This window comes from Salvelinus namaycush, chromosome 36 (genome assembly GCF_016432855.1).
Source record: "Salvelinus namaycush isolate Seneca chromosome 36, SaNama_1.0, whole genome shotgun sequence".
In the NCBI taxonomy this organism is placed as follows: domain Eukaryota; kingdom Metazoa; phylum Chordata; class Actinopteri; order Salmoniformes; family Salmonidae; genus Salvelinus; species Salvelinus namaycush.
This window is the reverse complement of record NC_052342.1, coordinates 22400089-22472177: the sequence shown is the minus strand read 5'-3', so window position 1 is coordinate 22472177 and position 72089 is coordinate 22400089. Positions and strand designations below refer to the sequence as shown.

Here is a 72089-nt window from a genome sequence, read left to right as displayed (position 1 = left end):
AGTTTGAGAAGGTTAGTGAAAAAATTAATATCTTTTGCTGGTTTATTCGTTATCGCTATTGTTGGCTTGAATCAATGCTGTTGTGTGGTTGGCTATTGTAGTAAGCTAATATAATGCTATATTGTGTTTTCGCTGTAAAACACTTAAAAAATCTGAAATATTGGCTGGATTCACAAGATCTTTGTCTTTCATTTGCTGTACGCTGTGTATTTGTCATAAATGTTTTATGAGGAGAATTTAGGTAATTCACGTTGGTCTCTGTAGTTATTCTAGTTGCTTTGGTGAGAGTTGTGATGGTGGCTGCAATGTAAAACTATGATTTATACCTGAAATATGCACATTTTTCTAACAAAACATATGCTATACAATAAATATGTTATCAGACTGTCATCTGATGAAGTTGTTTCTTGGTTAGTGACTATTTATATCTTTATTTGGTCGAAATTGTGATAGCTACCTATGCAGGAAAAAAATGGTGGGGAAAAAAAGTTGTGTCTTTTGCTATCATGGTTAGCTAATAGAAATACATATTGTGTCTTCCCTGTAAAACATTTTAAAAATCAGAAATGATGGCTGGATTCACAAGATGTGTATCTTTCATCTGGTGTCTTGGACTTGTGATTTAATGATATTTAGATGCTAGTATTTACTTGTGACGCTATGCTAGGCTATGCTAGTCAGCTTTTTTACTGATGGGGTGCTCCCGGATCCGGGATTGTGCTGAAGTAGTAGTTAACACCTGCCACATCACACACTGTGGTAGCATTGCCACTGGATCTAATGTTCAAGAGAACATAATCAATGAAATAAACATATTTTATTAAAACAATATATCCATTAAGAGATTCTAAAGTACGGTTTACAAAAATATGTCAGAAGAGCTTGAAAATCAAGTAAAAACTACTATCAAACTTCTCCAATAACAGTTCAAGTAATGTAATTTAACCCACATGTTTATAATATTTGAGAGAAAATATTAAGGGAGATCAAAAATGTTCTCTAAAACAGTATTGACAACACTGTTGATATGCAGTGTATAAGGTGCCCACTGGGAACACACTGGTTAAATCAACATTGTTTCATAGTACCCGCAAAACACCAGTCTCAACGTCAACAATGAAGATGAAACTCCGGGATGCTGGCCTTCTAGGCAGTTGCAAAGACAAAGCCATATCTCAGACTGGCCAATAACATGCAAAGATTAAGATGAGCAAAAGAACACAGACACTGGACAGAGATACTCTGCCTAGATGGCCAGCATCCCGGAGGTGCCTCTTCACTGTTGATGTTGAGACTGGTGGTTTGCAGGTACTATTTAATGAAGTTGCCAGTTGAGGACTTGTGAGGCGTCTATTTCTCAAACTAGACACTCTAATGTACTTGTCCTCTTGCTCAGTTGTGCACCGGGGCCTCCCACTCTTTCTATTCTGGTTAGAGCCAATTTGCTCTGTTCTGTGAAGGGAGTAGTACATAGCGTTGTACGAGATCTTCAGTTTCTTGGCAATTCTTCACCTGGAATAGAATAGACTGACGATTGTCAGAAGAAATGTCTTTGTTTCTGGCCATTTTGAACCTGTAATCGAACCCACAAATGCTGATGCTCCAGATACTCAACTAGTCTAAAGAAGGACAGTTTTATTGCTTCTTTAGTCAGAACAGTTTAGCCCAGTTGAGAAGGATTACGCAAATGGAAAAACGCTGACCTCCTGTGAACCTAACATTACACCAGATCTTTACCATCATTATCTCTATATCATCTTTTTCACGCATCTCCACAATATGCCAGTTACTGCTGGCATATTTTCATTTTTAACTTAATTACTGACTAAAACAGTAAGAGACTTAGTTCCTTCCAGCACTAAATGAAAAGCTCCAAATAAACCAATTTTCACCAAGACCTATTTTGTTTGTGTCAAATATTAACCTTATCATTATGTATTTGGGAATGCTGTATTCACTTCCAAATCATACACTAAACATAGTTTACAAATAGTCTTGCAAAATGTGTGAACTTGTCATTTAAGGTTAACATCCAACAATTTTTTAAACAAATGCATGTAGAATATTTTTGCCAACAAAATAACCAAGGCTCATTAAGAAAAGGTTTAAGGATTTGGTCATGACTTCTGTCATTTCAAGTTTAACAATTCTAAGTGCAACAATTAAACACATTTTATAAAATTGCAATAAAATAGACATTGGAACCTACAAAATATTCGTGGCCCGTAATAACTGCAACAAAATGCATTTTAACATTGAATTATTACATTCTACATATGCGCATTGCAAATAATGTACAAATAAATCAGAAGTAGTGAAAAATTACTGCAATGTTGCTTGCACAATCTTTTTGCCATGTTGATAAAATGTTTTTTAAAAATTGTAAAAACAAGTGCTACATTTTAAGGAGGCTATAACCATTAATTATGTATTTATTCTATTTAATTAACATGTGTTCAACTACACTGCTCTGTGTCTGCTCCACCCACACACAAACGTAGGAGACTTTCAACCTATGAGACAACAATCTTAGTCTCAGTCCATTGAGGAAACTAAATGACAAAGTATGGCAAGAGACTGGAGGCAAGACAAAGTTAAATATGCTGATTGCTGATCATGAAATTGTCAATTGTAAAACAAACATTTACAATTTTATGAAAAAATGTACAAATTAAGTCAAACAGTTGGAGATGTACAGAAATACAGATGCATACATTACCAAAAATAGTACAAATTGAAATCTAAGGTTGGACATCCCAGTGAGCACTGAAAGCATTCATTGGAAGACTAGGGGAGGAAGTAACATCTAGTGTATGTAACTCACCATATATTCCTTCACAAGTTTATCATGGTCTTCGTTCAGGTAGGTGCACAAGGACGCATGTATGTATTGTGTCATCCTGAGGAAAAAAGGGAACCCATTCTGATAATATTCAGCATTTTAGGCAGCATTTTGAAAAAAGAACTCAGCAGTCTTGATAACAAACTGCAAGTTTTGCAAAAGTTTGAGCATTGTTATTGTGTGGTAGACAATACTTAGGTCTCAGGAGCCCAAAAGGCAAGTACTCAACATCTATATATGATCTCAACCAAATCAGACATGAAATGAAGCAACCACACACACTCACCATGTGATTTGACCAATTACTTCCTCATCTCTGGCTGAAGCTGATGTAAATCAGTATAATCAGGATTAAGTGTTTTGATTAAGTGAAAACCTACATATTCTTGGCACTTTTGCCTACCATATATATAGAGAATTATGCTCATGCAATTGTCATGACCGGGGCATAACAAATATTTTATAAGCATAGGTCTACCCATTTTAATACAAACCTTGGAGATGGCCACCATGAGATGTCTCATTTTTATTCCAGCCGCCCCACCTTTGCGTCGAAAGATCTCCATCATGCTTGGAGAGTACCGGTTGAGCTGAGGCAAAGAATGTAGATAGCAGAGGTGCAGTTGACATGCGCATGAACTCCTTATCCATCTGAAAACATAAAAAATGCACTTGTCACTCACCCTATCAGAACATCACAACAGTATACAACACAGGAAGGATGAACAATGAATTACTAGCTGTTTGATCACTATATTATATCAACATCAGTGAGGGGAGAAACAACTGGTCAACACTTTGATTTGTCATTATCTTCCTGTTCTTGTGTGTGTGCACACTGGTGACATACATAAAACCTGAACACATATAGGACACACACTTCTTTCTCAGTGAACAGAGCTGGCCATTTGGTTTTGAAGTCTGCAACCAAGGGCTGTCCTTGAAGAACTTCTTGCCTTCTGTCACTATACGGTCATTGTTTATCTTCTTAATCTCTGAAAGCAGTGCAATTATCTCATTTTCCAGACTCTGTGGTTTCTCCTTTTGGATGCTGCAGACAGTAATTGACTTCTGCCCCTCTGGGCTTTTTCAAATTCAACACGGGCAGATATTTGTCTTGGGCCTTGTTCTTTAGTGAATTTATCGTCACCTCAGCACATCCCAGGCCTCTTAGGGTGAGGGGTCCTCTCAGGATCCCTCACCCTTTGTTCACCATCCTGCTTTCGCATATGACACTTTCTGCACTTTGTGTTACTCGCAAAGAACATTTTGATCTCCAGCAACATGGTCACCCCCACAATCAAAAGAGTCCACTTTTTACACTGAAATTACACACTTTTCCCAGTCTCTCTTTTTCTCGTCCTCCTGGTTTTGACCCTTGCCTGTCCTGACTCTGAGCCCGCCTGCCTGACCACTCTGCCTGAGCCAGCCTGCCTGACCGCTCTGCCTGACCCTGAGCCTGCCTGCCGACCTGTACCGTTGCCCCACCTCTGATTTACTGACCCCTGCCTGCCTTGACCTGTCTATTGCCTGCCCCTGTTGGATGATTAAACTATTGTTAATTCGACATTGTCTGCATCTGGGTCTTACCTTCATACCTGACACTGTTTTGTCCCATGCCCTCCTGCACACTTCTCACACCTTGGAATCTCCCTCCTGCATACTGCTGCAACATGACCAGAAACTTGGCACCTGAAACACTGTAGTGGGTTTGAAACAAAAACTCACGGGATAACAAATAGCCGAGCATGACTTTATCTGGCAACCTCAGAAGAACAGACAGGGTCAGTGAAACCATGTGCTTTTGGAACACTTCACATGTGATGATATTTCACATGAAGTTTCACATGGGGATTTTCACGTGATGGCATTACCTTTCACATGTGGATTCAAATTAGTCAGAATAACTGATAACTAAAATAGCAGTGCTAAGTGCAACATAATGGCACCAGAGGGGATGGCCACCGTTTTACGGGCTCCATTTTGTGTGTTTTTTTATGTACTGTTTTTAACTTGTTTTGTACATAATGTTTCCGCCATTGTTTCTAGTGACCGAAAAGTGCTTCTGGACATAAGAACAGCAATTACTCACCTCAAACTGGATAAAGATTTTTTCTTTAATGAGTCGGACTTGAAGAGCAACGCGGGTAAACAAGGACATACGACAATCAATGCTGAAGCACGGAACAGAGCGGGGAACCAGACATGTATAGGGAAGGTAATGACAGAGGTGATAGAGTCCAGGTGAGTCCAATAATCACTGATGCGCGTGACGGGGGAAGGCAGGTGTGCGTAATGATGGTGGCAGGAGTGCGCAATGCTAGGGAGCCTGGCGCCCTCGAGCGCCAGGGGGGAAGAGCGGGAGCAGGCGTGACAATACGAGTACCTATTTCTTTGTTAACTGCTCAACACAGAATAGCCGCATGTGCACACTGCCTCAAATCTTTTGGAGAAAATAATTATATTTTATTCATCTTTGTTCAATTGTATACTTGATACTATAAAATAATATAAAATAATGCCACAGAATGATGAGCAAATTTTGTCTGCTAAATTAACTAGTGTATCCCACAGCCATTTGGCGTAGCCACATCAGGACCTAACATAAAGACAACTCATAGTATGCTATTCTTTTCTTCTGAAATTGACTACATTTCTGCATATCATGCTTCTTTAGACCTGTCTAAAATATATCATGGATTATTGTGAAGGTGTAGGCTATATTACATGGCTTTATTAGACTTTTTAAAATGTCTTGTAGACTATGTGTAAGCCAGGAGATGCAAAATGTGTTTATGTTAATTAACGGTCAATTACCGTGAGACCAACAGTAATTTTTTTTAACAATCACCGGCTGACAAAATGTTGTGACCGCCACAGCCCTAGTTATTACTGACTAAAGGTGTCTGACATTAAAGTAAGCGATGTAGAGTCTTTATGGATGTGTTTTGAATGACCAAAGGGGTCTCACTTCAGACAAAGTATTACAGGACACAAAGTGTCAATAAATAGCTTAGAACCTTCTGCCGATTTCTGAAGGTTATCATGATTCACAGGTTACTGTAGGGTGTGAGAGGTATTTAGATGGGTAGTTGGATCTGCAAAGCTTGTGTGTGTGTCAGAGCCAAGATGGTTTGGAGTAGTCCAACCTGAGACTACCTAGCCACCAGGTATTCCTCTTCTGTCCCCATGCTGGAGACCAGGGCTTGATTACAAACTACTACGATGGCGGCAACATGTTTTGGCTGATCTTTCAGCGGGAAGAGGGTGAATGTGTCAAAGACCTTACAGGGTCCAGCACCACACGGTATGGCTCGTTATATTGTTGTGTGCATGTTTGTGTACTGAGGAACATGTAACTTGGTTCCAGAAGAAAGCCACTTTCAATGTCTTTATGTTGGGGGCTTTATGTTGCCTGGTGTAATGTGACTAACATGACTTCTCTTTAGAGTGTGTGTCATCCTACAGCACAACATGTCACCCTTTACAAAGCTCATGTTTATGTCATATTCGACATAGTGGGTTATGACACATTTGACATTGGTGATTATGTCACACAGTTCTGCCACAATTTTGAACCCTTTATAAAGTATGGCATTCGGTTATAGATGATTTGTGACACATTTATGTAGTGCTTATGAAGGCTTTATTGAGTCTTTATAAGCTGCACCTTCATTTAAAGTGGGTCCCAGACGGTCCACAGTCAGTGAATGGTTTATAGGGTGTACACTGTTACATTCCATTCCCTGGAGGCCCAGAGACCCCATATGGAATTGAAATGACCTCGGTGTAAGTAACTGATTTCTCTAGGTGTTTCACTGTTTCACTTCTGTGTTTCTGAGTAACGTATGTGACCTTTTTACAGAATATGTGTGTGTGTGTGTGTGTGTGTGTGTGTGTGTGTGTGTGTGTGTGTGTGTGTGTGTGTGTGTGTGTGTGTGTGTGTGTGTGTCAGGTTGACCTGTATTGTCCTGGAAGTAGAATTGAGCGATTGCCACTGGATGGGCCAGCTGCAAAGTCAGAAATGGCTTTATTGTAAAAGTATCCTGAAAATGTGCTTTTTGGTCTTAATCCCGGACCCAGACTAACATTAGTCCTAGATTTTAAAATATATATTTTCTCAATGGAGAATCTTCATTGAAAGTGCACTTTATTCCAGAACTTGGTTTAATCTGGGGTGGGGAAACTGGCTCCACAGTATATATTATAATTCAGAAATGTTCACAAGTTGTTCACTGTTTTGACAAGAGACAGACTGACACACATTTTCTGTTTTGACTGAGTTTTTGAAAATGTGCTTTTTGGTCTTAATCTAAGGTTAAGGTTAGGTTTAAAAACATATTTTATGACTTTGTGGCTGTGCCATTTAGTGACCACTCTGAAGAGCTGCCTCAAGTACATAAGTCATCCCCATAAATGCCAACCTACGTGTGTGTGTGCGTGCGTGTGTGTTTGCGCTCTCTGTGTGTATACGTGTGTTGTGTGTGTGTTGTGTATGTGTTTGCGCTCTATGCTGTGTTTGTGTGTGTATGTGTTTGCGCTCTAAGCTGTGTGTGTGTGATCCTTCTGACTCGTAAAGAATGTGTTGTGCCTTTCTCTTGCTCCAGAATGCATAATGGAGGAGAGGTGCCAAGGCTTTGGGATGTCTTGACATGAGAGAGGCCTTGGATTGAAGCAGCTCAAACAGGCTCCAAGTCAGGCACCAAGATGCCCAGAACAGTTCCCTTTTACAGTTCATTAAGGACGCAACACTTTATTACATACAGTACCTAAAACATGCAAGGAGACATGCATGGAGACTGTCTTTGCAACATGTGTGCTGTTATCTCTGAGACAGACATAGTCTCATCTAGGGTGCAACGTATAAGCACTTAGTATTAGCCATATGCAGAATCCCACAGTTTGACCAACTTTGGACAAACAATATTCCATTGATTTAGGACATTAATTAAATAAGTATGGTATGTCAAAATAGAGATGGGTCATTAATGTAATCCAAGATCAAGATAACATTATGGAAATGCTATCCCCAGAACCACAGCAAGAGCCATCATCAGACCAAAGCAATATGAACCACATTGATAGTGGTAATGCAATAATAATAATATATATAGTAGTATTGTAATAATATATAGTGGTATTGTAATAATATATAGTGGTATTGTAATAATACATAGTGGTATTGTACTAACATATAGTGGTATTGTAATAACATATAGTGGTAATGTTATAATATATAGTGGCAATGTTATAATATATAGTGGTATTGTAATAATATATAGTGGTAATGTTATAATATATAGTGGTATTGTAATAATATATAGTGGTAATGTCATAATATATAGTGTGTATTGTAATAATATATAGTGGTAATGTCATAATATATAGTGGTAATGTCACAATATAGTGGCGTTGCCATTCTGCCCTTGAGCAGTTAACCCCCCAACAAAAAACCTGCTCCTCTGGAACCGAAGACGTGGATGTTGATTAAGGTAGCCCCCTGCACCTCTCTGATTCAGAGGGGTTGGGATAAATGTGGAAAACACATTTCAGTTGAATGCATTCAGTTGTACAGCTGACTAGGTATCCCCTTTCCTTTCCCAGATTCCCCAGTGTTTGGCTGTGGAGGAGCAACACAATCCCTCTGACCCTCTAAGCATGCCATAACCCAACTGATCCCCTAGTCACATGCACTGGGAGGTGGCATCCAAGGTCTGGGAGAAAGAAGCCTTGGGATTCAAGGAGCTCGAACAGGCTCCAAGCTTAGAACATTCCCCTTTTTACGGTTCCAGGTTCTTGACCTTCTCTGCTTCAAGTGTATTACACAGTACAAACTACAGAGAAATGAATACAAACATAGAGCAATTATTTGAGAAAACAAGTCAGGAAATAATGAATGATGAGAAAATGTTATGGGCATACAATAAATGGAGTCAGTGTAGGTTATTGTAAGACACATCTCCATCACTAACATAAACATAAAGGTATTGCATGGTAAAATTGGGGACATACTGTTGCAACTCTGAATCCAAAAATGAAATGAAAATTGTTATTATTAGTCCCTACTGTGGGAAAACGTTGAGGGATGAGAACATGGACCAGAAACAGAGACAATTATTTATTGTTTACTTTGAGGTCTGATCTGTATGACTTCAGGGGTTTATATATAGCAGCTTGTCTGGTTGAGTGGGGATTTATAAATGGTTCTGTCAAACAGGAGTTAGAACACACAAGAAGAGGGAAGGGAAGGAGGAGACAACGTAGATACCTGACCCTGTAGAGAGTGGGGAAGAGAAAACTGCACTAAGATCACACACAGTCAGTCAGATAGCTATAGCTGAGAGCTTTTTTAGTGTGGCAACAGATTTGTGTAGTGTTTTTTATAAAATAAAATCAAATTGATATAATAGTAAGCTGTATGTGTAGGTAGGCAGTGTTGGACATTTGATGAGATAAAGACTGTTGCTGTTGGAAGCGATGGCTTTATCTGGACCATGTTTCCAGAGGGGTTTGGAGGCTCTATGGAGGCAAGATGAAGAATTTAGGGGGGATAAGCACAATATAGATCGAGATGGAGAAGAGTGTGCAGGAGAAGTGAAAGAAAAGGGTTGTGGGGATCAGGTGAACACAGAAGAAGAAGATAAAGATGATGAAACATTTAGAAGGGAGGAAAACAGTCAAATACATCTAAAGAGAGAGACAACTGAAGAAGAGGAGGATGAGCTTCAAGAAGTGAAAGAAGAGTGGACAGTGTTGGAGGGCAGAAAGGTGGAATAGAGGATGTGGATTCAATAAGGGTATACGGCAAAGACTCCTATACAAGAGAAATGTTCCAAACCCTGCAGCAGCTCAGGGACTCCTCTCTCCTCACTGACCTGACTCTGAGCACTGAGGATGGGCAGCGTCTCCACGCGCACTCCCCCGTCATGGCTGCTGTGAGCACCCTCGTACACCAGAGACTGCAAGAGAGGGATGAGGAGAACGAGAGGAGAGATGTTGACATGTATATACAGACAGAGATATCCATCAGTCTGGGTCCTGAGGTGGGGTGTGTGGGGCTGGCAGGGGTGCTGGAGTTTGCCTACACTGGAGCCTTAGCAGCTCTGAACAGACACACACTGGCCCAGATACAGACTGCAGCTACAACACTAGGGGTCCCCAGAGTTCTAGAACTCTGCAGTGAAGAGGAGGAGAAGATGAAGAAGGGAGTAGAGAAGAGGGCAGGAGAGAAGAAGATCTCTGCTGAAGAACAGATGAAGGTCAGTCTTCAGTCCATCAGAGAGCTGTGGGCAGAGAGAGTGGGCTGTGATGTGGAGCTGGAGGTTGGAGGAACGTCATTCCATGGTGAGTAGACTGAAGTCAAAATACATCACGACTATGTACTGTAGAATGATAGAGGAGACTATTTATTTATGGGGGCTCGTCCTGGATCAAGCTAAATAACCCATGCATGCTTATGATGGTAATAATGTTGTTTTTGATCAAATGTTTATTAAAAAAAATGATTTAACCTTTATTTAACCAGGTAGGTCAGTTGAGAACAAGTTCTCATTTACAACTGCGACTTGGCTAAGATAAAGCAAAGCGACACAAATAACAAACAGAGTTACACATGGAATAAACAAACGTACAGTCAATAACACAATAGAAAAAGTTTATATGCAGTGTGTGCAAATGGCGTGAGGAGGTAAGGCAATAGATAGGCCATAATAGCGAAGTAGTTACAATTTAGCAAATTAACACTGGAGTGATAGATGTGCAGATGATGAGGTGAAAGTAGAAATACTGGTGTGCAAAAGAGCAAAAATGTTAATAAAAACAATGTGGGGATGAGGTAGGTAGTTGGATGGGCTATTTACAGATGGGTTGTGTACAGCTGCAGCGATCGGTAAGCTGCTCAGATAGCTGATGCCTAAAGTTAGTGAGGGAGATATAGTCTCCAACTTCAGCAATTTTTGCAATTCGTTCCAGTCATTTGCAGCAGAGAAGTGGAAGGAACGGCGGCCAAAAGAGGTGTTGGCTTTGGGGATGACCACTGAGATATACCTGCTGGAGTGTGTGCTACGGGTGGGTGTTGTTATGGTGACCAGTGAGCTGAGATAAGGTGGAGCTTTACCTAACGAAGACTTAAAGATGACCTGGAGCCAGTGGGTCTGGCGAAGAATATGTAGCGAGGGCCAGCTGACGAGAGCACACAGGTCACAGGGGTGGGTGGTATATGGGGCTTCAGTGACAAAAAGGATGGCACTGTGATAGACTGCATCCAGTTTGCTGAGTAGAGTGTTGGAGGCTGTTTTGTAAATGACATCGCCGAAGTCGAGGATTGGTAGGATAGTCAGTTTTATGAGGGTATGTTTGGCAGCGTGAGTGAAAGAGGCTTTGTTGCGAAATAGGAAGCCGATTCTAGACTTAATTTTGTATTGGAGATGTTTAATATGAGTCTGTAAGGAGAGTTTACAGTCTAGCCAGATACCTAGGTATTTGTAGTTGTCCACATATTCTAAGTCAGAACCTTCCTGTAACGACCTCCGCCGAAGTTGGCTCACCTGCCTGTTCGGGCGGGGCTCGGCGGTCGTCGTCACCGTCCTACTAGCCGCCACCGATCCCTTTTTCGTTTGTCTGTTTGTTACGTGTGTGCATTGTAGGCTGAGGTGGATTTTCTTTTCTTACACTTGACACCCTGTGGTTTTTGGGTTGTCACGTTGTATGTCCGTGCCCTGTATTGTTGGGCTTATATTTTGTGTGTGCCTTAGTAAAGAGCACAATACCCCAGTGGAACTCTCTCTGCGTCTGATTCCTGCACCCACCTAGTCCCGCGTGACACCTCCAGAGTAGTGATGCTCGTCGGGCGGGTCCGGGCAGTGATCGGTTGAAGAGCATGCATTTAGTTTTACTAGCGTTTAAGAGCAGTTGGAGGCCAGGGAAGGAGTGTTGTAAGGCATTGAAGCTCGTTTGGAGGATTGTTAACACATTGTCCAACGAAGGGGGGGAAGTATAAAGAATGGTTCCATCTGCGTAGAGGTGGATCAAGGAATCACCCGCAGCAAGAGCGACATCGTTGAGATATACAGAGAAAAGAGTCAGGCCGATAATTAAACTCTGTGGCACCCCCATAGAGACTGCCAGAGGTCCGGACAACAGGCCCTCCGATTTGACACACTGAACTCTATCTGAGAAGTAGTTGGTGAACCAGGCGAGGCAGTCATTTGAGAAACCAAGGCTGTTGAGTCTGCCAATAAGAATATGGTGATTGACAGAGTCGAAAGCCTTGGCCAGGTCGATGAAGACGGCTGCACAGTACTGTCTTTTATCGATGGCGGTTATGATATTGTTTAGTACCTTGAAAGTGGCTGAGGTGCACCCGTGACCAACTCGGACAAAACGAAAGAGAGGTTGAACAGACTGGTAATAGGGATTGCAACAATGGCGGCGGATAATTTTAGAAAGAGAGGGTCCAGATTGTCTAGCCCAGCTCATTTGTATGTGTACAGGTTTTGCAGCTCTTTAAGAACATCTGCTATCTGGATTTGGGTGAAGGAGAAGCTGGGGAGGCTTGGGCAAGTAGCTTCTGTGCAAGTTGCTGCAGGGAGTGCGGAGCTGTTGGCCGGGGTTGGTGTAGCCAGGAGGAAAGCATGGCCAGCAATAGAGAAATGCTTCTTGAAATGCTCGATTATCGTGGATTTATCGGTTGTGACAGTGTTTACTAGCCTCAGTGGAGTGGGCAGCTGGGAGGAGGTGCTCTTATTCTCCATGGACTTTACTGTCTCCCAAAACTTTTTGGAGTTAGGCTAGCATAGCCTAGCGGGACAGGGATTTCATATAATATAATTTTCATGAAATCACAAGTCCAATACAGCAAATGAAAGATAAACATCTTGTGAATCCAGCCATCATTTCCGATTTTTAAAATGTTTTACAGCGAAAACACAATATGTATTTCTATTAGCTAACCACAATAGCCAAACACACAACCACATATTTTCACCATGTTTCCACCGCATAGGTAGCTTTCACAAAACCGACAAAATAGAGATAAAATTAGTCACTAACCAAGAAACAACTTCATCAGATGACAGTCTTATAACATGTTATACAATACATTTATGTTTTGTTCGAAAATGTGCATATTTGAGGTGTAAATCATAGTTTTACATTGCAGCCACAATCACAAATAGCACCAAAGCAGCTAGAATAATTACAGAGAGCAACGTGAAATAAAAAATACTCATCATAAAACATTTATGAAAAATACATGGTGTACAGCAAATGAAAGATAAACATCTTGTGATTCCAGCCAATATTTCCGATTTTTTAAGTGTTTTACAGCGAAAACACAATATATATTTCTATTAGCTCACTACAGTAGCCAAACACACAACGCAATTTACTCCCGGCAAAAATAGCACAAAACCGACAAAATAGAGATAAAATGAATCACTAACCTTGAACAAATCCATCAGATGACAGTCTTATAACATCATGTTATACAATACAATTATGTTTTGTTCAAAAATGTGCATATTTAGAGCTACAAATCCTGATTATACATTGTGAATACGTAGCATCGATTCACCAGAATCTCCGGAGAAATTTTGGACACTCACCTAATCTGACCAAAGAACTCATCATAAACTTTACATAAAAATACTTGTTGTATGGCAAATGAAAGATACACTGGTTCTTAATGCAACCGCTGTGTTAGATTTTTAAAAATAACTTTACCATAACATACAGCTTGCGTTATTGTGAGACAGCGCTCACCAAAACGGCGGAGAATAGGAGTCAACATTTTACACAGAAATACGAAATAACATCATAAATGTTTGCTTACTTTTGCTGAGCTTCCATCAGAATGTTGTACAGGAGTCCTTGGTCCAGAATAAATCGTTGTTTGGTTTTAGAATGTCCATTTCTTCTGTCGAATTCGCGCCACAATGCTAGCCAAGGTTGCTAACATTCCCATCCTCTCTTGACGCAAAGAACGGAAAACTCCAAAAGTCCCAATAAACGTTGAATAAACTGATATAACTCGGTTGAAAAAAACTACTTTATGATGTTATTATCATATGTATCAACTAAAATCAGAGCCGGAGATATTCGGCGTGTAAACCGAACGCTTTTCAGTAGACAGTGTCGAGCTCCGCCGCGCGCCTTCGAAGACAAAGAAAATTCCGGACCTGTCACTCCAAAGGCTCTTGTTCGGCCTCAGATCAAGCTAGACACCCCATTCCACCTTCCACTGCCTGTTGACATCTAGTGGAAGGCGTATGAAGTGCATGCATATCGATAAATAAAAGCCAGTTGAATAGGCAGGCCCTGAAACAGAGCCTCGTTTTCAGATTTTTCACTTCCTGTATGGAAGTTTGCTGCAAAATGAGTTCTGTTTTACTCACAGATATAATTCAAACAGTTTTAGAAACTTGAGTGTTTTCTATCCAATAGTAATAATAATATGCATATTGTATGATCTAGAAAAGAGTACGAGGCCGTTTAATTTGGGCACGATTTTTTCCAAAGTGAAAACAACGCCCCCCTATTGACAAGAAGTTTTAAAGAACGACAAGGCATCCTCTACTGACGGGATAAGGTCAATATCCTTCCAGGATACGCGGGCCAGGTCGATTAGAAAGGCCTGCTCGCAAGAAGTGTTTTAGGGAGCGTTTGACAGTGATGAGGTGTGGTCGTTTGACCGCGGACCCATAGCGGATGCAGTTAATGAGGCATTGATCGGTGAGATCCTGATTGAAAACAGCAGAGGTGTATTTGGAGGGCAAGTTGGTCAGGATAATATCTATGAGGGTGCCCATGTTTGCGGATTTAGGGTTGTACCTGGTGGGTTCCTTGATCATTTGTGTGAGATTGAGGGCATCTTGCTTAGATTGTAGGATGACCAGGGTGATAAGCATATCCCAGTTTAGGTCACCTAACAGAACAAACTCTGAAGATAGATGGGGGGCAGTCAATTCACATATGGTGTCCAGGGCACAGTTGAGAGCTGAGGGGGGTCTGTAACAGGCGGAAACAGTGAGAGACTTATTTCTGGAGAGATTCATTTTTCAAATTTGAAGCTCGAACTGTTTGGGCAAGACCTGGAAAGCATGACAGAACTTTGCAGGCTATCTCTGCAGTAGATTGCATCTCCTCCCCCTTTGGCAGTTCTATCTTGACGGATATTTTTGGTGGCCTTCCTAAGCCAGGATTCAGACACAGCAAGGACATCAGGGTTGGCGGATTGTGCTAAAGCAGTGAGTAAAACAAACTTAGGGAGGAGGCTGTTAACATGCATGAAACCAAGGCTTTTACGGTTACAGAAGTCAACAAATGAGAGCGCCTGGGGACACACAGGGCCTGGGTTAACCTCTACATCACCTGAGGAACAGAGGAGGAGTAGAATGAGGGTACGGCTAAAGGCTATCAAAACTGGTCGTCTACTGCGTTGGGGACAGAGAATAAAAGGAGCAGATTTCTGGAAGTGATAGGATAGATTCAGGGCATAATGTACAGACAGGGGTATGGTAGGGTGCGGGTACAGTGGAGGTAAACCTAGACATTGAGTGATGATAAGAGAGGTTGCATCTCTGGACGCACTAGTTATGCTGGGTGAGGTCACCGCATGTGTGGGGGGTGGGACAAAAGAGGTATCTGAGGCATGTTGACTGGGACTAGGGGCTCTACAGTAAACTAAAACAATGATAACTATCCTAAACAACAGTATACAAGGCATATTGACATTAGAGAGAGACATAAACCGAGGCATAAAGCAATCACAGGTGTTGATTGTGAGAGCTAGGTAAGACAACAACAGCTAATCAGCTAAGTCAACAACAGGTAAAATAGCGATGAATGGGCAGAGAGGGTCAGTTAACTACACACAGGGCCTGAGTTCGAGGCTGCGGCTGACAGATGCGGCTGACAGAACAAAATGGAGTACCGTGATTAATGAACAGTCCAGCATCCATCAGCTATGTAGCCAAGTGATCATAGGGTCCAGTGAATGGCAATAGATGAAACAGGGAAGCCGCTAGGTAGTCGTTATTACGCTAGCAAGCGGGAGACATGGAGTTCAAAACAGTTAGCAGGCCGAGGCTTGTAGAAGCTTCTTCACCGACGTCCGGCAAAGGCCGGTTGAGGGCACAACGGACGGAATTATGTCGGCAGAGCAGTCGTGGATGAACTATCTAATGTTAGCTAAATGTAGCTAAATGTAGTAATTAATACATTGACAACATTTCAATTCTGTGAATTGTCTTGTGCCAGTTTGAAATTGACACAATACCTTTAAGCAAATGTGTCAGCTAGAGATTACATGCAGGAGCTTGCAGGGATTTGTAGTCTTGCATGATGTCTACTTTTATGCTAATTATAATTTTTGAATCTGAGAGTAAATAGAGCTGAATATACTGATAAAAGTCAACTTGTATGACAGAGATTTACATGGTTATAAAAATGTCAAGCCAGGGTAAGCCTACAGTTGTGGCCAAAAGTTTTGAGAATGACACAAATATTAATTTTCACAAAGTCTGCTGCATCCGTTTGTATGATGGCAATTTGCATATACTCCAGAATGTTATGAAGAGTGATCAGATGAATTTCAATTAATTGCAAGTCCCTCTTTGCCATGCAAATGAACTGAATTCCCCCCAAAACATTTCCACTGCATTTCATCCCTGCCACAAAAGGACCAGCTGACATCATGTCAGTGATTCTCTCGTTAACACAGGTGTGAGTGTTGATGAGGACAAGGCTGGAGATCACTCTGTCATGCTGATTGAGTTTGAATAACAGACTGGAAGCTTCAAAAGGAGGGTGGTGCTTGGAATCATTGTTCTTCCTCTGTCATCCATGGTTACCTGCAAGGAAACACGTGCCGTCATCATTGCTTTGCACAAAAAGGTTTTCACAGGCAAGGATATTGCTGCCAGTAAGATTGCACCTAAATCAACCATTTATCGCATCATCAAGAACTTCAAGGAGAGCGGTTCAATTGTTGGGAAGAAGGCTTCAGGGCGCCCAATAAAGTCCAGCAAGTGCCAGGACCGTCTCCTGAAGTTGATTCAGCTGCTGGATCGGGGCACCACCAGTACAGAGCTTGCTCAGGAATGGCAGCAGGCAGGTGTGAGTGCATCTGTAAGCACAGTGAGGCGAAGACTTTTGGAGAATGGCCTGGTGTCAAGATGGGCTGCAAAGAAGCCACTTCTCTCCAGGAAAAACATCAGGGACAGACTGATATTCTGCAAAAAGGTACAGGGAATGGACTGCTGAGGACTGGGGTAAAGTCATTTTCTCTGATGAATCCCTTTTCCGATTGTTTCGGGCATCCGGAAAAAAGCTTGTCCGTAGAAGACAAGGTGAGCGCTACCATCAGTCCTGTGTCATGCCAACAGTAAAGCATCCTGAGACCATTAATGCGTGGGGTTGCTTCTCAGCCAAGGGAGTGGGCTCACTCACAATTTTGCCTAAGAACACAGCCATGAATAAAGAATGGTACCAACACATCCTCCGAGAGCAACTTCTCCCAACCATACAGGAACAGTTTGATGACGAACAATGACTTTTCCAGTATGATGGCGCAACTTGTCATAAGGCAAAAGTGGTAACTAAGTGGCTCGGGGAACAAAACATCGATATTTTGAGTCCATGGCCAGGAAACTCCCCAGACCTTAATCCCATTGAGAACTTGTGGTCAATCCTCAAGAGGTGGATGGACAAACAAAAACACACAAATTCTGACTAACTCCAAGCATTGATTATGCAAAAATGGGCTGCCATCAGTCAGGATGTGGCCCAGAAGTTAATTGACATGCCAAGGCGGATTGCAGAAGGTCTTGAAAATGAAGGGTCAACACTACAAATATTGACTCTTTGCATCAACTTCATGTAATTGTCAATAAATGCTTTTGACACTTATGAAATGCTTGTAATTGTACTTCAGTATTCCATAGTAACATCTGACAAAAATATCTAAAGACACTGAAGCAGCGAACTTTGTGGAAATTAATATTTGTGTCATTCTCAAAACTTTCGACCACGATTGTACACGAAACACAGCCCTTATTTTTAAGTGTTTCTAAAATCCCCTATGAGAAAAGTGAACAGTGGAAAAACGATTGGAAACATTTCCCTGTTTGACCGCTAGGTTTTATTGGTATTATGATACCTCCACTGTGGGGCTCTATTCTCCCGCTAGAATGAAAGATAGGTTATGCATCTTGTAGTGATCTATTCAGGGCCACAACTTTCACTGGAGACTGTGGGAAATGTCCCCCCCACATTCTGAAATTGCATTTTTATCATTGGAATGTGATACAAAACGAGGCAACGGTGTGCTTTAGGACCATGCGGACACATCCAAGCGGTCGTGTAGGCTGTTTACAGTGTTTATCCAACTGGATTTAAAAAAAATAATCATGTCCCCCCACTTCTAATTCCAATGTTGCGCCCCTGGATTTATCTAAGTGAGCGACAGGGAAACCCTGCTGGTTTGTCAGTCTGCTGTCTGTCCTGCCTCTCAGTACCTGTATTATTTTTGTGCTCTGTGGTTGGCTGTGCGTTGTGGTTGGCTGCTGTCAAATTTCTTTTCACGGAGGAGTGAATTTACACGTCTGTTGTAATGTAAGTGGTGACGATGAGTTGAAATCTACTCATGTGTTGTTTTGTGGAACATTCATTTATTTGATTTAGCGTGTTTCATAGGCCTATATAGCCAGCCACAAAGTCGGCCGCATAGGTAATTTACTGTACTTCGATTGACGACCGAACAGCTTGTGTTGATTAGTTTATAAAAGGTGTCGAACTGACTGAATAAATTGTATTGCATTGGGACAAGTAAACAAAATATCTTGTTTGTGTTTTCCTTAGATTCTAAGCCCATGTCGAGACTTTGCACTGACCGCTAAAGTGACTTGTCAGTGTAGCCTAGTGATGGGTAGGGTTGTTTGTGAATTAAGGACTCTGTATGACCAAATCTTTTAGGTGACTGGAACCGATCACATTGGTGACTTTCATTTGGCTGCCTAATTTGCATACTGGTAGGCTGCTACTGCTTTTTGGCAATTATCTGCAGATAACACAGCTAGCAATGAGGAAGCGGCCCAGAAGCGGCCCTCTGGGCCATCAGGGACCGGAATTGATTGAACCGGCACGGAATTGGGTGTCGGACTCGGCCCGGAATCAAAATTAATGACTACCCAGAATCGGCCCAAGTACATCGGGCCATTTCCGTCTACCAGAATTGATTCGAATTTGCCTGCATCTTACCAGAATCCCCCCCAGAAGCAGCCCGATGCAAATTTAAATAAAGGTATACAAAATTACCCGATATAGTCTTTTTAAACATGACTATTTTAACATTTTATACATACAAATTATACCCATCTATAAAAAAGCTATTTGTGACGGAGAAAACACCATACACCGGGTGACCGTGTCAGCGTGCATGTGCCTAGCCCGCCACAGGAGTCGCTACAGCGCAATGGGACAAGGACTTCCCTAACCCGTACGATGCTGGGACAATTGTGCATCGCCTCATGGGTCTCCCGGTCGCGGCCGGCACGGGTCTCAAACCTGAATCTGTAGAAACGTACTGCGATGCAGTGTCTTAAACCACACTTGGAAGGTTCCATCCACTAAGTTTTTAATGTTTATCAATTGCATTGCACAAAGTATCAAAAAACTAAAATACTACACAGGACTCTTAAAGAATTTCATTTAAATGTTAATTGTATTTTTTCGATCACATAAACAATGAGGAAAATATGGAAAAAATAAAGACATAATGAAATGTTAATTATATAAAGCAGCTCATGTAATCACCTGCCAGAGAGTAGCCCCAATCGGCCCGAGCCCAAAGTAATGCATTTGGGCTAGAAAGCTCCCACCGGATTCGGCCCGAGCCCCAAGTGATACATTTGGGCCAGATAACGCACACCGGAATCGGCCCGAACTCAATCCCCGCATCCTAGCCATAAGTAATACTGCCGAAGGCGGCCCAGACTCGGGCCACATGACGTCGGCAGAGTCTGACTCTCAGCCGAGTGCCCCGACTCTCAGTCGGAATCGGCCCAGATCCACTGTGCTAGCTGGGAAATGATGATAAAACATTCGCAGAAGATGTCAAATCATCACTACAGAAACAATAAGTAGTAGAGAGAGAGCCTCGTTCTGTTCCAAAATAGGATAAAAGAAAACAGATTGAATGTTATAAAAGCTAATGTCATGATACTTACATGGTATTATTAAAGGTATTGATAGAGGCCTACTGATTTGATTAAAGTGTCGACAATGGAGTGAGTAGTCAACTGCTGCTTTCTGTGTAGCAAAGTCCATACTTAACACCTGCTTCATTATTCAATCACACCTGTAGGTCTAGTCATGTTCACCTAACTTTGTATAAAGGTGTGGGTGCACAATCTGCCAGGGTGTTTCTCAACAGGGAATCCTGTCGTGGCATTTTCCTGTATTACCAAATGAGGAGAGTTACCAACCACACACCAGTCAGAGTTATACTTAAATTGCATCTTTAATTATATGAGCTTCACCATAGCCCTGTGACTCTCAGATCAATTCAGTGTCTATAATGAATTCTGAGAGTCCCTACAGTAGAATACAAAGATCTTTTATAGCCAAGATACACCCCTCTCAATTTACATGGCGAACCACAGATCTCAGGAACTCTTCACAAAGGGCCTTTTACTTGAGAAAGGAGTATCCCATAGTCAGATAGCATTAGCTATAAATTATCGTTCAGTTTGGTCTCTAAGACGAGGTTCTAATCTCGTTCCTGGTACTTCATAGTACGAAAACATTACCTCACTATCTGGAATGCTCTTTAGGCTTTATTGGCCAAAGACATCGTAAATCTTCTCTGTCAGTGCTATCTCATAGAGGCCCATCCTCAGTGGAACACTGAACACACAATAGTCGACAGATTGTATTCTGTCGAATAAAACAACCATTCTAATGCAATACAAAGATTATAATATAATCTTACAAACACTATAACATAATCTCGCAATTTTCCACGACAATCCATTTTTAACCTTTTTTCTTAATTTTTTTGCCAAAATAAACTACATTGAAATAGTCGACTAGATTTAGTTTACGCCACAGTAAATGTAATTCAAAATACTGACTAGACTTTTTTTCTGACTAGATTGCTAATCTACAGCTTTACCTCAAACTCCCCCCCACAGTGACTGATTGACAGATCTGAAACCCTACCAACTCTGTGAGTCAAAGTCATCCTGCCCCCTCGCCTGACAATCCCACCGACAGTGATTGATTGACAGGCCAAACTATTAATTAAAAATAAATGTGGTAATTTATATCTTGCAGTAAATATGACTTACATTCCAAGAGAAGAAAGGTTTCATGTAAAAAAATAAAAAAAAATTGTATCTTACTTAGAAAGTATTCCTGTCACGTTCGTCGTCTGTAGAAAGAGAGGAGGACTTTACTTTTAATAACGAAGAACACTGAATAAACTTACAAAAACAATAAAACGAACGTGAAGCTATATATAATAAGTGCAGACACAAGCAACTAATACATAGACAATCACCCACGAAATACTCAAGGAATATGGCTGCCTAAATATGGTTCCCAATCAGAGACAACGATAAACAGCTGCCTCTAATTGAGAACCAATCTAGGCAACCATAGACATATAACTACCTAGACAAGTCAAAAACCCATAGACATACAAAAACCCCTAGACATGTCAAAAACTAAACAAACCACCCCTTGTCACACCCTGACCTAACCAAAATAATAAAGAAAACAAAGAATACTAAGGTCAGGGTGTGACAATTCCTGATCATATAGGCTTCGACATTATCCAAAACAATTAACAACCCACTGAATTCATACATTTTCAGGATTTTTTTTTGCTAAGTCATTTTATTGCAGTCATTAAAGTATTCAAAATGTAGCTGTGTATTTTGGATGGAATCAAGGTATTAGAATGTACCAGAGGCCACCAAAATAGAGCTCGTGCTGCAAAAAAATTGGGGGCTATCACCGGTACTTTTCTATTTGGCTGGCTACTCCATATACTTTCGAAAAACACTGTATATAAGAATAATAGGTTGATATATAAATATTATTAGTATATTAATATATCATAACACAATAATAATCCGATTTTATAATGAGAAAGATTTAAATGAAATGTTAATTGTATATTTTTTTGTTTATTGTTGAGCACTCGTCTGTGATCAAAACAAATTGTAAGATTATGCCTTTTGTCTTACATCTGAATTCATAAGAGTCATGATAAACCCGATGTGGAAGTAGTCTACATGAGCTACCTGATGATAAGAGCAATATTCAATTTCCTCTTCTCTCTCCTGACTCAAGTCCACAGAGTGCTCCTGTCTGCCAGTAGTGACTACTTCCGGGGAATGTTCACCAGCGGGATGAAGGAATCCAAGCAGGCCTGTGTGGCCCTTCCCTTCCTGCAAGCCTCAGACCTGGAGGCCCTGATTGGCTACTCCTACAGCGGGTACCTCCCCCTCAGCTGGGGACGTGTCTTTGAGATCACCTGCATTGCCTTCCAGCTCCAGTTCCAGCCCGCCCTCTTGCTGTGCCTCGACTTCCTGAAACAAGAAATGGACGCCCACTCCTGCCTGGACGTGGCGTCCTTCGCAGAGGCTTATGGCGTAACGGAACTCCTTGAAGTGGCCAACGACTTTATTCTGAGACACTTCGAAAATGTGGCAGCCACCCCTAAATTCCAAGACCTGCCAGTCAAGAAGCTTAGAAAATACCTGAAAAGCAACTCCCTCTTTGTGCCCTCTGAGCTTGTGGTCTTCAAGGCAGTGGTGGTCTGGATCGAGGCCTGTCCCAGCGAAAGGATTAAACTCACCAAAGAGCTGATGAAGAACGTCCACTTTCCTCTCATGACATTCAAGGAGTTCAGTGAAGTTAAAACTGCAAAACTGTGGACTGAATGCAACATAAAACGTCTCTACCAGACTATGCTGGAGGACTTTCGCTCTTATCACGTTGCATCTGAGACCCCGTGCAGGGTCTACCTGCCAAAGGACAGCCTAGTCTTGGTGGGTGGAGACCAGATCTCTGCCGACTTTATCCGGCGAACCCCCAGTCGAGAACTGTGGTTTGGGAACTCTCTGAGGAACTACACAGGCGTTGTGAAGACAGTTGAGTGGAGGTTGCTGGGAGAGATGCCAAAGCCACCAAGGTTAAGTCACGAATTGGCTGTAGTCGCAGGGAAGTTGTACGTGCTCGGGGGACAGAATTATAAAGGCATGCTTGGTGTTCTAAACTCGGTCTACAGGTGAGATAAGAACTTTTGGGTTTGTATCTACTAACCAATGAGTCCATTAGGTATTCATATTTTTACATATTTATGTTTTTACATTATATTCTTCCTTCATCTCTCATTCTTTGTGTTCTTTCAGATATGATCTGCTTCAGAACCGCTGGGAGAGATTGGCCAACTTGCAGGAGAAAAGGTGTAATTTTTCTGTGGTTGTTCTGGACGAGATGATATATGCCATTGGAGGGTACATTGATCCAGAAACTAACCTGGGTAGTGTGGAGCGCTACTGTCCAAATACAGATTCCTGGAGGTAAGGTTTTTCTTTGGTAGGAATGGTAACACAGAATCACTTGCGGTAGTTAATGGTTCCATTGGAAATGGTATGTAACTTAAGCAAAACTTTGTTTCTTTGTTGCTATCTTTACCAAATGTGGCCTTCCCTGTTAGCTTTGCCCAACCCTTGGATATGACCTTGAGTTGCCATGCTGCCACATTGTTGGATGGAAAGGTCTTCATCTCAGGAGGGTTCGACTGCAGGTACCAGTGTCTGGTGTCCATGTTCCTGTACCATCCTGAGAGAGGAACAACCTACCTGGCAGAGATGAGCCAACCTCGAGCCTATCACTGCATGGAGACTTTAAACAACCATCTTTATGTGGCCGGAGGAGTCACTGTTGATGAAAACATGACGTCTATTGACCAGCTGGCCTGTGAGGTCTACGACCCTGTTAGTGACTCCTGGAGTACCCTCATGCCCCTGGCCGTCTCCCATGTTGGAGCAGCCTCTGTGGTTCTGGAGGGGAAGATCTATGTGCTGGGAGGATACTGCCAAGAGAGATACAGGGAGACCAGACTGGTGCATCGCTATGATCCCACCATCCAACGATGGGAGAATATCGGCGAGATACCCGGACCTAACACTGACATAAGAGCCTGTTTGCTCCACCTGCCCAAACACTTGAGACAATGAAACATCACTATACATCCTATAACACCACACTAAATATTATTCCATTACATGACCCACACCTCACTCCACCAGTATTCTTATACGTTAAGAATACTGAGTATACCATCCATCTAGCTAACACCAAGCTATATTTCTGTTAATATTTAGCTTCAGATCATTAATAAAATTACATATAAATGTTCTCTACTGTCTCACAGCTAACTGAACCAGCTGGCGAATTGCTAATTTTCTATAGGTAAATTCAATGTAGATGTAGAAGTTGATGGTGAAAATCAAGCTATTTAGCTAGACAGCTTTTTTGGCATCTGCTTTAGTGTCACATTCTAGGCCTTGGGTAATAAATTAACTATCATTAGCTAGTTCCAAAATTATAACCAATTGCCATAGCCAACTTATGTAATGTAACATTGATCTTACAAGCATGTATTTCAATGGATGAAGGATGTTAATATTGTTTTAACACTTTACGTAGCATGTGCCATTCTTTAATCACTATATTCACAAGGACACCAATTAAGCAACTTAAACATGTTTATTTCTCTCCATGTGCAGGCTATACGTGAATTACTATAACAAAACAGGAAGGGTATTACGATTTCAGGGTAGCTTCATGTCCTCGTGAGAAATGAGAAACTGGGAAGTGGGAAGTCATACCTCTGACATGAATGTGTTCACTTGCCTTTGAAGTGGGATAAATTATTCAACCAATAAGATTTTAGCTAGCTTGATAAACTAGCTAACATTGCTAATAATAAAGTTAGCTAGCTTGCTTAACGTTGACATATGTTACATTTGTCTACATTTGTCCAAAATCGTGTGACATAAAACATTACTTTTCTGTTCTTGCATTTATGGCAGTGTAAGTTGTTATTATATCATATATTAAGCATTAATCAGTTAAATTAGGCATTTAACTTGAACCCTGTAAGAATACTAGATCTAGCTGTCAGACAGTTTTTGTGTAAAGATATCAGAAATGCAGGGTAACTACGTAACATTTCGTGTCTCCATATGTTACAGGGTGGAAACAGTTTTCATGGGCACACAAATCCAAAATGATGTATGCGATTGCAAAACTGAATTCTTCTAACAAAAGAGTCACCTTAACTTGATACTTAAAACCTAAATCGATACTGTCATTAACATGGTTCTTCAGTAATTAAGCATTGTACTTGTTGGATGCTCATTTGGTGTCCAGCTGATTAGTTACGTTTAATCATCATCTGATCCAGGAAGGAATTATCCAAATGACAGTCAAGTGACGAACAGCTGTTGCGATAGTGCATGTGATAGAACAACTGCTGGAAGAAAGGTGTTTGCGAGAAAAGTATTTTGGTGTCTCATTCGTTATGCAGGTGAAAACATTTGTGCCTGGATCCACAGTGAATCTAATATCTCTAGCGAATTGATGTTGATCATCTGTTGTTGTCTGATTGATCTACAGCATGGTCTCATTCGATTTAACAAACAAACCATCAAGGTAATGAATTCATGTTTTCACGTTTTTGTGCCTTAGATTGGAAACCTAGTGTGCGCAATTGTATAGGATATACTATTGCTCAACACCCAACGCTCTTCCTAATAAAGGCTGCAATATGTAACTGTATGGGCAACCCGATGAAATTCACATAGAAATGGGTCATTCTCATTGAAAACAAGTCCAAGAAAAAAGTACAAAAAAATGTATGAAGTCACTAGTGTAAGTTGCTCTGGATAAGAGCTTCTGCTAAATGACTAACATGTAAATGTAAATGCAAGAAGCGGTAGATCTGTTGTATGTGTTTTATTTGGATTTAGCCTATTTTACGTTCCGTATTGTACACCAGCTTCAAACAGCTGAACCCCCATGTATCTGAGAACCCCCATACAATTTTCATACACCACCGCACAACAGGTTAAGAGGGGTTTCTTTGCCAACAATGGGTTCCCAGATACAAACGAGGCAATGATAGGTTATGTGATGCGCAAAATATGCTGCTGACTGTGGTGGCAAGGTAGCCAGGTGGAATGCACAACTCGTTCATTCTGCAGAACAGCATTGTTAGCCTATACATTAGCCTATACGCCTACAGGAGTGAGCTGTTGAGGATGGATGGCTTATTGGTGAGTGTTGCCTACTCATTTGAAGTATATTTGCCATTGCTAAAGCAACTTGAATTGTCTTTTTGGTCCTCTCTATGTCCCTATGTTTTAATTTTTTCTGGTCAAACCACAACTGAGCGAGCCAAATAAATGCTGTACTCAATCTCCGACACTATTACCTCTGTCTCTTTTTTTGTTGCGCCATTGTATTTCATGGTAGTGCGTTGTATATTCCCATGGGCTTTAGCGGGATGATTTTGATCATACATGGTTAATTAAAGGCGTTTCGAAATGCAAATAGCCAAAGTTGTGCAGAAGCACTGAGGCTAAAAACAATTGGAATTGATCAATGGTTATCTCTTACAGGTGTGAGTATGATGCTTGTAGGATTGTTTGATAAATAACACTTTTTTATGCATACAAACATTCTAAATTCAGTTTGTAAGTAGTATTTCAGAATAGTTGCTATGCAATATTGATAAATGAGGCCCCTGGTGTGGTTATCTGAAGTACCCATGAAGGCCACTAAATGTTATACAATCAGATAGGAATACAAATACTAGATAGTACTATACATATAGATGTATTTCTAATAGAACAAAAACCATGTCAAAAAGGGAAAAACAATCGAAAAAAGAAGTGTTAGTAAAAGGAACCCACACTCTAAAAGAGAGCATTACAGCTGAGAAGCGGGAAAGAAAGAAAACACACATAGAACACTATAAACATACAGAACCAGGAGACGTCTAGAAAACAACTAGATAAAGGTTAAAGGGGAACTGCAACAGCTGATTTGGCCTTGTTTTTTGGCTTGCACCTCAAGAAATGCTGGCGGCCATGACAGGTGCCAAACGTGAGTTGGCTTGGGGGTCAGTAGCCTACAGAGTAATATGAGCAGAATGCAATTGCTGAATTTATGTAGATTTTCTAAACAAATTGTTTTAATGGCTTTCAGATGTAGTGGCAGGTCAATTTGGAATAAACAACCCTTTACATAATACCATAGAAGAAGTGTTCTGCTAATATAACTGTTTGGTGTCATGTATACAACAGGAGTTCCCTGATCCTGGTGCAGGACACAGGGTTTTTCCCTCCCCATAATGATGGATACCATTCAATTCAATAACAGAAAAAGACAATACAAGTAAAAGTTGTCTAGTAAAAGGTTTATGTTGAGTGCCAGGTCTCTCTCCGTTCAGAAACGTCAGTGTCAAGCCTGTCTGTCAGTCAGGACTCCATCACATCATCATGCAAGTCTCCAAGTGCTGGCTTCGTAGATGCATCTGTGCACACATACACAGTCACTGTTCTATGACCAATGGCAGTTAGAATAGGTGATATCTGACAAACAAACATATACTATATTGAAGTTTGAACAGGTCAGACTAAACCTACCTAATTCTGGTTTCCCCATCAACGACCATTGGTGAACAAACGAGGTGAGGCTGGAGGCAAGGTCTTTGCCGGCGCCCCATTGATGGGCATGGCAACGTATATCATCAAAGATACTGGTCGGTCACACACAAACAATGCACTAATTGCATTATTAATGGTGGTGATGATTAGCTTGGTGGAACCAACCTGATTGCTGCATTCGCCTTTCTATTTCACTTCAGATATCGTTATATGTGAAATAAAATGCTAAAAGCAGTAATCAGGCTGGTTCCACCAAGCTGGGCAATGAAGGTGAATTGGGACAAAACCCTAAACTGTTTTGACCTTTGACCAGGTAAAACGTGACCAACCTGATTCAAGTGTCCTCCCTGTTCCATTCGTAGGAATGCTCACAGCGAGGGCATGTCTGCGTAATGGTTCAGCCACACATGTCCCATGTGGCTCAGTTGGTAGAGCATGGGGCTAGCAACGCCAGGGTTGTGGGCTTGATTCCCACGGGGGACCAGTATGAACATGTATGCGCTCACTCGTGTAAGTCGCTCTGGATAAGCGCGTCTGCTAAATGACATAAATTTAAAATGTACATTTGATGTTCCCTTTGCTGGTATTCTCTATGTTGCATGTTTGGCTGCAAACTGGAAATCTCTCAAACAACTGCAGCAGGCAATCCTCATAAACAATGTACTTCCTCATCTTATGAGGTGGTGTTGAATGGGAGGGTCTGTGAAAGGCTGATCCAATAGACAGTCAAGTGCTGAATTGCATTTTGTTATAAAAAAAGAACAATGATTTTTGATATAACACTTCACAACCAAAATGACTTGACTACTTGTATCTGCTTGGCTGGGAAATTAACCTACTAGTTTATCCCCATATGGAAAATGATCATAATCAAATAAGAATCTTGTATGGCAGAAGAAGATTATTTGTACAAAAATCAAATAAGAATGTGGTAAGATGTTGCATGTTTTGCCTTACTGTACTGTATGTTAGTGGTGTATTGGCGTACTGTATGTGTTAACGTATATGGCTTATGTGGAAAATACAACTGAATACATGATTGTGGTGATTGTCTTACATAGATATGGTATGACATATGTGAGACAAAATATATTAATTATATAGTCCTCTATGAATATTATAAGTAAAGCATATGTTCTGATAATGTCAACTCTACAACATGTTGTCCTAATAGGTTTCATATGGTTTTTATAAATCAACATACACTGAGTGTATAAAACATTAAGAACACCTTATTAATGCTGAGTTGCACCCCAGTTTTGAGTTTTATGTATCATTTGTATATAAATGATATACAAAATTATATTCAGATTTGTATATAATGTGTATGTACATTTTCATTTTCAGGTATGAATTTCCATGGTTAGAAAACACATGCGTTTTATAATAAGTTTTCAATAGTTTGTATTCGTTCCTATATAAATGCTGCATGTTACAATGTAAGAATCAAAAAAACCTTAACCGGTCCATTATAAGGGAAATAATGAGGAACATTCAGGCAAACTGTTAAGTGTAACATATTTATTAACAAATGAAGAGGTCCTGATGATGATGCCGAACAGTCACTTATACAGTGCTGGAAATGTTTTATCTCAAAAAACAAATCTGTACCAAACAAGGATGATAGCCCTTAGTAAATATTTCCCTGAAATATTTCCACAAGTGTAGTATAGTGCATTAAAAAATACATCTAGATTGTGAAATAGGTCTACTGAATGGATTCCAAGTTTAAACTAACTGTCCAGTGTTTCCAGATTTATATGAAATATGATCTATAATTAATTACAATATGAGTTAAATCGTTTTAGTTCCAAAAATGTATTAAGTACAGTAAAAAGCAGCTTTTCTGTGTTGGAATGATTGCAGTTTACCCCAACAACGATGGTGAGGGTGTATAGCGGTCATAAAAAATATTAATGTAAGTAAACCACTGATTGGCCAGCTCATCCTCTTTGAAGAAATAGCAAGCATTTTTTTGTATCTGTTTAAAATACAAGTTTGAGGTGGCTTTAAAAAGACAATTCTCCAATTTACAGTATGTGACACCACACTTTCTGCACTGTTGTTAAAATCATTTGTTTTATTTAGTATAGTATACATTTCTGTGTTAAGCATCCTAAATAATGCCATAGATTCAGTTTTTGAAAAATAGTAAACAAAAAAGGCAAACATGATGTAGGCTACTGAAGCCAATGACTTACCGCTCCACCAGTTTTGCTGAAAATAGTGGAGGAAAAATAAAAAAATTCTGCACAATTTGGTGAAAGCCCTGAAACCTTGAGAAAGCCTCATTTTTACCATCACTAGTATTGTGTTAAATAATTACATTTTAATGATAAGATATTCCCTTATGATCTCACTTAGTGAAGAAACTGGATGAATCGACTCGCCTGTGGACTGAAACTGGATGAATGGAACAACAATGTCCCTGTCACTAACAAATACAGTCACAGTCATTCACTCAAAAGGCAAGGCACACTGAGAAATATGCAAATAAGTCTTTACACTAAGCAGTGTGTTAATTTAACACTGAAAAGTGTGAACTCATATAGACACTGGAATCTGAGGTGCAGTTAACTTTAACTCTAATGAACTTATCCTTTGCAGCAGTGGTAACTCTGGGTCTTCCTTTCCTGTGGCGGTCCTCATGAGAGCCAGTTTCATCATAGCGCTTGATGGTTTTTGTGACTGCACTTGAAGAAACTTTCAAACTTCTTGAAATTTTCCGCATTGACTGACCTTCATGTCTTAAAGTAATGATGGACTGTCATTTCTCTTTGCTTATTTGAGCTGTTCTTGCCATAATATGGACTTGGTCTTTTACCAAATAGGTCTATCTTCTGTATACCACCCCTACCTTGTTACAACACAACTGATTGGCTCAAACACATTAAGAAGGAAAGAAATTCCACAATTAACGTTTAACAAGGCACACCTGTTAATTGAAATGCATTTCATGTGACTACCTCATGAAGCTGGTTAAGAGAATGCCAAGAGTGTGTAAAGCTGTCATCAAGGCAAAGGGTGGCTACTTTGAAGAATCTCAAATATAAGATTTGTTTAACACTTTTTTGGGGTTACTGCATGATTCTATATGTGTTATTTCATAGTTTTGATGTCTTCACTATTATTCTTAAACGTAGAAAATAGCAAAAATAAAGAAAAACCCTTGAATAAGTAGGTGTGTCCAAACTTTTGTAGGTGTGTGTAACGAACGTCGTCGGGAGAAGGAGAAGAGGAACAAGGTGCAGCGTGGTAAGTGTTCATATTACTTTTAATAAATACGAAACACTTGAACAAAACGACAAACGAACAGTTCTGCAAGATGCAATACACAAAACAGAAAACAACTACCCACCAACACAGGTGGGAACAGGGTACCTAAGTATGGTTCTCAATCAGAAACAATGATAGACAGCTGCCTCTGATTGGGAACCACACCAGGCCAAACACATAGAAATACAAAACAAGGACAACATAGAACACCAGACATAGAATGCCCACCCAAACTCACGCCCTGACCAACCAAAATAGAGACATAAAAAAAATCTCCAAGGTCAGGGCGTGACAGTGTGTCCAATCATTTCATGAAACAAATAACACTCTTTGTATGGAGGTCATAAGTTATGTAATACTATCAACACACATGCATCCATTTTTCTTTTGTTTTCTACAAACAATACAAAATATATATATTCACAGCACCCGACAAACAACACTTCGCAAAACAAAATGCCCACTACACAACACATCCCCAAAGTGATCAACATATGGTTACCAAATTTCGTCAAACACTTCCATTTTTTTATTTCATTTTATAATATATAAAATCTTAAGGTACAGTATGCAGCTAGATAGTTCAGTCCTCCAGTTTGCTATTAATGGTGAATATGAGGCTTTTCAATTGATGGCTATACAGACCTTGACAACATAGCTTTCTCTGAGATGAATCACAAATATTTACATATCCCAACAGACAGACCCGTGGAGATGGAGGGATATACATTCCCAGTGACAAGGAAATAGGACATACAGTACATGACCCCAAAATGGTGTCAGTTTATCACAGGACCACAGCATATGTAATAGTATTCCTTTGTGCATCTCCAACAGAGATGTGACATTTCTGGGTGCATTATACTGTATGTGTTATGGCAGGAGTGTAAAAAAGTCCTATGAATGATCTTAAATTGCAGTCATTTATGTCTTAGGTTGTAAGAGCAGGTATGAACATTTTTACATCTCTGTGACCAATGGTTCTCCTCAATTTCTTCCTTTAGATCTGCTTCCCCTTTGTTTCCTTATAGGTTCTGATCCATCAGTTAAGAGTTTCAATCAACCCTTGATATAACTTGGCAATCAATTTATTTGGCCTAGCAGCTTCTTTCAGTATTTCTTCTACGCTAGATGCCTTAGGTGTCACGTTCTGACCATAGTTCTTGTGTGTTTTGCTTGTTTTAGTGTTGGTCAGGACGTGAGCTGGGTGGGCATTCTATGTTGTGTGTCTAGTTTGTCTGTTTCTATGTTTGGCCTAATATGGTTCCCAATCAGAGGCAGGTGTTTTGTGTTGTCTCTGATTGGGAATCATATTTAGGTGGCTTGTTTTGTGTTGGGGATTGTGGGTGGTTGTTTCCTGTCTCTGTGTTTTCTCTGCACCAGCTAGGACTGTATCGGTTTGCCACATTTTGTTATTTTGTAAGTGTTCACAGTTTCGTATTAAACATGTTGAGCACTGGCTACGCTGCGTGTTGGTCCGATCCTTGCTACACCTTCTCTTCTCGTGAAGAGGAGGAAGGCTGCCGTTACATGAGGTTCATCCAGATTCTGTTGAAGTGATTAAATAAGATTTCGGAGTTGTAGGAACTTAAAGAAATCGGCCTGGATTAATCCAAATATTTATTGTAATTGACTGTGTGACAGTAGATATCCATCATAGTATGTTAAAAATTCATGATGCCACTTTGGAATCAGGACTTTAAGGTGCTGTCATTAAACACCTGAGGTAAATTGGGATTATTCCAAATACGAATGGAATTGGCTGTTTTTCAATCAAAACAATATATCAATGACATAAAGAATTAGGCTATGATTTCTGGCATACAATATGTTTTTTCGCACCTGTAGATTCACAAATGCCAGCATAGCTCTTTCTCTGTGTTTTACAGTCTTATTTATTTTATTTTATATATGGCAACCCCAGCCCTCTTTCTCGCCATGTGACCCTCCCTCTCTCATTGTTTTATTGTCTCAAGTGGGCAAGCAGGTGGAGCATTAAAATAGTCCTGCCTCTTTAAGTGTTTTTCAGTTCATAAAACAACTTCAATGTAATGTGGAACTTCATCACTCTCGAAAGTTCCCTCTCTCATTGTCTCAAGTGGGCGGGTAGGCGGAGCAAACAGGCTCTTATGTCAGTGTTAGGTCCGGGCATCTTGCCCATATTCTCCCAACGTTGGGTAATGGGTTCATACCGGTGAACCAGTCTGGTCTCCCTGTAGTCCTCTTGACAGTATCCTCCCAGCACATAGAGCTTCCCCTCCAGAACCACAGAGGCTGCTCCAACATGGGGGATGGCCAGGGGCGTGAGGGCACTCCAGGAGTCACTAACGGTGTCGTAGACCTCACAGGCCAGCTGGTCGGTGTAGAACGTACGTAGGTTACACACCCCTCCAACCACACAGAGACCACCACCACCATGATGCAGGACCTCCATACAGTGCTGGGCCCGATCCTGGCTCATCTCTGCCCGGTAGGTAGTTCCTCTCTCAGGATGGTACAGGAACATGGACGTCAGACACTGGTACCTGCAGTCAAACCCCCCTGAGATGAAGATCTCTCCATCCAACAATGTGGCAGCATGGCCACTCAGGGCCTGGTCCAGAGGCTTGGCATAGCTGGAGATTGGCAATGGTTGGTAAGAGGTTGGCAATGGTACTGATTCAGAACAATCACGAATGGTTCAAATTGAGAGCGCTATTGTTGAATTGAGTCAAAATTATATGCTGCTCTTACATTCTTCTGCATGTGTCCCAAAAACGTTTTATTTTAAAAGTCTGTTTAATATACTTTCCTGTTTAATAGAACCTCATGGAAGAAAGAGTATTATCTTACCTCCAGGTGTCAGATACGGGGCTGTAGTCCTCCACACTGTCCAGGTTGGTATTCATGTCCATGTCTCCTCCGATGGCGTAGAGACGATCACCCCGCACCACCACCGAAAAGTTACTTCTGTACTCCTGCATGTCAGCCAACCTCTGCCAGCTGTCCTGCATTGGGTCATACCTGTGTGTGTGTGTGTGTGTGTGTGAGATAAAGATAAAGAGATAACATTTTCAGAAAATCCCTAAGCTCAGCCTCCTCAATGATAAGAAACATACATTTTCTACATCAAAAAAAGCAACATGTATTGTTAAAACAACTGGTCTTAGACCTCTTCATACCTGTATACCGATTTCAGCGTATCAGTCTTTGTGTAGAACTCACACCCTCCGATCACATAAAGCCGCCCCTCCATCACCCCCACCCCGTGTCTAAACCTGGGCTTCTCTGGTATCTCTCCCAGAATCCTCCAGTCCATGGCCTTCACCAGGCCTGTTCCGGTGCGGAGGGAGTTAGCGAACCACAGCTGCCTGCTGGGAAGCCGTTTCCCCAAGTCAGGATCCAGCTGGTCGCCTCCGACCAGAACCAGGGCGTCTTTGGGCCGTCGGACCCGGCACTGGTCCTGGGTCTCGGGAAGACTGAAGCCAAACTCTTTGAGGGCTGAGCCGTACAGATCCACCTGTAGTAATAATAAAAATAATACATTTATTTATAATGAGCTTTTTAAAAAAACAAATTGCTGTATGTGTGATGTGTATTATACACTATCTGTTATATGTCTTAATATACAGCAGAATTCCTCAAGACTATTTCCCTATACAATCAAAGTTTATCGTGTTATATTGTATTGAGATACAGTTGTATCATAACGTATTGTATCTTACCTCTGTGTCGCTGCTGCACTCCATGCGCAGGTTGATTGCCCTGACCTCTCTGAACTCCTTAAAGGTCATGAGCGGGAAGCGGACTCCTGTCATCAGCTCCTGGGCCTGGGCTAGCCTCTCCGCTGGGTCGGCCTCTACCCAGACCACCACGGCCCTGAACACGGCTAGCTCTGAGGGCGCGCAGAGGCCGTCAGAGTGGAGAAAATCCAGCAGTTTATCAGCCGGAAGGTCCAGGAATTTCAGGCTGGTAGACACTTCTTGGAAGTTCCTCAGAACAAAGTCCTCGGCCGCCTCGAGGAGTTCCAGCATCCCATACGCCAGGGCGAAGGAGGCCACGTCCAGACATGAGTGGGCATCCATTTCCTGTTCCAGGAAATCGAGGCACAGCGAGAGGGTGGGCTGGAACTGGAGCTGCAGGGCTGTGCAGGTGATCTCAAAGACACACCCCCAGCTGAGGGAGAGGGACCCGCTGTAGGAACAGCCAATCAGGGCCTCAAGCTCAGAGGCCTCCAGGAAGGGAAGGGCCACACAAGGCTGCTGTGATTCCCTCATCCCGCTGGTAAACATTCCCCGGAAGTAGTCACTACTGGCAGCCAGGAGCACTCTGTGGACTTGAGTCAGGAGAGGGAGGAATGTTCATCATCTGATTTCAGCATCAGCAGTATCATCAAAACCTCTTTAGAATCATTATTATTACCATCATCATCATCATCATCATCACCATTGTTATCATCAAGTTACTCCTAAACAGAATACTGGGACTACTCCAGCTTGATCCACGGCAAACCCCCATAAAACCACAAACATTGAATCCTCTATCATTCTACAGTACATAGTCGTGATGTATTTTGACTTCAGTCTACTCACCATGGAATGACGTTCCTCCAACCTCCAGCTCCACATCACAGCCCACTCTCTCTGCCCACAGCTCTCTGATGGACTGAAGACTGACCTTCATCTGTTCTTCAGCAGAGATCTTCTTCTCTTTTGCCCTCTTCTCTACTCCCTTCTTCATCTTCTCCTCCTCTTCACTGCAGAGTTCTAGAACTCTGGGGACCCCTAGTGTTGTAGCTGCAGTCTGTATCTGGGCCAGTGTGTGTCTGTTCAGAGCTGCTAAGGCCCCAGTGTAGGCAAACTCCAGCACCCCTGCCAGCCCCACAAGCCCCACCTCATGACCCAGACTGATGAATATCTCTGTCTTTATGTCCATGTCAACATCTCTCCTCACCTTCCTCTTCTCCATCTCTTCATCCCTCTCTTGCAGTCTCTGGTGGACAAGGGTGCTCACAGCAGCCAGGACAGGGGAGTGTGCATAAAGACGCTGCCCATCCTCAGTGCTCAGAGTCAGGTCAGTGAGGAGAGAGGAGTCCCTGAGCTGCTCCAGACCCTGGAAGACCTCTTTAGGATAGGTATGTCTGTAGAATGTACGAACATTCTCTTCATCTCCCAGTCCTTCCCTCCTCTCCTCTGACACTTCCTCTTCTTCTTCTTCCTCTTCTCCCTGGCTTGCCGTACTGTTGTTCCTCTTCTTGACCCTTGCTCCCTCTTTTTCCTTTCTCCTCGTCACGCCCATCCGGTTGTTGTTGTAGGCCACAATCCACCTCAGCTTTCGATCGTCTGCTTCTACCTCTTCTCCTCCTTCCTCAATCACCCTTCTCCTCCTTTCCTTCTCTTTCCTCCACCGTTCCTCCCATTCCATGGGCAGGTAACGTCTGGTAAACTCCATGGCTGTTTATGGCTCGAACTTTAGGACTCAGTTAGAGATCGATTCAACTGCTCTTTAGACAACCTCTCTCTCACAGATTATGTAGGCTATGTATATGTTATGCTAACTATCTACTGCTATACACATAGCCCAGATCTAACCTTTCTCCCCTTCTCTCTCAACCACACTCTCTCTTTCTTTCTCCACTCAGATACTTTATGTGCGTCTCTCTCTCTTTTTCTCTCTCTCTGTCTCTTTCTCTTTGTATCTCTTTCTCTCTCACCTTTTCTGTCTCTCTTTCTCTCTCTCTCGTTCTCTCTCACTGTCTCTGTCTCTCTATTTTTCTCTCTCGCTCGCTCTCTCTCTCTCTCCTCTCTCACTCTGTCTTTCACTCTCTCTTTCTCTCACTAACTCTCTCACTCTCACTCTCTCTCTCTCTCTCTCTCTCTGTCTCTTTTTCTCTCTGTCTATTTCTCTCTCTGTCTCAGACTCCTACACTCTTTCTGATTTTGATCTCACACACGTTCACAGGCTAGGCTTCAGACGTAAACAAGAATTCTATTCATAGCTACTAGGTCAAGGGGATTATGTTTTAATAAACTCTGGGTCTGCTTACAGGATCATATGAAGTGTAGTCAGGCTGTTGGAAAGTATAGTGGGTCAAGAGAAAGTCACCAAAAGAGACAAGAAAGTGACCAAACTGTGTGTTAGGTCACGTAAAAGTGTAGTGGATCACATGAAAGTTGGTCACAAAAGGTGTAGAAGGCCTAAGTGACATGAAAGTGTTGTTGGTCACATTATATTTTTGTAAGGCCTTAGCTGGGTTACAATGAGAATGCATCCCAGATTTATCAGGCCTGGTCAATGGCTCCTACCTGTAAATGTAGTATAACATATACTATCAATGAAGCACTTGGAGGTTAATGCCCTGGCCAAGGAGGTACTGTGTAGATATGACTTATTTTTCTGTAGAACTTCCTTAAACAACCAGTACTTCATGGGACATACGGTTCATTGTTAATCATTGTTAGTGCCATATGCAAACAAAATATTGGTGAGTGTTGTATATATTGTCAGTAAATGCAAGTCAAATTCTCTAAATATGTAAGACATTTGAGATGTCACTGAAATGCAGCCTGTTACAATACACACAGGTGAGGTATTCAGACTTCCATTCAGTTCACAGATTATACAGATAAAATCACAAACACACATCCCTCTCTTTAAGTGATTCAGACTCTGAACACTCTGTCTATTTGACTTTGGGCACACACATTTACAGGCTAGGGTTCAGACGTAAACAACAATCTATTCATAGCTACTAGGTCAAGGGGATTCTGTTTGGAGAGACTCGTGGTCTGGACCAGCATACAGTATCATTACAATCTAAGACTAGAGACAAAAACATTAGGACTTATGAAGTGTAGTCAGCCAGTGGGCCAGGAGAAATGAATGTAGGTCACAAGGACATTCAGTAACAGAAATGTGTCATAGGTCGCAAGAAAATGTAGTGGGTCAAAACAAAGGGTGCTGTATGCCTGGTCACCATTGTCTCATGTCAGAGCATCGGCCGTCTGCACTGTTCTGTCTGATAACTCGTGAACGCCCTTGGGATAGCTGGAAGTTCAGCTGCAATATGCTGTCCTAACTTTCGAAAATGTTACCAAGGTGACATCGTCCACTGAACCCCCTTTCATCCTCAAAAGAGTCAGAGTTAATCTGGCCAAAAACAATAAACCTGTAGCTAATATTGATGTTTTTTATCCAGTTCTACATCTTGCTAAGGTGTTTTGTGGTTCTAGAATAAGTATTTATGAAATTGAAAATGTGCATGAATTATGAAACATTTTTAGGGGTCTGAAATGTGCATGAAATGGTCTTTTCTGGCTGTTTGCTTGCTGGCTGAACCAGTCTCAAATCAATCCATATGAAATGAAAGGCAGGGAAGCTAACAACGCCGGTCCAAACATTCAACGCTGAGTACTCCCTCTTGCTAGCTGGTTCGTGTGATGAAGTTCTAACTAATGTACAAATGCGTTTTCATGATATCTGTTCTGCTGTGATTAGTGCGACGAGTTCCACAGCACAGCCGACTGCTCTCTGTGATGTCATCACGGTGGCCAGAGTAACGTGACACCGTGACAGCTGGCAAAGTCAGATACATGCTGATTTCTGAGAACAGTCCTAGAATTTTGGTTCCTTACAACTTCACCAACAAGCTGGCAATCTAGCTTTCGTATGGCGATTAAAAGAAGCTTGCATTAAGCAGCTAACTGGAGCATGGTTTGCCGTAGTACTTGCCAGTGCGTCATAGCTAAGGAAAGCAGAGTGATTTTCAGAATTAGGAACTAGTGTTAGGGGGATGTGCCAAATCTCAAATTTTAGAGATGAGTTCCACATCCTACAAGAAAGATGGGTTGATGGACGAACGCAGTGTAGGAGTGACGCGATCTGACATAAGACAATGCCCTGGTCACAAGAACATATAGTTGGTCACAATACATTTTTGAAAGGTCTAAGCTGGGTCACAATGTGTGTGCCAATGATGTGGCAGCATCGTCTCTGAATGCATTCTAAGTCCTTAGAGAAACACTTTGGAAGGCCGACCCACTCTTGCGAGGCATACTCCATGATTGGGCAGATGAAGGTCATGTATACCTGTAGTAGGACTTCAGTTGGGAGGCCAGCTCACCTTGCTACACTTATGTAGTTCGTTGTGGGTTTAACCTTTTTTAAGATATACCTGTCATGCTCGACCCAGGACAGGTCAGCTGACATCACTACACCCAGCATTCGGAAGGACTCCACAAGCCTTGTCAGCAGCCCTTCTGAAGCTGATGACCGTATCCTTGGTTTTCTTTTCATGCACTTGTGTTTGGCCAGGTAGCATGCCTGGGGGCAACTCTGTGAGTGTGATGGTCACAACTTTGGGGAATGTATGAATGTGTCCCATGACAGATAATGCAATTTATCAGGCCTGATCAATGGCTCCTTCCTGTAAATCAGTGAAGCAGTTGAAGGTTAATGCCCTGGCCAAGGAGATACTGAGTAGATAAGGCTTATTTTTCTGCATAACTTCCTTGAGAATATTGTCTGCACGTGTAATCATAAAATTGTGAATTAAAAAATAACAGAAATGATAAGATAGTCTGACAATGCCATCTATTTTTCTCTGGCTTACTTCATTACACATTTGGACTGCAGTGGACAAAGTACAATCTTTATTCACAAGATAGAGACAGTCTCACACTAAAAACAAAGGGGTGGGAGGGGCAGGTGCTTAAAAGCTAATGTGTTCAAATGTATTGGTATATACAGTACCAGTCAAAAGTTTGGACACACCTACTCATTCAAGGTTTTTTCTTTATTTTTTACTATTTTCTACATTGTAGAAGAGTAGTGAATACATCAAAACTATGAAATAACACATATGGAATCATGTTGTGTTAAACAAATCTAAATATATTTTAGATTTTAGATTCTTCAAAGTAGCCACCCTTTGCCTTGATGACAGCTTTGCACACTATTGGCATTCTCTCAACCAGCTTCACCTGGAATCCTTTTCCAACAGTCTTGAAGGAGTTCCCACATATGCTGAGCACTTGTTGGCTGCTTTTCCTTCACTCTGCGGTCCAACTCATCCCAAACCATCTCAATTTGGTTGAGGTTGGGTGATTATGGAGGCCAGGTCATCTGATGCAGCACTCCATCACTCTCATTTTAGGTCAAATAGCCCTTACACAGCCTGGATGTGTGTGTTGGGTCATTGTCCTTTTGAAAAACAAATGATAGTCCCACTAAGCGCAAACCAGATTGGATGGCGTATCGCTCCAGAATGCTGTGGTAAACATGCTGGTTAAGTGTGCCTTGAATTCTAATTAAATCACAGACAGTGTCACCAGCAAAGCAACCCCACACCATAACACCTCTTCCTCTATGCTTCACGGTGAGAACAACACATGCAGAGATCATCCGTTCACCTGCTCTGTGTCTCAAAAAGACACGGTGGTTGGAACCAAAAATCTAAAATTTGGACTAATCAGACCAAAGGACAGATTTCCACCAGTCTGATGTTCATTGCTCTTGTTTCTTGGCACAAGCAAGTCTCTTCTTCTTTAGTAGTGGTTTCATTGCAGCAATTTGACCATGACGGCCTGATTCACGCAGTCTTCTCTGAACAGTTGTTGTTGAGATATGTGTGTTACTTGAACTCCGTGAAGCATTTATTTGGGATGCAATTTCTGAGGTGCAGTTAACTGAACTTAACCTCTGCATCAGAGGTAACTCTGGGTCTTCCATTCCTGTTGCGGTCATCATGAGAGCCAGTTTCATCATAGCGGTTGATGGTTTTTGCGACTGCACTTGAAGAAACTTTCAAAGTTCTTGAATAGTTCCAGATTGACTGAGCTTCATGTCTTAAAGTAATGGACTGTCGTTTCTCTTTGCTTATTTGAGCTGTTCTTGACATAATATGGACTTTTACCAAATAGGGCTATCTTCTGTATACCACCCCTACCTTGTCACAACACAACTGATTGGCTCAAACGCATTAAGGAAAGAAATTCCACAAATTAACTTTTAACAAGGCACACCTGCATTCCAGGTGACTACGTCATGAAACTGGTTGAGAGAATGCCAAGAGTGTGCAAAACTGTCATCAAGGCAAAGGGTGGCTACTTTGGAGAATCTCAAATATGAAATATATTTTGATTTGTTTAACACTTTTTTTTTACTACTTGATTCCATATGTGTTATTTCATAATGTTGATGTCTTCACTATTATTCTACAATGTAGAAAAACCCTGGAATGAGTAGGTGTGTCCAAACCTTTGACTGGTACTATATATATATAAAAAAAATATATTTACGAGGGTACTTATATGAGGGCAAAATACCCTAGACATTATCTGTGCTCATGGCAGGTACGACCTAATATTTAACTATGGGTTGTGTACAGTATATACAGTGGTCATGCTCTGCAAGTCAACACAGAATGAACTTTCAAGTATCTAGGCCTGCTCTTAAAGTTTATCCATCTGTAGAATTGGGGGACTGACTCTGACCCTGCTGCTAGTGTGTCTGTTTGGGACTCTGGAAACCAATGACTTTGTTGCTATCCTCACAAGTTTGCTGAGCACCAACCTTTGTTTGTCTACAGAGACTCCAGGTGGCTTTCTCAGCTGCACTATGAATTAATGGTGGACATATAGTGCCGTATAACCCTGGCACCACTTTAGAAAGATATATTCCCCAATGTTGAACATGCCTACAACTCAAACACAGGTAGCCATGGTCAAGCCATCTAATGCAATGCATGTCAACTTAACAAATTGACAATTGACTAAAACTTTCATTGATTCATTTGTTTTTCAGGCATCTTTGTGACGCCTGTGAGAGGAGTCTATGTCTTCGGATTCTCTGCTTTCAATCATGCCAGTGCACACACCGCTGCTATGAGTTTATATCATAATGGGCAAACAATAGTCTCTATCCATGACCAGAAGTCACGGACCACAGATGACTCGTCATTCAACAGTGCCTCCATTCTGAGGGAAGAGGGAGACCAGGTCTACATGCGTCTGTGGGCAAACATGAGGGTCTTTGGTGACCACCTCATTTACAATACCCCAGTGGTCACCTCCTTTATCTTATGTAAAACCAATGTACTGAGAGATAATAGTAATATTCAACATGTAACACTACATCTTATTGTCAGAATTATATGTACATGGTATAATTTGTATTTACTGTCATTGATTTAGAATTGATCAATAGTCTTAACAGTGGATTAGCTTTAATTCCATACAAATAATATGAATAAATGCAAAATGTAAACTAAACTGTATAACCAACCAAATAAAACGATAATTTCTAGCAACTCTCTGGCCACGTGAGTCAAGCTTCCCTTGTGTACGCAAACGCAATTATTGTTTTGTTTATACCTCTCCCCATCAATGTCTTTGGATAATATTTAACCCAGACATGCTTATAAAAAAGAGGTAGGCTACACACAGACACATCACAGAGGAAAAAGCCTGAGGAATCAATACGGACCTGCAGGTTATATAGTCGTAGATATATCAACTACTGAAGTACACGTTTAAGTACTGATCTTTAGAATGGGGGGACTGACTCTGACCCTGCTGCTGCTGTGTCTGTCTGGGACTCTCAGTGAAGATGCTGGAGAAGACAACCTGAATGACATCATGGTACAGATTCAGCCTGAACAGGGACAGGACATAGAGAATGAATACAAGGCTCACAACCAACAGGTAGAGACTGCAGCCACTACAACAACCCAATCAGGATGTGAGCCTACCATCCACACTGTGATGAGAGAACTGGGGGCAATGGAGGAGAGACTGGGAGCAACCGTTAGGTCATTGGAAGGCATGAGAAACAGGCTGGAAGCCAGTGAGAGCCAAGTTAGGTCGTTAAACTCCACAGTGAATGAACTGAAGAGATTCAATGAAGGTAAAGAGTATGATGTATGGTTCACTGAGAGGCATTAGTGCATAGTCATTGAGTAACTTAAAAGTATTCCAATTGTTCATTGTTTTAGTGTGTTATAAGTGTACTTAAAGTAATTTTGATCCAATTTCTGTTATGTTGTTGTGCCAATCAAGTTGTGTTATTGTAAACTGAACAGTAAATATTGTAAATGATCAAAATGTAACAGTAAAACTAATGTTGTCATGTCATCTTAAATCCTAGACAGGCCCCAGGTGGCATTTTCAGCTACTTTAGGAATTTCTGGAACCATTGGACCTGTCAGCAATGAAATCACTCTGGTCTTCCAGCGTGTTCTATCAAACGTTGGAAATGCCTACAATCCAACCACAGGTATTTCCCTCAATGTCAAAACAATGTATTCACATTTTTACACACAATGCTCATGCTTACGTTAGTTAGTATGCTGTGTGTAACTATTACTGTACGTTACATGTTCTTACTTCTTATACAGTAAATTAACAATAATGCTGAATAATTAATATTTTTCCTCTGATTGTAGGCATCTTTACAGCACCAGTAAGAGGACTCTACCATTTCACCTTCACAGCTTTCGACTGGGGAGGGAGTACAATGACAGGGGCAAGCTTACGTCGTAATGGACAGGTAATGGTCTCTGTGTATGATGAGAAAGAAGGGGGTTCCTCTGAGTCGTCATCCAATAGCGCAACCTTCCTGCTACAAGTGGGAGAGCAGGTGTATGTTGCTCTCTGGAGAGATGGACGTCGGATATCTGACAATGGAAATCACTACTCCTCATTTAACGGTTTCCTGCTCTTTCCCATATGAGGAAAAGATTATGAAATATGCTAGAAATGTTCAATATGTTTTTCTGGTCAATCACATATATCTTACAGTTTTGACATAGCATATAGTAAGTGTGTGCTTGTAGAAACGCAAGAGGGACATCCTGTATTTGTTGTCATTAGATATAATAATTGAGATTTTTTATAAAAAAGAATACATTTAATTTTATTGAAACAAATAGTCAGGATTTCTGTACATGTAACTGCGTGCAGGTTGCCTTTTATTGAGATGACTCATGTACTGAAAGCAGCTCTGCAGAGTGGTCACTAGCTAGCTCAGCCAAAAAGTAATAAAATCACATTTAAACCTTATCCTAACCTAACCACACTGCTAAACCTAATGCTTAACCCTAACCTTCAAATTATGACTTTGCAGCTGAACCATCTAGCGAAACCGCTCACTGTCGCCCAGTTCTGCCTCCAGGGAAAGACTCATGACAATAAACGTCAATGTGCTAACTCCACAAAAACACAATCATATATTCTCATTCACAGTACAGCTATCTGACATATAGTATAGTACCAAATCAAAAAGACACAAATAAATCTCACTTAAATCTCTTAATAATTTTTTTTTTTTTACCACTTTAGTGATTAACCTCTGCAGATTATGTACTGCTTTAGGTCCTGCAGCAGAACACATGCAATGTGACAATCATTATGATACATAGATATAGTGATGAGAATGATTATGACAGCTGATTATAATGATAGAAGTGAGAATCATACTCAAAAACATTTAAATGCCTTCATGCATGTAAAATAAAAATGCGTATAAATGATTACGAATGGTTTCTAATTCATTATATAGGCCCACTATCATATGAAGGTGATGAGGTACTCTGGGTACGCTTGGTCGTCGTGGAAGATGACAAACATGCTGGGTCTCTGCAGGTTGTCCACTAGACTGTCATAGCAGTCAGCGGAATCTGTGGGGGAGCGACGAGGGGTGAACTTCATGGAGCGGTCACCCAGGGTATAGCGCCCGGTCAGGACACGTGCAACATACATACGCCTGTGCCCAGAACCATCAGGAGGGGTATATCTGGGATTGGTTGAATAGCTGGCGTCCACAGCAAAATACACACCCACTCCATGTGCTGTAACTAAAAGAAGAAGACAGAGTGGAGGAAATGGATGAAGCGGAGAGAATGAATTAATACAAATTAAAGTAAGTAAAAGTAAACGACGGCATTGGAATATCGTGTAATAGCATGTATAGCATTGTAATAGCATTGTAATAGCATTGTAATAGCATTGTAATAGCATTGTAATAGCATTGTAATAGCATTGTAATAGCATTTATAGCATTGTAATAGCATGTAATAGCATTGTAATAGCATGTAATAGCATTGTAATAGCCCTTACTATTAGCATAGCTCCTGTCGAATTCATTACTTTCAATGGCGTCACAGGTTGTTGCTGCCGTCCCGTGGTAGAGTTTCCTTACCCCTACCTCCGCTGCTCCGTTCTTGGCCCGGATGCGCTGCTCACACAATGCGTAAGCCTGCCACAGAAATACATTCTGCACACGCTCGATCTGAAAAAGAGTTTCAAGAACAAACCAACACCTTAAAACACAACTACAGTATTGGTATTTACACTGAACAAAAATATAAAACACAACAATTTCAAAGATTTTACTCAGTTAAAGTTCATATGACAAAATCAGTCAATTGAAATAAATTCATTAGGCCCTAATCTATGGATTTCACATGACTGGGAATACAGATATGCATCTGTTGGTCACAGATACCTTAAAAAAAAGTAGGGGCGTGGATCAGAAAACCCGTTTCTGGGATCTTTTATTTCAGCTCATGAAACATGGGACCAACACTTTACATGTTGTGTTTATATTTTTGTTCAGTGTACCATACAATACTGTACAACAGTAATGTATTGGTATTTGAATTTTCTATACTATCAGATACAGTATAATCATAATAAGCAGCTGGTTGTGTGTCAGGTTGTGGCGTGTCAGGTTGTTGGTCTGTTACTTTGTGGATGGTGACTTGTGTTGCCGTGGTGCTTTGGAATCCCTGTGCCACCGCCTGGTACTCTGACGAGGTAGGCAAGAGCAGCACTCTCTTCCGCGTTTCACCAGCGGCCATATCATCCCAGTACGATGGCAATTCTAAAAACACAGGACTATAAGTGGAGTTTACGGCATGAACAGGACTATCAGAGGATGTTTAAAATGTTAAACGGGTTTTAAAGATAACAGTGAAATCAATAGTGGCTAGGGGTCATCAGACTGATGGCATAATGGATTGAAGGGTTAGTGTTAACTGCAAATCAACGTCTGACTGTAAAGTCGCTCTGGATAAAAGCATCCGCTATCTGACCAAAATATAACACATAATAAAACTATGTCAGAAATTCTAAAACTGAAAATAAAACAAATCAATCCGTACTTGCACTCTCCTCTCGCTTCATCTTATAGGTGCAACCCGTTCTCCAGTCAGTGGCCATGTTGTTCTTCAGGTTCACCCTGACTTTGCTCCCATCTGGGACCTCTAGCTCTGCTGAGACATCTCCTCTTAGGTGTGCCTGCTCCAGATGGTAGTTGTCATGCATCCCCAGCTCCTCCCAAACGTCACCATGCCTGCACATAGACCACTGGACACTGAGGGCCATTAGTGCCTCATTTCTCTCTTGCAGCTCCCTACGGAGGGCGCCACTGAGCGCACTGTCCAGCACCTCGCGCACGCTCAGAACGTCCTCCTTCAGGCCTTGGAGAACATAAAACCCCTCTCCAGCCGCAGCTCCAGCCCCAGCTTCCACCCCTCCTGCCCTCTGAACTCTACCTAGCTCCAGGCTCACTCCCAGGACCTTGGCATTCTTCTGCACGGCCTGCAGCTCCACCTCTCCCAGCATGCACAGGTCCTCTCCCTTCACATCTCTCTGAGTCAGCTGGTTCTGCAAGATGGCCTCCAGCTCCCGCCTGGCCCCCCTGATGGCGTCCGCCCCGCGCCCCACCACGCTCAGCACCACCGGGGGCGGTCTCCAGGGGGTGATGGTGAGGCCTGGAAGGGCATGAGGAGGGGGAAGGGAGCCATGCGAGGGGGAGGAAAAGCCGATCCTCAGTTTCTTCTTCAGTATCTGTTGGGCTCTCTCTGAGGAGACAAAGAGAGGAGAGTTAAGACAGAGTGTAAAGTCACATTTTATAACTAGGATGCAAAGTTTTCCCTGTCATCAAAGCATCACCCGGTAAAACTCTGGGCCCAAGTTATATCTACATACCCAACAATATAAAGATAATTTGTACATACACAACAAACAGACATACCTTTCAGTGTTGGGATTGGAGCGATAGCTCCCAGTCGGCTCTCCAGCTCTGACCTGCAAACAAACAAAAACATAAATAAAATGTCCTGTCCAAAGCTTAACATCCAGACATCATAACTAAAACTCGTAAATACCCTCTGATTAGATAACAAAACTCATTCTATAAGAGAAGCAAACTACAAAAACTTACCATACCATTTAAACCAGGGTTGCCCAACCCTGTTCCTGGAGAGCTACCCTCTGGAAGTTTTTCACTCCAACCCCAGTTGTAACTAACCTGATTCAGCTTATCAACCAGCTAATTATTAGAATCAGGTGTGCTACATAAGGGTTCCACTCTAAACCTACAGCATGGTAGGGCTTGCAGTCCAAACGCAAAGTAGAGAGCCCTCGGCCCTAAACCCTCAGACCTTGAATGACGTTTTACATCGTCACATCCGAGTGTACCTTAAATGTCCCTTGCCCAAGCGAGGGAGAGTGATGATCGGAGGCGCGACGTCCTTGGTAGAAATCTTGAAGTTCAGCTTAAAAAACGACCAACCTAAAGCTATTAATGTACCTAGCAAGATAACGTAGCTAGCTAGCAGTTTTATCAGGTAGCCAGCTACAGTTACCCATAGCTGGCTAGCTAGTTTTATAGTTTGGTAATTAATTTAAATAAATTCCCCAAAATATGTTTATGAAGCTAGCTATGTTTTATATGCTCCTCACTACGAGACTAAGCCAATTTGATCGTAATTCCCATTTGCCAATGCTAAAATCAATGTAATCAATAAATTATTTTTGCATCATAATTTTGTCTCACATACCGAAAATGCAGCCGCGTTGATAAAATTGGACACTTTGCAACCACTGAAGTTTGACACGGGACTACATTTTGAATGGAATTGTGGGTCATATCAACCAGACAAGTGATCCAAGTTCTTCACTCGCTCCCTGCAGCTAAATCGAGGGCCGAGGAGACAACGTTTGTCAACTGGACCTCCACTTAAGATGACAATCAAACTGCATCCGGTTTCGACGAGGGAAAGTGGCTAGCGCGAGGGCTGATGGGGTAAAATGAACGTGTTTGGACTGTAGTCTAGCTCTTCAGGAACAGGGTTGGGAAGCCCCAACATTTCAGACAATTAAAATGGAGACTGACTTGAATGCCTGGAAGACGGGTCTCTGCAGCACGACAATGCGGATGACAGAGAGGATGTTGGGGGACAAATCCCTCACACTTGACGCCATGCCGTCCAACATGGCCTTACACACAGAGCCAGAGTCTGCTCGAGCAGCACCTGGACAGGAAATAAGTGTTTTTTAATGTCTAGAATATAATCTAACCAGTATATTACAGAATATAGATGCTGCTGTCACTAATGAACTTCATCAGTATTTGTTTTGACATTAACTAAATTGTGTCCAACGAAATGTAAAACTAACAACTGAGCACAATAAAAATATTGAACACAAATTGGTATGGCAGAGGGTTGATACAAGAGCAAATTAAGGGAGTCGGTATTACATTTCACACAAAATGAGACATACTGTACCTACCAGTGTTGACTGCAGGGAAGGCTGCAGAGCGGTAGCCCTTTCTCTCACACTGTTTCAGTATCTTCCCGCAGACCTTGCTGATCCTCTGTGTGTCGCATTTAAAGCTGACGTGAACGATCTCCTTGCAGCCCAGTGCACCGGGCCCCGTGGTGCACATCAAGTCTCCTGGCACACCCACTGATGGAGAGAAAAATAAAGATATGGAGGCTGCTGAGGGGAGGACAGCTCATAATAATGTCTGGAATGGAGTCAATGGGATGGTATCAACCACATGGAAACCATGTCTTTGATGTGATTGATGCCATTCCATTGACTCCATTCCAGACATTATTATGCGCCGTCCTCCTCTCAGCAGCATCCACTGGTAGGCACTTAGTGTTCAATTATAGACATATGAGTGACAGTGGAGGCTGGTAGGAGGGGCTACAGGAGGAAGGGCTCATTGTAATGGCTGGAATTGAATCAAGGGAACGGAGTCGAACATGTGGTTTCCATACGTTTGATGTGTTTGACTGGGTTCCATTTATTCCATTCCAGCCATTTCAATGAGCCCGTCCTCCTATAGCTCCTCCCACCAGCCTCCATTAATAAGTGAAGAATAAGCTGATAAAGCGATCTGTGAAGTAATTCTTCAATGTCTACGTCTTAGTGGAAAAAGATTTAACTTCGTCAAATGATTACTTTCTGACTTGTGTGAATGGATTGCTCTGAGTTTGTGATTGTGTTAATAGGATTGTGTATTAGAACGCTGTAAAACCAACCTTGTGCTAACTCTGCTTGGACTGTGGAACCTGCAGCAGTCAGAATAGCTTTGGAGACACCTAGAGGAAGATAATGGGACGTGAGGGGACACGTAGAACAAAACAAACAAACACACACATACCTACACACACAGTGATGACTAATCAAAAGCACATTGGAGGACAATGATAACTAGTGCTACCTGAATGGTTGGCTGAGAAGTCTGTGGTGTTGACGATGACATCAGTGGTCTCACGGATGATGTCGCCAAAGACCAGCTGTAGCTTGACACTGCCCAGCGTGGCAGAGACCTCGTCCTGAGTGGTTGAGACGTGGCGATAGAAGGAGGCTGAGCGCGAGAGAGAGAGAGATTGACAAACAATTGACAAAAAACACACATTTCTTTCCACAGGACCGTTGGGTGAGACAGGGACGCAACTTAAGCCCCATCATCTTCAACATATATACACTGCTCAAAAAAATAAAGGGAACACTTAAACAACACAATGTAACTCCAAGTCAATCACACTTCTATGAAATCAAACTGTCCACTTAGGAAGCAACACTGATTGACAATAAATTTCACATGCTGTTGTGCAAATGGAATAGACAAAAGGTGGGAATTATAGGCAATTAGCAAGACACCCCCAAAAAAGGAGTGATTCTGCAGGTGGTGACCACAGACCACTTCTCAGTTCCTATGCTTCCTGGCTGATGTTTTGGTCACTTTTGAATGCTGGCGGTGCTCTCACTCTAGTGGTAGCATGAGACGGAGTCTACAACCCACACAAGTGTAATTCACAAAATGGGACAAATACTAAATTGAGACTGCATGCAGAATTCTGCAAAAATATCCTCCATGTACAGAGGTTCCTCCTTTAAAAGTTGTGTCATACAGCGGTACACCCTGCGTGCTGCTGCAGCATTCTGTGGCACGTCATTTAATTCTCTGACATTTCTTCTGTTACTGCAAGTTACTGCTAGTTTGACCACCAGAGGGCATCTTTGAGAAGCATTTGATAGTATTCCGTATTGGCATTACCAGAGAATTTAAAAGCTTTTTTGTAATAACATAGTATATGGGATTGATTTTAAGAAATTTGGCTTAATTAATTTTTTCTGAGAAAAATTGTCTGTTTGTAAATTTAGACCGTTTCACTCTCGGAGGGCACACTGGACGTTCGGGCCGAGGAGTAGGGTTGATTTGAGCATTCTGGCCTTACAACTGCAGTCAAGCACCCAAGCTAACGTTAGCTAGCTACTTCCAGACACAAATGAGACCACTGACCATTTTACTCACCCTAGCAGAGCTGGTAAGGCAGTTTTCGTGTTAACCAGAGTGTTGGTGACTGTAAATGTGCTGCTGGAAACAATTTAATTGCGCTTTTTTTTCCTGACGTTTACTGACCACGGCCATATTCAACAGGTGTTGAGCGCTAGTAAAGTAATTATTCTGCGCTCTTGTACACTCAGACTTAGAGTGCTCTGAAATCGTAGTTGGCTGGTGTCGTAGCTGAATCAGAATTAGTCAGGTAACATAGATAAATAAGATGTTTTATTTATCTTATACTTGTCATTAGAATGTCTTCTTTTGGACTATACTGTTGGCAGTTGCATTTTCCTTTCTCCTCTAGGGAAAAGTCACTTGGGGCCCAGAGAGGGGAGAGGTCAGGCTTGTCTTTTACATGTCTGGTAATAGGCCGAATATCAGAAAGGGAGAAGTCAGGTTTGAACATTGTCTTCATAATGAATATATCTGTGAAACCATGTGAAGGGCTCCACTATGTCTGTACTCCAGTCAGTCCCTCATTTTTCCCATTGGGGGGGAGGAGTATGGCAGTGTCTGGAACCATTGTATTACCCCTCTGATGTTGCACTTATCTTTCATAGTATATGACCTAGAGGCTCACTCCCCTCCGTGAGCTTGTCCAGGAGGGGGTGTATTTGAGATGGGTGTATCTAGAATTGACAATTGATATATGCCATTGGATGAGGTAATGTTTTGGTACTAGGAAGTACCAAGAACGAGAAGTAGAACCTCGTCTAAGAGACCAAACTGAACGATAGCTAATGCTATCTGGCTATGGGATACTCCTCTTTCAAGTGAAAGGCCCGTTGTGAAGTTTCTAAGATCTGTGGTTCGTCATGTGAGTTGAGAGAGGTGTATCTTGGCTATAAAAGATACTAAGATTTATTTTGGAAGCACTCTCAGAGAATTCATTTATAGACACTGAATTGATCTGAGAGTCAAAGGGCTATGGTGAAGCTCATATAATTAAAGATGGAGTTTAAAAAATAACTCTGACTTGTGTGTGGTTTGTAAACTCTTTCCATTTAGTAATACAGGAAATTACCACGACACTGGACACATAACATTTTTAACAACGTTCTTTTCTGATAAAAACTAGTTCATTGCATCCGCCACGGAGCCCAGTTTCATAACATGACCTTATTTCCCAGCTGCTTGCCGTCGTTTTGAAGTAATCGCGAAAAAACAGGCCTTATTTTAGTGCATTTAGTGCATCAAAGCACACACCTACGAAGATGGCATCTCAGGTAAGCAGCACTGGGCTGTATTTACGTATCCTAAAAATGACACCTGCTGCTTTAGTTTGAACGGTCATATCTCAGTTATTATTTTCATATCTATAAAAAATTATCTGTTTTCTTTACATTCAGAGAGCGAGCTGATCAAGGGGCTGAAAATGTTGATATTGCCAGATGTTTACTGTCCGAGGAACAGGCCGTGGAAACTTTATTGCTGGCAAAAGTGTCCATAACCAGAGGTAATTAAACTGTTCTGTGTTCTTTTCTCTCTTCCTCTCTGCCTGTCTTGTTGTACATGGAACCTGTCTCACATGCATTAATTAAAAGAACACAGAATAGTTTAATTACCTCTGGTTATGTACACTTTTGCCAGCAATAAAGCATGTTGGTCCAGATTTTGCATCTCTTTCAGAACATCAGCTATCTGGATTTGAGTGAAGGAGAAATGGGGGGGCTTGGGCAAATCGCTGCGGGGGGTGCAGAGCTGTTGGCCAGGGTAGGGTTAGCCAGGTGAAAAGCATGGCTAGCCGTAGAAAAATGCTTATTGAAATTCTCGATTATCGTGGATTTATCGGTGGTGACAGTGTTTCCTAGCCTCAGTGGAGTGGGCAGCTGGGAGGAGGTGCTCTTATTCTCCATGGACTTTAGAGTGTCCCAAAACTTTTTGGAATTAGTGCTACAGGATTAAAATTTCTGTTTGAAAAAGCTAGCCTTTGCTTTCCTAGCTGACTGTGTATATTGGTTCCTGACTTCCCTGAAAAGCTGAATATCGCGGGGGCTATTCGATGCTAATGCAGTACGCCACAGGATGTTTTTGTGCTGGTCAAGGGCAGTCAAGTCAGGTGTGAACCAGGGAACATATCTGTTCTTAGTTCAACATTTTTTGAATGGGGCATGCTTATTTAAGATGGTGAGGAAAGCACTTTTAAAGAACAACCAGGCATCCTCTACTGATGGGATGAGGTCAATATCCTTCCAGGATACCCGGGCCAGGTCGATTAGAAAGGCCTGCTCGCTGAAGTATTTTAGGGAGCGTTTAACAGTGATGAGGGGTGGTCGTTTGACCACAGACCCATTACAGACGCAGGCAATGAGGCAATGATCACTGAGATCCTGGTGGAAGACAGCAGAGGTGTATTTGTAAATATGACAGGAATAGTATCCTTAACTCACTCTGATCTGGAGAAGCATCCATTACAAACCCTCTGACATGCAAAGCACTCTGGGAAGTCTGGAAAGCCTGGAAGTAAAACAGAATACAACCACAGGTCAAGGGCAACCAGTGATGAACTGTGTTAAACAGTAACTTGAGTTTTTAATTTGCATGAAACATCCATTGAAGTCAAGAGAAGCGCCCTTCTTTAAAAGTCTCTTTTCACCTTGGTAGAATCTCTGTCATTGGGATGGACGACAATGCGGACAAGGAATGGGGTTCTGCTCGCTCGATTCTGTTCATACCTACGGACCTCTTCTAGCAGAACCTGCGTTACCACGTTGTGAGGAAACTGGAGAACCACACCAGTTCCAACTACAGGGAAGGCAACAGAACAGAATCCCCGGATCTCACAAGAGGCTAGAACTCTCCTCACACCTTGCCTCAGAGCCTGAGAGAGGACCAGAGGTGCTGGGTTAATGGTGGTTCAAAGGTCACAACTTCCAAGTGAAGACACACTCACACATGCACACACACACACGGACACAGGGACACGCACGAGGGGACACACCTGTACTGCTGGTCCGTGGAGGTTGTTGTCCCAGTGTGCACAGCTGAGGAAGAAGACACGGCCAGAGCTGAGACCAGACAGTCCCTCCACCAGGACGTTGTCACCAGGTGCAGTCCGTCCCCCTAATTCCCTCTGAAATGCTGTCATCAGCCCTGGTCCAGCTGCCTCCGACAAGACATTACCCACTCGGGAGGATAGAGGCTCACTACCAACCATGGGGGACACCAGGGCATCAACCTTCAGAGAAAGACAGACAAAGAGACAGACAGAGGGACAGACAAAGGGACAGAGAGACAGACAGAGAGACAAACAGAGAAAGGGGGGAGAGATAAAGAAATGAAGTAAAAGGGTAAGAGAAAAAGGAAGACAAAGTGTAAAAGAGAAAGGGAACATTAAGTCAGTATGAAGTCAACATAATTCACAGAATGTTGAATCAAGGCTGTGGCCATGTCAGTGTCCCTCTCTCACCTGCTGTTTCTCTATGGTTCCCTGGATGATCTCCACCTGGACACAGACCTCTGGAGCGGCTGTTCCCCTGGCGGAGGCAGCAGTGGTGTCTCTCTGAGGAGCATGTGTAGTGGTAGTGGTGGTGCTGGACTCTACCTCCCACCCAGGAAACTCCCTCTTCCCCTGTAACAGCCTATCACAGGCCTCCTGCATGGCTCTCACTGCCTCTCCACTCACATCAATCAGAGTGACCTTGGTAAGGATGTGCTGTTCCCTCCCAAAGTCCCTCACTGCAGAGACTATGGCCTCAGAGCACACCTTCAGAGGAACACCGAATATCCCCGAGCTGATGCAGGGCATGGCCAAGGTCTCTAGCTCCAGGGTCTCTGCCAGATCCAGGGCTGCCTTTACTGTCTTCTCCAGCAGAAGACGCTCATTCCCACCTACGCTGCCACCTACTGGTCCCACTGCGTGCAGCAGCATCTTACAAGGCAGCTTCCCTCCTGTAGTCTGTACCACTGTACCTGTGGGTACTCTCCCTATCTGCCTAACCAGATCCCTGCTGGCCTGCTGTACCTCAGGCCCCCCCGCACTGCTTAGAGCTGCAGCCACGCCACCAGCGTGATCCAGGTCCTCATTGGCTGCGTTCACCAGCGCATTCGCCCGTTCCTTGGTGATGTCACCTTGACGCACCACAACCTGGAGCCCCCGCTGAAGGCGATAGCTGGTGGCTGTGACCATCTCCTCCAGTCTTGGTCCGGCGCTAGCTTCGCCGGCAACACCACCATGGTTGTGCAGCTGGATGAGGCAGTGTTGAGAGCGGCCCACCACTCCCAGGTACTCTCTTCCCAGGCCCTGGAAGTAGCGTAGCGCCCCCGGCCGGTCTATGGTCACAGTCTGGTGGACCAAGGAGGCCAGAGCGGGACCCAACCTGTCCCTAACCTGGGCCACCCGGACAGAGGGTCCACAGAGCACCACAGTGGGGTGTATGGCTGAGGCTGAGGGGTAGAGGGTCACCCCTGTGTGTTCCACACCAATCATCTCCAGCAGTTCTGGTAGGTGGTCAGCAATCTCCGGGTAAGGGAGACACACTGTCTCCTCCACACTGGACTGGTCTATCAGAAAGGCCCCTATCTCCTCCCTCAGCTCCTGAACCTCCTTCACGTGGCCCAGCAACTGCACTCTACACCCAGGACCATACCTGGCTACCACCCTGCGTCTGCTCTGGTTCATCTCCTTGACCTTCTTCTCAAGCTTGGATTTCAGTACAGATGGCAGGGTGCCACAGTTGGGCACATCGATCTTCTCCTCCCCAAACTCCCCCAGCAGATCCTTCTCAGCCTGATCCAGTTTCCCAGAGGAGAGGGAGAACAGACGGAGCTCTGTATCCCCCAACTCTACCTCCACATGGAGTCCCAACCCCAGCAGACTGCTCAGGTTTCCAGGCCTCCCATACTCATCCCTCAGGAAGGACAGGAGGTGGGGGGACATCTCAGGCACCACCCGCTGCAGCACCAGAGAGATCTTATCTGTAACTAACTGTCTGGCTGTCCGGACTTCACTTGCTGAACCCTCCAGCACCAGCTGAGATGAGTCACTGCGCGTCACCCTCACCCCTGGAACAGCCTCACCTAGATCCTTCTCTATAACTTCCTCTAGAAGCCGGAGCTTGGCCTGTCCCAGACGACAGGTGGTGCTGATCTTCTCCTGCTTCCCGGAGCTCAGACCCTGAGACTGGAAGGCCTCCAGCTCCTTCAGCTTGGCCTGGACCTCGGGCCCCTCCCCAACCACCACCGCAAACCCTTCCCCTGCCTCGCAGTAAACCTTCACATCCTCCGAACCCAGGGTACTGCTCTGCAGCAGAGTCTGGAGCTTACGTGGGTCTACCTCATAGTGGCATTTGTACCGCTCCTGGAGTTGTTTGAACAGTCTCTCTACCTGTACCTTCCATGGATCCACCCCAACCCCGACTCCACATAACCCAGGATGGTCTGAATCTTTGACCACTGCCCTCCCGTCCTCTGGGTAGAGGTGGACAGAGCAGCCCAGAGAGGACAGCTGCTGCTGCAGGTCTCTTCCAACCCCAGGGCTCTCCTTCAGGTATCTCAGGAGGTAGGAGTCTAGATGGAGTTCATGCTCTAGGCCACCAGGTGGCGATGTCTGGACAGGGAGGGAGGGATGGAATGGGAGGGACTGGTGACTCTAGAGTCAGAGAAAAAAGGTGTAAGAAGGGAATTCCACTCTTAATGATTATTATGTCTGTCTTTATCTACATGTATTATTGTAGGTTGACTGTACAGCTGTGTCTGGATTATCTGATAAATCTAGCAACTGGTTTGGCATTTGTCCATTTAGTTTAGTAGAGATTTGTTTTGCTAAAATGTATGTTCTTGTCATTCCTCATATTGTAAATTATTGTTACTTATTATAATATCACATAAATCAAACATGCAATAAAATCAGATTATTTTGACGTCATTTGAAGGGATAATAAAGTTCTTACCTGACAGACAGATCCATGATATATGACTAAACTTTATGTTTACTGCGATGTAAATACAACAACAGTGCATTGACGTCATATTATGGAAAATAAATGTCGTATCTAACAGGTTATGTGACTCAGCCTGTAATCTATACTGTAGTTGTGTCTGTATAGTCTGGCCTCACCTGACTGCTGACTGGGGAGGTTGTTGTGGGTGGAGTCTCCAGGCTGTCTCTCAGAGTGAGGGAGAGAGGTCCTCCAGGCATCTCCAACACATGATTAGGTTTCTGAAGTACCCTCTCCTGGACTGGAAGAGTTACAGAGGCATGAGTTGATGTTGTAGTCGTTGTTATAATAAAAATAACAACTAAAAGCACCAACATATTTTTATCTTAAAAGCACCAAATGGGGTCATTTTTTACCCCATATTGGTAATGATTGCATAGAGACACTGTCTGTCAAGCAGTAACACGTTTTAATTAATTAACCTTTTGTAACACAAGCTTATTTTTTTTACATTTTCACACATCTGTTTTTTGTATGTTTTGCATGTTTTTAACAGTTATTCTGATAAATTTAATCAATAGAAACGTATACATTTTTTGGCTATTCATTCAAAGTGTTGTGTTTCTGTAACGTCTACTCCCACTCCCCCTCACCGGCATTCAACGTCGTCAGTCTAGTAACCACAGGTCCTGGCAACCCACCTTTTCACACACCTGGCAACCATCTTCAAGCACACCTGCGTCTCATTATGAGTCACACCTGGACTTCATTACTCCCTTGATTACTTACCCTTTATATCACAGTCTTTTGTTATCAGTCATCAGGTATTGTTGTTTGTGATTCCATGTGAGACACTTCCCTTGTTTTGTTATCGATCCATGTTTGTTGTTATTAAACTCACTGACTGCACTTGCTTCCTGACTCCCGGCGTCTATGTTACAGAATACTACCTCCACAAATGGAAGCAGCAGTTAATCAAGACATCTCCCAGATGGTCGCTGAACAGGGACACCTACTTTGTCAACACCTCGACCAGCTGGCTCATTTGGGAACGGCTATGGATGAGGTCCTCTTCATTACTCAAGGGGCTTCATCTCCAAACAGCGGAGGATTCTCAACCACAAGTCGACCCAGCGAGCCAGTACCACAGCCCATCCAGCTGTCCGTCCTGTTCAGCAATGCCAGATTGTCCTTCCTGGACAAATATGACGGGAATGCCGTGGCTTCCTACTCCAGTGCTCCCTCTATTTCATCATCAGATGGGAGCCCCCACCACCGAGAGGTCCAAGGTTGCCACATTTATTTCTCTGCTGACAGGACGAGCGTTGGAGTGGGACAAGGCCGTCTGGGAGAGAGAGGATAAGCTGGGTTCCTATGTGGGGTTCATGGCTCTGTTCAGGGTGGTCTTCGACCAGCCACCGGAGGGTAGAGAGGGGGGTGAGCGCCTACTCCAACTACGGCAGGATGGCCAGACCGCGGAAGAGTACGCGCTCACCTTTCAGACAGCGGCAGCATCCAGAGGCTGGAATGAGCTGGCGCTCTGCAACCTCTTCAGAAGAGGTCCAGAAGGAGTTTAGCATGCCGAGATGATAACCTATCCTTGGACACCCTTATCACAATGGTCCTCCGTCTGGAAAACATGCTTCGAGAGCGTCGGAACCCGCATCGCCGCTCTCCCTCCTCCGTTGATCGTTCTGAGTCAGAGCCTGAACCAATGGAGGTGGGGGCAACACGCGTCTCCGCAGCTAAGCGACGCCGTCGTAGACAGCTGTGGCTCTGTCCTTGTTGCAGACAGAAGGGGCACCAGCTTCAACGGTGTCCGGTACGTTCTAACCGGGGATCCACAAGAGCAGAGGGACAGCCACGTGATCATCCGTCTCCTGGGTTTGGCATGAGCATTCCATCCTCATCGCTTTCTGCCAAACCTTTCCTAGTATAAATTTCACTGTCTGGCTGTCCTTCGCCTGCTGAAGGGTTGTTTCACCTCCGCCCCGTTGCTTAAACATCCAGATTCTACACTGCCCTTTGTGGTGTAGGTGGACACCTCAGAAGTAGGTTGTGGGCTGTTCTGTCCCAATGTCAAGGTAATCCACAGAAATTATATCCATGTGCCACCTGTCCTCCTGAGCGCACCTTCGTTCCCACAGGGATAAGGGATCAGCTATTGACCTGGGCGCACACAGCTGTCGTCGCTGGACATCCAGGTATCACCCACACCATTCAGTCCATCTCTGGAAAGTACTGGTGGCTTACCTTGGCGCAGGACGTAACTCATTATGTTAACTCCTGTTTTGTATGTGCCCAATCCAAATCCCCCTGGAACGCTCCAGTAGGGAAACTCCTTCCCGTGCCTCAGCGTCCCTGGTCTCATCTGTCCATTGACTTTGTCACTGATCTCCCCTCTTCTGATAGTTTCACCACCAAGTTGGTGATAGTGGACAGATTCTCTAAATCATGCCATTTCATCCTTCTCTCTTGTCGCCCTAATGCTCTCCAGGTCGCTGAGGCACTGTTTCAGCAGGTCTTCCGGCAATATGGCCTTCCGGAGGATATCGTCTCAGATCGTGGCCCCCAATTCACATCACGTGTATGGAAGGCTTTCATGGAGAAGCTGGGGGTCACGGTCAGCCTCACTTCTGGGTACCGGCGTCAGTCTAACGAGCAGGTGGAGAGGATGAACCAGGGGCTGGGGAGGTTCCTGAGGAGCCACTGCCAGGACCGGCAGGGGGATTTGGCCCGATTCCTTCCTTGGGCTGAATATACCCAGAGTTTATTGCGACACTCCTCCACCGGGCTGAATCCCTTCCAGTGTGTTCTGGGTTATCAGCCAGCCCTGGCTCCATGGACTCCGAGCCAGACCGAAGCTCCTGTGGTAAACAAGTGGTTCAGGCGCGCAGAAGAGGTATGGAACAATGCTCACATGAGACTCCAGCGCATCATCAGAAAGAGCAGGAGGATGGCCACTGCAGTGAGGCTACCGTGTTCCATCCTGGTGATCGCGTCTGGCTCTCCGCCAGGATCCTCCCGCTCCACCTGGCCTGTAAGGAGCTGAGTTCCTGGTTTGTGGGGCCGTTCAAGGTCCTCCGGAGGGTCAACAATGTAATTTACAGATTACAACTCCCCACTAACTTCAGGCACTCACAATCATGTTACCCTTCTCAGACCAGTGGTTCCTGGTCCCCTGGCTGATGCCGTCCCCCACGACCCCCCCATCCCCCCAGACATTGAGGGAAGCCCTGCCTATGCCGTCAGATCCATCCTAGACTTAGGATGGGGGTCGGCTCCAGTACCTGGTGGACTGGGAGGGGTACAATCCAGAGGAGTGGTGTTAGGTTCCAGTGGACGACATTCTAGATCCCAACATCATCCGAGAATTCCACCTTTGTGTCCAGACCAGGCTGCTCCTCTCCCTCGGGGCTGTCCTCCTGGTCGGCGTCGTCCTGCGGCTGGAGCCGAGTGTCGGGGGGAACTGCCACATCTACTCCTGCTCCCCCTCTCCAGCACTCGATGTCGCCGGTCTACTAACCACCGGTCCTGGCAACGCACACCTGCATCTCATTATCAGTCACACCTGGACTTCATTACTCCCTTGATTACTTACCCTTTATATAGCACTCTTGTCATTAGGTAGTATTTTTTGTTTCCATGTCAGATGCTTCTCTTGTTTTGTTATCGTTCATTGTTATTAAACTCACTAACTGCACCTGGTTCCTACTCCCTTCGTCTAAATGGCAGTTTCTGTGATACTCAGAGGCTAAGTAAATGGTCATGGAGCTAATCTGAAGTACCGGTACACCCTAAGATGGGCATTATAGGCTATATGGGTGGTGGTGCCATCAGACTCACCTGAAGCAGGAACAGAACCATGTATACAGGTGCACAAACTCTTCAAGTACTTCATGCATGGCTTGCATGTATTTTCATCTTGTGTGCATGCTTCGGGTGATAGAAGTCTGAATGCACTGCCAGCGCTTTGAAAACTTTATTAATTATACTGGAGTTTTCCTCAAAACAAAGGTTATAAAAGTATGCTAGACATTTATAGAATCAATCATACCTAGTTTGATGTTTGTGACAAACGGTGAATTAGTTATTGATTTATACCACTTTTAATGGCATCTTATATATTTGATATATTTCTATCAAATCAAAACTGGAATTTGTATTCAAAACAAAGGTCGTAAAAGTGTGCTAGACTTTTATAGAATAAATCATATCTAGTTTGATGATTCTGTGACAAAGGCTGAATTAGTTATTGATTTATATAGCTTTAAACTGCATTTTTAAGATTTTATGTATTTCCATCAAATCAAAACTGGATTTTTTATTCAAAGCAAAGGTTGTATAAGTATACTAGACATTTATAGAATTAACCATATCTATTCTTATGTTTCTGTGACAATCAATGAATGAGTTATTGATTTTTACAATTTTAAATGGCTTTTGGCGAATATCTGTTTAATGTCTGTTGAATGTCTGAATGTGTGAATATAAAACCAACTGGTTAATATCGGTCCCATGACCTGAATGGGATTTGTGCCACAAATACTAAAACATTATGGATACCGTGCCAGGAAAACTAAACCAAAGCATGGATTGCGGTCATACCTTGTCCATAGACTGCTTACAGGGTATGGAAACCAATATGTACATTTGTAATTTGAGTGAACTATCCCTTTAACTTCTATTGGTTATGATATGACAGAGATGTATGGGGTGAGCAGAGTCTGTGATGTAGCCAATTTAAATGTGAAAGTGAAACTGTTCCAGAATTATCCACAGGAAAACATTTTAAGATACTTTTTTACGTTTCACCTTTAGTTTCAAGTACAGTTCAAATACTAATTTCAACATTTTCATACCTGCTTGGTCAATAAATGCGATCTTGTAAACGTTGTCACCAACATTGTGTATCAGTCCGCAGTCTCCACCACCAGATTTACGGCGAACCTGAAAGTACTTTTCTATCTTCTCTTTCTGTGCTGGATCCAGACTGTGAACCTCGAAGAAAACGGGGTATTTGTAAACTGCCATATTGTAACTTAAAGTAGCCTATTCGCTTTCTTATATTAGCTACTGTACATGATCTCAAATCAGTTTCATTCAAACAGGACAACCGTTTACCGATCATCAGGCCTACCGTCAGTTTATTGTTGCCGGTGAACTTGCCAATCAATGTAGGCTGAAGCGCGCGAGCACACTTCTCGCAAAAGGAACACACCTTTTTGTATTCTACTTGGCAACATAGACATCGGGCACGTTCACGCGGATCAGTTTTGTCAAGTGGTCACCGCCTTTCAAAGTGTGTTGCATTATGGGGATAAAAATGGTCAGACTTGCGCCTAATGTGGACAGCATGAACTTTACAAAAATCATGTGATCATAGGTAATGTAGTTTTGACTGCAGTCGACTGCAAGTTTCTGCAGTTGCTCTTTACCAGCCATCACCTGCATTGTGTATAGCTCTATTGTATTAGGGTGTTTTTGTTTGACCCACGCGAACGTGACCAAAAACTTGACTTATATAGGAACCAACTATGCCACTCTTCATGTATTCAGTGGACATAATATCACAGTATATTGGATGACTCATTCATATTCCATTCACCCAGCTCCATGTATCATTGATAGGTTTAGGCTACTACATGATACTCACATTTTCCCTATACCCATAACGAGGTTGCTACAAACTAGCCTACAAATTAATGCTTTGAATGTAGGTGCATATGTGGAGAGACAAATTGGAGTAATCAAGATGACAGACAGTGACACATTCAGTACTGCCTTGCACACTCTTGCCTGCATCCATCTGATCTAAGTTTCTATTGGACAAATTCAGCAGGTCTATCCCTGTTTCGTTTCCTTCCGTTTAAGAAATGTTTTTCAACAGAATCGGCAGAAGGAATACACCCCTGATCACCTGCACATATAGTTCAAGTTCACTTGCATAGCAGCGGCAGCCACATACAAACAGCCTCATCACTTTGTTTGTTATATAATTCCTTCTACGCACATATGATTTCAGTTTGTGAGGGTGTGATATAGGGGTCAACATTATAAAGAAAAACTTGTATAAACAATGACAACACTGTCATGTTGATCTGAGATTTGCTGTTGGAAAATCACATTTGTGTCCGACTTTCGGCTGTCACAGATGCACCTCCCCTAACTTCACTCCTCGACTTTCTTCTTCTTCTTTGGTATTATGGCGGTCGGCAAACAAATGTTGTAGGTGCATGCCGCCACCTAATGTATTGGCTGTGCATCACATTGGAGGCTGGTGGGAGGAGCTATAGGAGGACGGGCTCATTGTAATGGCTGGAATGGAGAAAACATGTGCTTTCCATATGTTTGATGTGTTTGATGCCGTCCCATTTATTCCATTCCAGCCATTACAATGAGCCCGTCCTCCTATAGCTCCTCCCACCAGCCTCCACTGGTGTTTTAGCTTACTATTCTGTATTATAAATTCATTACACTATGAAAAAATTGCCCATCCCACTAACCCTACACCCATTAAAACCAAATAACTATTTTACTACTCTGGCCCGATCTTATCCTACACCTGGGAGGACAGAACACTATCGTTCAAAACACCTTGTAACTCATATGCAGTAAAATCTGATACACCCAACCACGTCTCTGCAGCTGTCACCGCAACATCTATCCTCTGTGATTTACGTTCCATTCCTGCGGTACAGTTGACAATCATGGCCATGAAAAAATAAATAATAATTATACTGAATCACTTATTCCTATCACTCTATCAGAGCCGGCTGTAGGCTTTTGGGGGCCCTAAGCGAGATTTGGTCGGGGGAGGGCCCTCACCTCGTGGCAAAACATTTTAGTGGCCCCCCTCTTGATGGTGGAGAGACTAATTTGAGTCAATTTCCTGCAATTCTACACATTTTGCCATGGGTACAGATCATTTGTTGCTGTTTTACAGCTAATTGTGTGCAATTCTACCCATTTTGTGATGGGGTGGAGAGAAAAATGTACAAGTTTAGATAGCTGGCTAGACTAACTACCAATCTAAAAACTGTTAGCTGACATGGTTAATTGAGTGACTGTCAGTGACTTGACATAACAAGAGAAAAACTGCTGATGCATTACCAAATTTCGAAATTGCACCTAAGTAAGTGATTGCTTATGTCGCTTATGCCTGGAACCGGCCCTGCACTCTCTATTGACCTTGGTCTACTGACAAGGATCCTTTTAGCATCCCTCACCCTGGACCCATCTTCTTCTACCACTCTCTTCACTGCCTCAGTATAAGACACCTTATGCACTACTCTGATCCTGGCAACCTCAACCTGCTTTTCTCTCACTGGACACCTCTGATCTCCAGCACCCTGGGTACCCCTACAGTTTACACACTCTTTTTCCCATCGATGCTGCACATTCCTTTGTCTCATGTCCTCCTGCATATTTCTCGCATCTAGGAATCTCCCACCTACACAGTGTTGCCACATGACCATACGCTTGACACCTAAAACACTGTAATGAGTTCAGGACAAAAGATTTCATGGGATAACTGACCTCTTAACTTGACTTTATCTGGTAATAACTCTACATCAAAACTCAGTAGTACATACAGTGTTTTCTCTTTTTCACCACACTTTCCACCAGGTCTGTGTTGCACCAAATGGCGGGCGTCTCAGTCACCCTCCTTAACTTTCATCTACAGTAGGTTGCTTTAGCCTTACCACTCAAACGCGCCCATTAAAACAGGTAGATAGTGATAGCGCTGACATCATCCTCGTATTCCTATGGAGCCGGACGTATTTAGAGTTTTAAGCACGCCATATAGAGCTTGCCAGCTTGTAGTCCTAAAACCTGGAAATGAGTTACTTCTGCTTCGTTCAGCCATCCCTATTCAAAAAATGTATGTGGAATGAATGGGGTTTTGGAATAAACACTAAAAATAAGGTCTGAGGTTAACACAGGCTTACGAGATCTTATACGTTTTGTTCTATGAGATGATTGTAACGGGCTTCCTCCTTCTCCTCATCCGAAGAGGAGTAGCAAGGATTAGACCAAAATGCAGCGTTGGAGTTAGACATAATATTTATTTACAAGAACCAGACGAAGACGGAAAACTCTTGAACAAATTACAAAACAACAAACGAAGTAGACAGACCTGGACTACGAACTTACACGTAACGAAGAACGAACGAACAAGTACTGACTACAAACAAAACGAACTCACGATACAGTCCCGTATGGTGCAACAAACACTGACACAGGAAACAACCACCCACCACAATCAATGTGAAAACACCTACCTAAATATGGCTCTCAATTAGAGGAAATGAAAACCACCTGCCTCTAATTGAGAGCCATACCAGGCAACCCATTAACCCAACATAGAAAACACATAACATAGACTACCCACCCAAACTCACGCCCTGACCAATAAACACATACCAAAAAACAGAAAACAGGTCAGGAACGTGACAATGATGTTCATTAGGTAATGTAACTTTTTGTGAATATTGAAGCATTTATGTGATAAAACAAAAACATAACACACATAAAGGCTTCATAATTCATAAAGGTCAGGTTAACGTACTGATATTATCTCATAGAAAAAAACCTAGAGTGCATTTGGAAAGTATTCAGACCCCTTGACTTTTTCTGTAACGTAACAAAATGGGGAAAAATAGTAGGGGTCTGAATACTTTCCGAATGCTCTGTATATACTTCCATTGTCCGTACACAAACACGCACACAAAGTGATTAGGATAAACTGGTTTGGTTATCTCTTGTTCTATCTAGGTGTAGTCACTCACCTGTCTGTTATTGTAAAGTGTGTGAGCCTGGGCTGTGTTCTGTAGAGAACAACATTGTCAAAAGTGAATGAATTCTCTAGATATTATCTTATGTGTCTCTCTGACAAGTACAGTAGGTCTAGCAATTAATCATATTATCTCTATTTGTAACATTAGACCTACTACTATGTTCAATGTGTACATTGTCATCCACCTGAACTCAATCCTCTTAATGCTGTCCTCTGTTGATTTGAGCATGTTCTTTATTGAAGGTGGGTTGTGTTCATTAGAGCTCACACCATAACAAAACGTGTTGCAACGGAAAAAACAAGCATTTAAGAGGCTCTTATAGTACCCTTTTCCAAGCAGTAGAGTGGACCTCTGTCACCTATTGTTAATTCAATGGGGGTTGACTTGCAGAGTGCATTGGCTAGCTCTTGAACAACCGATTTGTCAACTTGACAACTGTGATCTGGTAACATTTGGGTTATAGTATTTTGTGTAATAGGCAAAGATACAGATCTGATCAAATACTGAAACTCCTGCAGGAGCTCATCAACAGCTGCACTATATACAATAAAAAAATATTCTAACTTAACAAGGACCGAGGACTCGGAGCCTTCTTTGTCAAATCCAGTATCGAAATTCACTTCATTACATGATATATCCTTCCCATCAAAAGTGTCAGCAGGAACACTGTTAAAAGATCATTTGTCAGTATGAATAAGGGTCTTTGTTTCTACAATGCCAGATTTAAAGTAATTCACTGCATTGGCGTTCTATATTTATGAGTTTTGAAATTCTCATAAAGGTCGGTTTTGTATGAGCAATCCTGAAACATACAAGTGACAGTCTCATGATTTTTCACGTGTTGGGCCAATGTGTTGAAAATATTCCCTTTCTGTAGAAAGTTGATTATGATCATAGATATGGCACGTGAACGTAGATAAGACTTTGGTTACTGAGTAACGGGGGGCAACTTCCAAATTCCAACTTATCACCTCTAAAATGGGGAGAGGAGATTTCAGGAGGAAATCAGGAGGAGAGGAGGTTTCAGGAGACACCTGAAACCCCACCTCTTTAAGGAATACATAGGATAGGATAAAGTAATCCTTCTAACCCCCCCCCCCTTAAAAGATTTAGATGCACTATTGTAAAGTGGTTGTTCCACTGGATATCATAAGGTGAATGCACCAATTTGTAAGTCGCTCTGGATAAGAGCATCTGCTAAATTACTTAAATGTAAAATGTAAATGTAAATAAACACTATAAAAAGTTTATATAATGTGTCATTACATACCTATTTGAAGGTTGGTGTCAAATTTGAATCGGGTTTTTAGGGCGGTGCTAAAGTGATCTTCAGAAGTAAACAGTGGCTTTGAGAGTCATGAATGCTTGCAGTGATGATGCAAAAAATGACTAGGTATCCCCCCTTACCCCCGTCACTGTCCATTTCTTGTTTTTAAACGATGAGAGAAGTGCTTTATGCGAAATAGTTGCTTTATGCTTGCTGTACGTTATGGCATGACACGTCACGAGGGTCAGTTCTCAACTTTTCTCCAATACTATAGAGCCATTACCATGTCGATCAACGCTTGAATATAAACGTAGTTCACACCCCAGATTTTGAAGTCAGCCTCGTTTGAATGTCTCGGTTGCGCACATTTGTACGGAATGGGGTGAGGTAACTGGAATGGAATGAGGTTTACGTTAGGTAACCCCCTTTCCGCTTATTCATATAAAAAATGGATGCAGCTTTGAATGCTTTTATGTGTGGTATGATTGCTAGTTAGCCTATCATAAAACAACGTTTCATAATGTTTAGATTGACAAAGTACTGTAGAATTAATTAATATAATGAAAAGCCTAAGGAATGCATTCGTTCATAACCGTCTGAATACCCAGCCTGGCTATGTGAAAGTGAAACTTAAGCCTATACCATATTTATGTGTTGCATATGTCTGACATACATTCTGATTTAACAATCCTCTTAGAAAGTTGAAATATTATTGTATCATCCAAGTGTAGGCCTATTCAAATAATAAATATTAATAAAATAGGCCATAGAATTAAAACATATATTGAAACAGCAACTTTCAATTATGAGCTGACTTTCACTTATGAACCAACTTCCACATATGAACCGAGTAGGAAATATGGTAAAAAGAAAAGGCACGCAATATCTGATCACTTGGCCTAAAAATGTTTACACCTTTCTGGTCTATGTAACCCATGACAATTAGCCTATTGCATATATGGATAGAGGGCAGGATAGAAAGTTAGACTGCATGTAAACCTGGGAAAAACTCCACTGACTAAAACCACCCGTGTCCAGGAAAGAAAAACACACAACCCGCCCAAAGCAATAAAATACGTTTGACAACGCTCCCCTATTTAAAAAAAAAAATTGTTTTCCTCCTTGATCGACTGATTTACTCTTTCTAAACGACAAGTAATAGTCAGGCTACTTTATAATATGGAATACCCTGTTTTCTTCGAGTGCCAGACTCTGGACACATCACAGAAAGAGAAGATTAAAAAGTACTTTGAAATTCGCCGTAAATCCGGTGGCGCAGATTGTGGACCAGTAGAATCAGTTGGTGACAACGTTTACAAGATCGCATTTATTGACCAGAAAGGTATGCAAATGTTTCGGTGAAGTGATCGGATATTGTGTGCCTTTTTTACCATATAGCTTACTCGAGAAAGTTGGTTGATAAGTGAAAGCCAGTTCACAAGTGCATTTCATAAATACATGATTTATTCTATGGCCTATTTGATTAATATGTATTATTTGAATAGCCCTACACTTGCATAAAACAATAATATTTAAACTTTCTAGGAGGATTTGTTAAATCAGAATGTTTGTCAAACATACGAAACAGTATATATGGTATAGTCTTAAGTTTCACTTTCACATAGACAGGTTACACATGCAGACAGACATGTACGATGCATTGCTTAGGCTTTTCATTAGGCTATATTGATTCATTCTACAGTACTTTATCAATATGTAGTTACCAATTCTGTAACTAGCAAATACCCTGCTTCTCCTGTAAGAAATTGTATAAGATACTGGTAACTTGTTTTAACCACTTCTCAACATAAGCTATTCTTGGCACAACATGCACCCATCCCCACTACTTTGTCAGACCCACACACACATCCCCTCCCCCATGAATAGGGCCTGTGAAAACAAACGCACATGCAGGATGCCTTTGGATGTGACTAGGACAAAGAACTGTGTGAAAAGCCAATGGAATGTCGACATCAGGCCGAACAGGACTACCCACGACCCAGATCGACCAATCGGAAGGCCAGACGACAAGATCAACCTACTTTGCTTGTTGCCTATATAATCTGTATGTACTGCTTAGAGGGGCCCTCTTCTCCGACGATTCCATAAGAATTAGACAGAAAGGGGCCGTGCACGTTTTTGCCTGATATCTTTACACTTAAATAAAACGGCCTTATTATACAAATATCCACCTCGTCCTATTGTCTCTACTTGATCTCCTGTCTCCTGTAAACGTTTTATCAACACTCCCCTGACAATACCACCCACAGTCATCAATTGACGGGCCAAACTGTTAAGAATGTGGCCAGAATAACCCATGCCAATGAGTAAATGAAATCGAACATTTGAGGAACAATATCGTTTTGCCCAATAAAAAATAGATTTTTTTATTTGATAAAAAGCAGATGTTCTTCCTGCATTCGCAGCTTCTCAGATTGTACATGGTCAGGAAGGGTTGGAGCTGTGGTAGATGGCGTTGTTGTTTTGCTGGCAGGTACCAGTAGAGGTCGGTCATTGCTTTTCCAATTACGATGTTTGGGAGCAGCTGCGTCCAGATGCAGGAGATGCTGTTGCCAGTACTACATTGATCTGAAACAGTGATGAAAGATAAATATATCAATATCAGATAACATGATCACAGTTTGTTTATTGGAGCATTGCACAATGGCATATGCAAAACATCTAAAATGGAATAATTTGATACAAATATAATTATCAAGATTTAGGAAAAAACACCATGATCGTGCATCAAAGTTTTGTTGTTAAGCCACACAGGGGACCTTGGTCTCAAATGTCAGTCTGCCCTCTTAAATCTAGGATCCTGGGAACTACATCGTATGGAGATCAGAGGAGTTGTTGACATAGTGGACATTTCGCTGAATGTCCCCGTAGGATAGCACCCGTTCGCTGGCGAAACAACGACCACACTTCTTCCTTGGGGCCACACCATGATCCTTATAGAACTGTATCACTGCGGTCAGTTATCCATAGAAATTCTGAAACCAGAAAATATATTTTTTTAAACATGTTTTTAATATGTGGTAAAAGGCAGTTCCTGTATTTATATTGATACAGCCTACTACTAATTATTTCTTAAATATATTGATGAACTTTTTTATATGGTTGAAGCCCCAGCAATAACATTAAAACAAAGCTATATTCATCTCACAAAAACTTGTAGGAACTTTAAAAGGTTTTCTCTGCAGATTTGCTGACTATCAAGGAAATAATGAAGATGTCCTCTGATGTTTCCTTTCTTTTTGTTTGCTCCTTTTCGAGCTGACCGTTTCCTGGGAGAGCGTCATGGAACCAGTGATCTTGAAAATAAGCACTAGATGTTTTTCATCTGGGAAAAAAACAAGAGGAATAACAATATATCATTATTTTACGCTAAGTCATCATCATAATCTGTTCCAGCCAATACATTTTCAAGTAATATCAACACACTTTCAATAGCACACACAAACTGCAGGTAACCTGCGTGAACACACACACACACACACAGGACCCATGAATTATTGAAAATGTTTTATGGGCTACACATTCCCAACTTTCTCTCTCTCACTCTCTCTCATGTCCGTTCACACTCACTCACTCATGTCCGTTCACACACACTCTCTCTCTCTCTCTCTCTCTCTCTCTCTCTCTCTCTCTCTCTCTCTCTCTCTCTCTCTCTCTCTCTCTCTCTCTCTCTCTCTCTCTCTCTCTCTCTCTCTCTCTCTCTCTCTCTCTCTCTCTCGTCCTCTCTCTCTCTCTCGCGCTCTCTCACACTTTACTTCAGCCTCTGCTTGTCCTCCAACATTTACTGTTTTTTGGCACCATTGTTTGAAACACTGTCACAGTTTCACCATGAACATTTTTAAAACTATTAATTACCAAGCAAGCAGAACTGTTTAACAAAGGTACAAATATCCTGTTCTTTTTCCTTTTGCGCATAAGCGCATACAGACACAGCTTGGCTACATTGCAACCGTGAAGCGGCCACAGTAAACTGACATCTGGGGCTCAGCCAGGATTGTTAGTTTTCTTACTGAATGAAAACATATAAGGAAAAACATGTGGAATGGTGTTAAATGCTTGTAAGCAGCTTGGTGAGAAAAATATTTCACAGATTTAATCATGTTCAATGCATTCAGAAAGTATTCAGACCCCTTAACTTTTCCCACATTTTGTTATGTTACAGCCTTATTCTAAAATGTATTTAATCGTTTTTTTCTTTCATCAATCTACACACAAAACCCCAAAATGACAAAGCAAAAACATGTTTTTGGAAATTTTTGCAATTGTATTTAAAATACAAAACTGAAACACATTTACATAAGTATTCAGACCCTTTACTCAGTACTTTGTTGAAGCACTGGCTGCGATTACAACTTCAAGTATTCTTGGGTATGACACTACAAGCATGGCACACCTGTATTTGGAGAGTTTCTCCCATTTTTCTCTGCAGATCCTCTCAAGCACTGTCAGGTTGGATGGGAGCGTCGCTGCACAGCAATTTTCAGGTCTCTCCAGAGATGTTAGATCGGGTTCAAGTCTGGGCTCTGGCTGGGCCACTCAGGGACATTCAGAGACTTGTCCCGTAGCCACTCCAGCGTAATCTTGGCTGTGTGCATAGGGTCGTTGTCCTGTTGGAAGGTAAACCGTCGCCCCAGTCTCAGATCCTGAGTGCTCTGGAGAAGGTTGTCATCAAGGATCTTTCTCTGCTTTGATCCGTTCATCTTTCCCTCGATCCTGACTAGTCTCCCTGATGCTGAAAAACATCCCCACAGCATGATGCTGCCACAACCATGCTTCACCGTAGGGATGGTGCTAGGTCTCCTCCAGTCGTGACTCTTGGCATTCAAAACAAAGAGTTCAATATTGGTTACATCAGACCAGAGAATCTTGTTTCTCATGGTCTGAGATTCCTTAAGGTGCCTTTTGACAAACTCCAAGGGGCTGTGATGTGACTTTTATTTCTGTTTTTAATTTGTAATAGATTAGCTAAAATTTCTAAAAACCTGCTTTTACTTTGTTATTATGGGGTACTGTGTGTAGATTGATGAGGATTTTGTATTATTTTTTAATCCATTTTAGAATAAGGCTGTAACGTGGCAAAATGTGTGAAAAGTTAAAGGGTCTGAATACTTTCCAAATGCACTGTATATTAAGGTTAAGCCTACTGATTATTTCTCATTATCTACGTGATAGCTTCTTATAGAGCTCAACAGATTGTAGTCCCAAAACCCGGAAATGACTTACTTCTGGTTCTTTCAGCCATTCCTATAGAGAAAATAAATGGGGAAAGAATATGGTTTTGGGATAAATGTCTAAAATAAGGTCTGAGGTTAACACAGGCTTAAGATACCTTAGACGTTTTGTTCTATAGTATGAGATAATAACAGTCAGTTAACATGACCTTCATGAATTTTTAAGCCTTTATTGTTCTTTATTAGCTTTTTTTATTACATAAATGCTTCAAGATTCACAAAAAGTGCCGTTAGCTGATGAAAAATGTATAAGATCTCCTAAGCCTGTGTGTGCAAGGCTGTCATCAAGGCAAAGTGTGGCTGCTTTGAAGAATCTAAAATATTCCTTATGTGTAATTTCATACTTTTGATTTCTTCACTATAATTCTACAATGTAGAAAATAGTAAAAATAAAGTT

General features: G+C 42.3%; 4 protein-coding genes across 4 annotated transcripts; 2 read left to right on the top strand and 2 right to left on the bottom strand.

The window, feature by feature from the left end:
* The first annotated feature begins 9669 nt into the window (after nucleotides 1-9669).
* Nucleotides 9670-24093, top strand: si:ch211-63p21.8 (kelch-like protein 33). The gene is made up of 4 exons (XM_038975895.1): nucleotides 9670-10186; nucleotides 22199-23138; nucleotides 23263-23433; nucleotides 23571-24093. Exons 1-4 carry the CDS (start codon nucleotides 9670-9672, stop codon nucleotides 24091-24093), a joined length of 2151 nt encoding a protein of 716 aa, XP_038831823.1.
* Nucleotides 24094-42327: 18234 nt separating this feature from the next.
* Nucleotides 42328-44343, top strand: LOC120030163 (complement C1q-like protein 2). The gene is made up of 3 exons (XM_038975498.1): nucleotides 42328-42750; nucleotides 42991-43119; nucleotides 43289-44343. Exons 1-3 carry the CDS (start codon nucleotides 42396-42398, stop codon nucleotides 43573-43575), a joined length of 771 nt encoding a protein of 256 aa, XP_038831426.1. The 5' UTR covers nucleotides 42328-42395; the 3' UTR covers nucleotides 43576-44343.
* Nucleotides 44161-48595, bottom strand: LOC120030158 (protein mono-ADP-ribosyltransferase PARP15-like). The gene is made up of 7 exons (XM_038975488.1): nucleotides 48423-48595; nucleotides 48025-48163; nucleotides 46882-46934; nucleotides 46007-46708; nucleotides 45590-45726; nucleotides 44961-45132; nucleotides 44161-44698 (listed from the first exon to the last, which is right to left on the bottom strand). The coding sequence occupies exons 1-7, from the start codon at nucleotides 48577-48579 to the stop codon at nucleotides 44412-44414; spliced, it is 1647 nt and encodes a 548-aa protein (XP_038831416.1). The 5' UTR covers nucleotides 48580-48595; the 3' UTR covers nucleotides 44161-44411.
* Nucleotides 48596-49091: 496 nt separating this feature from the next.
* Nucleotides 49092-61621, bottom strand: LOC120030483 (protein mono-ADP-ribosyltransferase PARP14). The gene is made up of 8 exons (XM_038975894.1): nucleotides 61235-61621; nucleotides 56552-56673; nucleotides 53903-56083; nucleotides 53435-53671; nucleotides 53090-53314; nucleotides 52884-52950; nucleotides 49366-49512; nucleotides 49092-49243 (listed from the first exon to the last, which is right to left on the bottom strand). The coding sequence occupies exons 1-8, from the start codon at nucleotides 61404-61406 to the stop codon at nucleotides 49092-49094; spliced, it is 3303 nt and encodes a 1100-aa protein (XP_038831822.1). The 5' UTR covers nucleotides 61407-61621.
* Nucleotides 61622-72089: the final 10468 nt, after the last annotated feature.

Excerpts from the sequence above, each read along its gene's own strand:
- si:ch211-63p21.8 (XM_038975895.1), top strand. The coding sequence starts at position 9,670 with ATGTTCCAAACCCTGCAGCAGCTCAGGGACTCCTCTCTCCTCACTGAC. Across the intron at positions 10,187-22,198 it reads TGGAGGAACGTCATTCCATG|TCCACAGAGTGCTCCTGTCT; the intron begins GTGAGTAGACTG and ends TCCTGACTCAAG. Across the intron at positions 23,139-23,262 it reads GTTCTAAACTCGGTCTACAG|ATATGATCTGCTTCAGAACC; the intron begins GTGAGATAAGAA and ends GTGTTCTTTCAG.
- LOC120030158 (XM_038975488.1), bottom strand. The coding sequence starts at position 48,579 with ATGTGCACCACGGGGCCCGGTGCACTGGGCTGCAAGGAGATCGTTCAC. Across the intron at positions 46,709-46,881 it reads TCCAATCCCAACACTGAAAG|AGAGAGCCCAACAGATACTG; the intron begins GTATGTCTGTTT and ends TTGTCTCCTCAG. Across the intron at positions 44,699-44,960 it reads CGACAGGAGCTATGCTAATA|TTACAGCACATGGAGTGGGT; the intron begins GTAAGGGCTATT and ends TTCTTCTTTTAG.
- LOC120030163 (XM_038975498.1), top strand. The coding sequence starts at position 42,396 with ATGGGGGGACTGACTCTGACCCTGCTGCTGCTGTGTCTGTCTGGGACT. Across the intron at positions 42,751-42,990 it reads ACTGAAGAGATTCAATGAAG|ACAGGCCCCAGGTGGCATTT; the intron begins GTAAAGAGTATG and ends CTTAAATCCTAG. Across the intron at positions 43,120-43,288 it reads TGCCTACAATCCAACCACAG|GCATCTTTACAGCACCAGTA; the intron begins GTATTTCCCTCA and ends CTCTGATTGTAG.
- LOC120030483 (XM_038975894.1), bottom strand. The coding sequence starts at position 61,406 with ATGGCAGTTTACAAATACCCCGTTTTCTTCGAGGTTCACAGTCTGGAT. Across the intron at positions 53,672-53,902 it reads GAACCATAGAGAAACAGCAG|GTTGATGCCCTGGTGTCCCC; the intron begins GTGAGAGAGGGA and ends CTTTCTCTGAAG. Across the intron at positions 49,513-52,883 it reads GGATGCTTCTCCAGATCAGA|CCTCCTTCTATCGCCACGTC; the intron begins GTGAGTTAAGGA and ends TCTCGCGCTCAG.